This window comes from Hemitrygon akajei, chromosome 4 (genome assembly GCF_048418815.1).
Source record: "Hemitrygon akajei chromosome 4, sHemAka1.3, whole genome shotgun sequence".
NCBI classification, from domain to species: Eukaryota; Metazoa; Chordata; class Chondrichthyes; order Myliobatiformes; family Dasyatidae; genus Hemitrygon; species Hemitrygon akajei.
Genome location: NC_133127.1, coordinates 91,017,514 through 91,089,602, shown reverse-complemented (window position 1 = coordinate 91,089,602; position 72,089 = coordinate 91,017,514).

Here is a 72,089-nt window from a genome sequence, read left to right as displayed (position 1 = left end):
TTAATTTTCTGTGACTTTCTGATATATGTTTGAATAGCTAATAATGTACACCATCTATGAGACTTGATGGTGAGACAGACAGCAATGTTAAGTCTGTAAGGGCACCATAGAGCAGTGAGAATTTGACCCTTGCCTGATCCTTGTGTGACGCATGGAGCAGTCAGTAGGGCAGGTGCTATACATGGTGAGATAATGCCTTTTAAAAAGTATTCACTGATCTTGACCATATGCGAGAGATCAGAGAATGAACTGCAATACTACCTCTAGATGCTGGTATTAACCTCCAGAGTAATAAACAGAAAATGCTGGAAACATCTAGCAGGTCAGGCAGTATCTGTGGAGAGAGAAACAGAATTAGTGTTTCAGGTCCTAGACCATGTGTAAAAGGAACAAATTACTTCTATTGCCCACAGGACCTCTTTTATCCCTCCAGATACAGATATCTATGAATCTTTCTTCTGCTTAAATAGTGTTACAGGCAGATAACTTTGGAGCCAAGTTTTAATACACTCTTCAATGTTTTCCAGATCAGATTAATTTCCTGCAATGCTACTAGCACCTTCCTTCATGCAACATTCATTCCTTTAGAGATGTAAGGGCTGACTCTGTCTACTGCTAACCTGCCATTATACTGGGTTCCTGATGGAGTGATCAAACAATCAACTGCTAAAAATAATTGAACTGTGTAGGTAACATGAATTTTAATGTGCGACCTGCATATTCTATGCAAATTTTCAGTGTTTATGGAAATTAGCTTTCATTGAATGGTATTGTAACATTAATCACTGAATTTAACTTTGTGATGGAATTTCTCTTTACATAATCATATTCTAGTTTAGTGGTCGCCAACCCGTCGATCATGATCGACTGGTCGATCTTTGAGGCTTTCTCAGTAGATCCCGAAAAAAAAAGAAAAATAAATACACAAATACTGTTGAGAGATTGTTTCCGGGTTGCGGGGTTTTAGTTCCGTTCTTTCTGCCCAGTGCGCATGCGTGTGGCTCCCCCGCTCTACACAGTGTAATTCAGTGGTCCCCAACCACTGGGCCACGAGGAAACAATGAGTCAGCTGCACCTTTCCTCATTCCCTGTCACACCAACTGTTGAAATTGAACCCACGCGAGGTCATCAATCGCCTAAATGCTGTGATACCCTCGCGCCAGGGATCGCGCAGCCGGCGGGAAGTGCCGTTGCTACTGGCCTGGAGCACGGACAGATGGGCGCCGCCTCTAAACCTTTTCAGCACACTGAATGTTCATGGGGAAGCTGGTGCTAAAATATTCACAGACGATTTAATTCGAGCTCAGAGTTCCGTAAGTTACAGAGCAGCTACTGCGCTGCGATCTACTGAAACAAACTTTTGTTGGCCGATAGATCCTACAAGGGGGGGGCGGGTGCCCTGTCGTACTTCTCGCTCGGTCGTTCACTCTCTCCAGACTGCGTCCGCCGTGGCCCCGGCACGGGGACCTCCGGCCCTGACCTTGTCCTCTCACCCCACCCACGACCAGCCGCACCTGGCCAAGGCATCGGGCGGCGGGTGGGAGGCTGGAGTTCGGGCCAAGAGGCTGTCTAATGAGGCAATGAAGCCCTCAAAACAGCTTTGGTACCTTGAGCCCAAGCACCCTGCACTGAAAGACAAACGCGTTGAGTTTTTTCAGCAGAAAAATGTGAGCAAGCGGGACAGAAGCTAAGTGCCGAGAGCCGTGAAAACTAAATTGCAGAATAGACTGGACACAAGGAACCTGCTTTGAGTATGGCTGCATTCCGGTCGTGTTTAACACCCTCCCCTCACCCCCCCCCCCCCCCCCATTGGCCAGTCCGCAAGAATACTGTCAATATTAAACCGGTCCGTGGATACCCCTGGTGTTTATACATTATTTCTACTTCCTGGTTGCAGAGTTTTACTTCCGGTCTTTTCTGCCCCGGGGCGCACGCATGTAACTAATCGATCTGGGGTCGATCTCGCCTTTCACTAAGGCCGAGATAGGGAATCTTGGGCTTAAAAAGGTTGGTGACCACTATTCTAGTTTATCATTTCCTCATCATATCATCCTTTGTTAGTTGGCTCAGCTCACTGTGACAGAAGATCATGGGTTTGAATCATCACCAGGAATAACTCAAGGCGAACCAAGTATTGAACCAAGTGAGCAGGGAACAATCTGCAGCATCTTCTTCCACATGAATATCGAAAATCCTGCTGCCTCTCTTGAGTGGATGTGAAACATCTCATGGGAAAAATGAAAATATGAGAACTTCCGCTGGTGTCCTGGCAAATGTTTTTCCTATCTTAAAGCAATCATTATCTTATTTATATCTCAGTGTAAATTGGCTGAAATTTATTCATGACAGCAACGACTGTGCTTCTTAAAATTGCTTCAGTCACGCCGATGCCGTTAAACCTGCTATACAAATGCACATGCTTTTCATTACATTAAACAGGGAGTTTGTCCTTGCATTCATTTGTGGTCTTTGTGTGACTGATTGGAGAACAGAGTTTGTATCTATCAGCTTGCTCTTTGATAGGTTCCAACTGCAGCCAGACCTGGGACTGTTTCAATTGTTTACCAGATAACAATTATGAATAAAAAATTAGACTACATATTTTTTTCCTTTACATCATTGACTAGCAAATTCATCAAACACAAGGGATCAAGTACAGATCCAACAACGTCTTTCTACGAGATAAGTTTAACACCGAATATTTAAGTTCAGAACCATGACATTGAGATAAAATACAACAAAATTCTGAAACTGGATGGTAATTCAGACAACATTTGAGGAGAACAAAAGCATTACTGGGCTTTGGGTTCACGTTGTTCTGATGGAGGATATGCATCATTTTTGTAAAAATTATAAATAATTCATGGTTACGATTTTTCTTGCGAATATTGCTAATTTGATGGCTTTTCATTGCACCTGTGTATACTCATGCATTTGACAATGTACTCTACAGTGACATTGAAATCTATACAGGTGTCTGCTGTGTGCTTCACACATATTCTAGTTGATTCACAATTGCAGTACTTATGTTTTGCTTACCTCTGTAACAACTTGGCCTTAACTCTGAACAGCTAGGAGGTCTTGATTCTGAACAAGTAGGAAACCTTGATTCTGAACAAGTAGGAAACCTTGATTCTGAACAATTAGGAGGCCTTGATTCTGAACAAGTAGGAGGCCTTGATTCTGAACAAGTAGGAGGCCTTGATTCTGAACGAGTAGGAGGCCTTGATTCTGAACAAGTAGGAAGCCTTGTTTCTGAACGAGTAGGAGGCCTTGATTCTGAACAAGTAGGAGGCCTTGATTCTGAACAGCTAGGAGGTCTTGATTCTGAACAAGTAGGAAACCTTGATTCTGAACAAGTAGGAAACCTTGATTCTGAACAATTAGGAGGCCTTGATTCTGAACAAGTAGGAGGCCTTGATTCTGAACAAGTAGGAGGCCTTGATTCTGAACGAGTAGGAGGCCTTGATTCTGAACAAGTAGGAAGCCTTGTTTCTGAACGAGTAGGAGGCCTTGATTCTGAACAAGTAGGAGGCCTTGATTCTGAACAAGTAGGAAGCCTTGATTCTGAACAAGTAGGAGGCCTTGATTCTGAACAAGTAGGAGGCCTTGATTCTGAACAAGTAGGAGGCCTTGATTCTGAACAAGTAGGAAGCCTTGATTCTGAACAAGTAGGAGGCCTTGATTCTGAACGAGTAGGAGGCCTTGATTCTGAACAAGTATGAAGCCTTGTTTCTGAACGAGTAGGAGGCCTTGATTCTGAACATGTAGGAGGCCTTGATTCTGAACATGTAGGAGGCCTTGATTCTGAACGAGTAGGAGGCCTTGATTCTGAACAAGTAGGAGGCCTTGATTCTGAACAAGTAGGAAGCCTTGATTCGGAACAAGTAGGAAGCCTTGATTCTGAATGAGTAGGAGGCCTTGATTCTGAACAAGTAGGAAGCCTTGATTCTGAACGAGTAGGAGGCCTTGATTCTGAACAAGTAGGAGGCTTTGATTCTGAACAAGTAGGAGGCTTTGATTCTGAACAAGTAGGAAGCCTTGATTCGGAACAAGTAGGAAGCCTTGATTCTGAATGAGTAGGAGGCCTTGATTCTGAACAAGTAGGAGGCCTTGATTCTGAACAAGTAGGAGGCTTTGATTCTGAACAAGTAGGAGGTCTTGATTCTGAACAAGTAGGAGGCTTTGATTCTGAACAAGTAGGAGGTCTTGATTCTGAACAAGTAGGAAACCTTGATTCTGAACAAGTAGGAAACCTTGATTCTGAACAAGTAGGAAACCTTGATTCTAAACAAGTAGGAGGTCTTGATTCTGAACAACCAGGAGGCCTTGATTCTGAACAAGTAGGAAACCTTGATTCTGAAAAAGTAGAAGCCTTGATGCTGAGCAATAGGAGGCCTTGATGCTAAACAACAAGAGGCCTTAATACTGGACAATAGGAGGCCTTGATTCTGAACGAGTAGGAGACCTTCATGCTGAACGACTAGGAGGTCTTGATTCTGAACAAGTTGGAGGCCTTCATGCTGAACAATACAGTCATCCCACCTCTCCCGGAAGTTCCAGGAGTCTCCCTGTGGTGAACTAGATATACCTGTCTGACTGCTCCTGTGGCTCCTCCCACAGACCCTGCTGACTGCTCCTGCGGCTCCTCCCACAGACCCTGCTGATTGCTCCTGTGGCTCCTCCCACAGACCCCCGCTGACTGCTCCTGTGGCTCCTCCCACAGACCCTGCTGACTGCTCCTGTGGCTCCTCTCACAGACCCTGCTGACTGCTCCTGTGGCTCCTCCCACAGACCCTGCTGACTGCTCCTGTGGCTCCTCCCACAGACCCCTGTCTGACTGCTCCTGTGGCTCCTCCCACAGACCCCCTGCTGACTGCTCCTGTGGCTCCTCCCACAGACCCCCTGCTGACTGTTCCTGTGGCTCCTCCCACTGACCCCTGCTGACTGCTCCTGTGGCTCCTCCCACAGACCCTGCTGACTGCTCCTGTGGCTCCTCCCACAGACCCTGCTGACTGCTCCTGTGGCTCCTCCCACAGACCCCTGCTGACTGCTCCTGTGGCTCCTCCCACAGACCCTGCTGACTGCTCCTGTGGCTCCTCCCACAGACCCCTGTATAAAGGCGACTGTGGGCTGCTGCTCTCCCTCATTTTCCCCAGGACGTAGTGTTGTTTATTCTTCCAGTCAATAAAGCCGATATCTCGCTTCCTAAGTCTCAGCGTGAGTTATTGATGGTGCATCACTCCCACGTATTGATAGTGGCTGAATGACGTCCGCAAATTATATACAATATCCCAGAAATCGATTTTTTTGAGAGCAAGTGAGCGAGAGGGAGAGAGAGAGAGAAAGAGAGACAGAGAGACCAAGTGACAGATATAGCGAGAGAGTGACAGAGAGAGCATCCTGATTGGTCTCTCTGTGCTAAGTAGACCTATCAGTTTTCTCTGTGGGCGGGCTTTATAGTCGACCTCTCTCTCATTTTCACTGTCCAACAAATCAGTTTAGTGTCCAGCACCGCCATGGCAGAGTGTTCCAAAAAAAGAAAATATAAAACGTATTTCACCCCAGACTACACTAAAGTGTACCCCTGCCTAATAGGGGTCAAAAATAATGACAGTGTTGCTCACTGCACTGTTTGCAACAGTGACTTATGTCTCAACTAAACTTGAAGGACTACAAAAGTTTGCCAGTTCACGAGTACTGGGGGAAGCTGTCCAAAGTAAAATCTGTGAGCACAGGGCAGTTGAGATTCAAAGAGCTCTGCCAGTTGATGAAGCTGCTTTTGGTGCTGCCAAATTCTAATTGTGATGTAGAAAAGGCGTTCAGCATGGTGCGTCACGTTAAGACAGAATTCAGATGTCGGCTGTCTCACAAAACACTTGTGAATCTGATGTCTTGCAAAATTAACAAATTCATTGACACAGACTGCTGAGAGGTTGAGACTTGCAGCAAAATGCTCAAATCTGCCAAGCAAGCCACATCACAATACAAGGAAAGTTTGCAAAAGAAATAGAAAAGCTATTTGCATTAGCATTTACCTATTAGCATTGAGACGGCCAAAAAAATACTCAACAAGGAATATATATATATATATAGAGAGAGAGAGAGAGAGAGAGAGAGAGAGAGAGAGAGAGAGAGAGAGAGAGATATGTGTGTGTGTAAATAGTTTCAATATGTGATCAAATAAATTGTTGTGTTCTTTAATAGTCAAATGTCCTGTATACATACCCCCTTGGAGGTCGACTGGGGTGGGGGGGGAGTTGCGATATGGAGATGCGGGGACGGAGCAGGTTGGGATGTCTGACAATAAGAGGCCTTGATGCAAAACGAGTTGGAGGCCTTGATTCTGAACAAGTAGGAGGCCTTGATTCTGAACAAGTAGGAAGCCTTGATTCTGAACAAGTAGGAGGCCTTGATTCTGAACAAGTAGCAGGCCTTGATTCTGAACAAGTAGGAGCCCTTGATTCTGAACAAGTAGGAAGCCTTGATTCTGAATGAGTAGGAGGCCTTGATTCTGAACAAGTAGGAAGCCTTGATTCTGAACGAGTAGGAGGCCTTGATTCTGAACAAGTAGGAGGCTTTGATTCTGAACAAGTAGGAGGCTTTGATTCTGAACAAGTAGGAAGCCTTGATTCGGAACAAGTAGGAAGCCTTGATTCTGAATGAGTAGGAGGCCTTGATTCTGAACAAGTAGGAGGCCTTGATTCTGAACAAGTAGGAGGCTTTGATTCTGAACAAGTAGGAGGTCTTGATTCTGAACAAGTAGGAGGCTTTGATTCTGAACAAGTAGGAGGTCTTGATTCTGAACAAGTAGGAAACCTTGATTCTGAACAAGTAGGAAACCTTGATTCTGAACAAGTAGGAAACCTTGATTCTGAACAAGTAGGAAACCTTGATTCTAAACAAGTAGGAGGTCTTGATTCTGAACAACCAGGAGGCCTTGATTCTGAACAAGTAGGAAACCTTGATTCTGAAAAAGTAGAAGCCTTGATGCTGAGCAATAGGAGGCCTTGATGCTAAACAACAAGAGGCCTTAATACTGGACAATAGGAGGCCTTGATTCTGAACGAGTAGGAGACCTTCATGCTGAACGACTAGGAGGTCTTGATTCTGAACAAGTTGGAGGCCTTCATGCTGAACAATACAGTCATCCCACCTCTCCCGGAAGTTCCAGGAGTCTCCCTGTGGTGAACTAGATATACCTGTCTGACTGCTCCTGTGGCTCCTCCCACAGACCCTGCTGACTGCTCCTGCGGCTCCTCCCACAGACCCTGCTGATTGCTCCTGTGGCTCCTCCCACAGACCCCCGCTGACTGCTCCTGTGGCTCCTCCCACAGACCCTGCTGACTGCTCCTGTGGCTCCTCTCACAGACCCTGCTGACTGCTCCTGTGGCTCCTCCCACAGACCCTGCTGACTGCTCCTGTGGCTCCTCCCACAGACCCCTGTCTGACTGCTCCTGTGGCTCCTCCCACAGACCCCCTGCTGACTGCTCCTGTGGCTCCTCCCACAGACCCCCTGCTGACTGTTCCTGTGGCTCCTCCCACTGACCCCTGCTGACTGCTCCTGTGGCTCCTCCCACAGACCCTGCTGACTGCTCCTGTGGCTCCTCCCACAGACCCTGCTGACTGCTCCTGTGGCTCCTCCCACAGACCCCTGCTGACTGCTCCTGTGGCTCCTCCCACAGACCCTGCTGACTGCTCCTGTGGCTCCTCCCACAGACCCCTGTATAAAGGCGACTGTGGGCTGCTGCTCTCCCTCATTTTCCCCAGGACGTAGTGTTGTTTATTCTTCCAGTCAATAAAGCCGATATCTCGCTTCCTAAGTCTCAGCGTGAGTTATTGATGGTGCATCACTCCCACGTATTGATAGTGGCTGAATGACGTCCGCAAATTATATACAATATCCCAGAAATCGATTTTTTTGAGAGCAAGTGAGCGAGAGGGAGAGAGAGAGAGAAAGAGAGACAGAGAGACCAAGTGACAGATATAGCGAGAGAGTGACAGAGAGAGCATCCTGATTGGTCTCTCTGTGCTAAGTAGACCTATCAGTTTTCTCTGTGGGCGGGCTTTATAGTCGACCTCTCTCTCATTTTCACTGTCCAACAAATCAGTTTAGTGTCCAGCACCGCCATGGCAGAGTGTTCCAAAAAAAGAAAATATAAAACGTATTTCACCCCAGACTACACTAAAGTGTACCCCTGCCTAATAGGGGTCAAAAATAATGACAGTGTTGCTCACTGCACTGTTTGCAACAGTGACTTATGTCTCAACTAAACTTGAAGGACTACAAAAGTTTGCCAGTTCACGAGTACTGGGGGAAGCTGTCCAAAGTAAAATCTGTGAGCACAGGGCAGTTGAGATTCAAAGAGCTCTGCCAGTTGATGAAGCTGCTTTTGGTGCTGCCAAATTCTAATTGTGATGTAGAAAAGGCGTTCAGCATGGTGCGTCACGTTAAGACAGAATTCAGATGTCGGCTGTCTCACAAAACACTTGTGAATCTGATGTCTTGCAAAATTAACAAATTCATTGACACAGACTGCTGAGAGGTTGAGACTTGCAGCAAAATGCTCAAATCTGCCAAGCAAGCCACATCACAATACAAGGAAAGTTTGCAAAAGAAATAGAAAAGCTATTTGCATTAGCATTTACCTATTAGCATTGAGACGGCCAAAAAAATACTCAACAAGGAATATATATATATATATATAGAGAGAGAGAGAGAGAGAGAGAGAGAGAGAGAGAGAGAGAGAGAGAGAGAGAGAGAGAGATATGTGTGTGTGTAAATAGTTTCAATATGTGATCAAATAAATTGTTGTGTTCTTTAATAGTCAAATGTCCTGTATACATACCCCCTTGGAGGTCGACTGGGGTGGGGGGGGAGTTGCGATATGGAGATGCGGGGACGGAGCAGGTTGGGATGTCTGACAATAAGAGGCCTTGATGCAAAACGAGTTGGAGGCCTTGATTCTGAACAAGTAGGAGGCCTTGATTCTGAACAAGTAGGAAGCCTTGATTCTGAACAAGTAGGAGGCCTTGATTCTGAACAAGTAGCAGGCCTTGATTCTGAACAAGTAGGAGCCCTTGATTCTGAACAAGTAGGAAGCCTTGATTCTGAACAAGTAGGAGGCCTTGATTCTGAACAAGTAGGAAGCCTTGATTCTGAACAAGTAGCAGACCTTGATTCTGAATAAGCAGGAGGCCTTGATTCTGAACAAGTAGGAGGCCTTGATTCTGAAGGAGTAGGAGGCCTTGATTCTGAACAACCAGGAGGCCTTGATTCTGAACAAGTAGGAGGCCTTGATTCTGAACAAGTAGGAAGCCTTGATGCTGAACAAGTAGGAGGCCTTGATTCTGAACAAGTAGGAGGCCTTGATTCTGAACAAGTAGGAAGCCTTGATGCTGAACAAGTAGGAGGCCTTGATTCTGAAAGAGTAGGAGGCCTTGATTCTGAACAAGTAGGAAGCCTTGATTCTGAAGGAGTAGGAGGCCTTGATTCTGAACAAGTAGGAGATCTTGATTCTGAACAAGTAGGAAGCCTTGATTCTGAACAAGTAGGAGGCCTTGATTCTGAACAAGTAGGAAACCTTGATTCTGAACAAGTAGGAGGCCTTGATTCTGAACAAGTAGGAGGCCTTGACTCTGAACGAGTAGGAGGCCTTGATTCTGAACAAGTAGGAGGCCTTGATTCTGAACAAGTAGGAAGCCTTGATTCTGAACAAGTAGGAAGCCTTGATTCTGAACAAATAGCAGGCCTTGATTCTGAACAAGTAGGAGCCCTTGATTCTGAACAAGTAGGAAGCCTTGATTCTGAACAAGTAGGAGGCCTTGATTCTGAACGAGTAGGAAGCCTTGATTCTGAACAAGTAGCAGACCTTGATTCTGAATAAGTAGGAGGCCTTGATTCTGAACAAGTAGGAGGCCTTGATTCTGAAGGAGTAGGAGGCCTTGATTCTGAAGGAGTAGGAGGCCTTGATTCTGAAGGAGTAGGAGGCCTTGATTCTGAACAAGTAGGAAGCCTTGATTCTGAACAAGTAGGAGGCCTTGATTCTGAACAAGTAGGAGGCCTTGATGCTGAACAAGTAGGAAGCCTTGATTCTGAACAAGTAGGAGGCCTTGATTCTGAACAAGTAGGAAGCCTTGATGCTGAACAAGTAGGAGGCCTTGATTCTGAACAAGTAGGAGGCCTTGATTCTGAACAAGTAGGAGGCCTTGATTCTGAACAACCAGGAGGCCTTGATTCTGAACAAGTAGGAGGTCTTGATTCTGAAGGAGTAGGAGGCCTTGATTCTGAACAAGTAGGAAGCCTTGATTCTGAACAAGTAGGAGGCCTTGATTCTGAACAAGTAGGAGGCCTTGATTCTGAACAAGTAGGAAGCCATGATTCTGAAGGAGTAGGAGGCCTTGATTCTGAACAAGTAGGAGATCTTGATTCTGAACAAGTAGGAAGCCTTGATTCTGAACAAGTAGGAGGCCTTGATTCTGAACAAGTAGGAGGCCTTGACCTGAACGAGTAGGAGGCCTTGATTCTGAACAAGTAGGAGGCCTTGATTCTGAACAAGTAGGAAGCCTTGATTCTGAACAAGTAGGAGGCCTTGATTCTGAACGAGTAAGAAGCCTTGATACTGAACAAGTAGCAGACCTTGATTCTGAATAAGTAGGAGGCCTTGATTCTGAACAAGTAGGAGGCCTTGATTCTGAAGGAGTAGGAGGCCTTGATTCCGAACAACCAGGAGGCCTTGATTCTGAACAAGTAGGAGGCCTTGATTCTGAAGGAGTAGGAGGCCTTGATTCTGAACAAGTAGGAGCCCTTGATTCTGAACAAGTAGGAAGCCTTGATTCTGAACAAGTAGGAGGCCTTGATTCTGAACGAGTAGGAAGCCTTGATTCTGAACAAGTAGCAGACCTTGATTCTGAATAAGTAGGAGGCCTTGATTCTGAACAAGTAGGAGGCCTTGATTCTGAAGGAGTAGGAGGCCTTGATTCTGAAGGAGTAGGAGGCCTTGATTCTGAAGGAGTAGGAGGCCTTGATTCTGAACAAGTAGGAAGCCTTGATTCTGAACAAGTAGGAGGCCTTGATTCTGAACAAGTAGGAGGCCTTGATGCTGAACAAGTAGGAAGCCTTGATTCTGAACAAGTAGGAGGCCTTGATTCTGAACAAGTAGGAAGCCTTGATGCTGAACAAGTAGGAGGCCTTGATTCTGAACAAGTAGGAGGCCTTGATTCTGAACAAGTAGGAGGCCTTGATTCTGAACAACCAGGAGGCCTTGATTCTGAACAAGTAGGAGGTCTTGATTCTGAAGGAGTAGGAGGCCTTGATTCTGAACAAGTAGGAAGCCTTGATTCTGAACAAGTAGGAGGCCTTGATTCTGAACAAGTAGGAGGCCTTGATTCTGAACAAGTAGGAAGCCATGATTCTGAAGGAGTAGGAGGCCTTGATTCTGAACAAGTAGGAGATCTTGATTCTGAACAAGTAGGAAGCCTTGATTCTGAACAAGTAGGAGGCCTTGATTCTGAACAAGTAGGAGGCCTTGACCTGAACGAGTAGGAGGCCTTGATTCTGAACAAGTAGGAGGCCTTGATTCTGAACAAGTAGGAAGCCTTGATTCTGAACAAGTAGGAGGCCTTGATTCTGAACGAGTAAGAAGCCTTGATACTGAACAAGTAGCAGAACTTGATTCTGAATAAGTAGGAGGCCTTGATTCTGAACAAGTAGGAGGCCTTGATTCTGAACAAGTAGCAGACCTTGATTCTGAATAAGCAGGAGGCCTTGATTCTGAACAAGTAGGAGGCCTTGATTCTGAAGGAGTAGGAGGCCTTGATTCTGAACAACCAGGAGGCCTTGATTCTGAACAAGTAGGAGGCCTTGATTCTGAACAAGTAGGAAGCCTTGATGCTGAACAAGTAGGAGGCCTTGATTCTGAACAAGTAGGAGGCCTTGATTCTGAACAAGTAGGAAGCCTTGATGCTGAACAAGTAGGAGGCCTTGATTCTGAAAGAGTAGGAGGCCTTGATTCTGAACAAGTAGGAAGCCTTGATTCTGAAGGAGTAGGAGGCCTTGATTCTGAACAAGTAGGAGATCTTGATTCTGAACAAGTAGGAAGCCTTGATTCTGAACAAGTAGGAGGCCTTGATTCTGAACAAGTAGGAAACCTTGATTCTGAACAAGTAGGAGGCCTTGATTCTGAACAAGTAGGAGGCCTTGACTCTGAACGAGTAGGAGGCCTTGATTCTGAACAAGTAGGAGGCCTTGATTCTGAACATGTAGGAAGCCTTGATTCTGAACAAGTAGGAAGCCTTGATTCTGAACAAATAGCAGGCCTTGATTCTGAACAAGTAGGAGCCCTTGATTCTGAACAAGTAGGAAGCCTTGATTCTGAACAAGTAGGAGGCCTTGATTCTGAACGAGTAGGAAGCCTTGATTCTGAACAAGTAGCAGACCTTGATTCTGAATAAGTAGGAGGCCTTGATTCTGAACAAGTAGGAGGCCTTGATTCTGAAGGAGTAGGAGGCCTTGATTCTGAAGGAGTAGGAGGCCTTGATTCTGAAGGAGTAGGAGGCCTTGATTCTGAACAAGTAGGAAGCCTTGATTCTGAACAAGTAGGAGGCCTTGATTCTGAACAAGTAGGAGGCCTTGATGCTGAACAAGTAGGAAGCCTTGATTCTGAACAAGTAGGAGGCCTTGATTCTGAACAAGTAGGAAGCCTTGATGCTGAACAAGTAGGAGGCCTTGATTCTGAACAAGTAGGAGGCCTTGATTCTGAACAAGTAGGAGGCCTTGATTCTGAACAACCAGGAGGCCTTGATTCTGAACAAGTAGGAGGTCTTGATTCTGAAGGAGTAGGAGGCCTTGATTCTGAACAAGTAGGAAGCCTTGATTCTGAACAAGTAGGAGGCCTTGATTCTGAACAAGTAGGAGGCCTTGATTCTGAACAAGTAGGAAGCCATGATTCTGAAGGAGTAGGAGGCCTTGATTCTGAACAAGTAGGAGATCTTGATTCTGAACAAGTAGGAAGCCTTGATTCTGAACAAGTAGGAGGCCTTGATTCTGAACAAGTAGGAGGCCTTGACCTGAACGAGTAGGAGGCCTTGATTCTGAACAAGTAGGAGGCCTTGATTCTGAACAAGTAGGAAGCCTTGATTCTGAACAAGTAGGAGGCCTTGATTCTGAACGAGTAAGAAGCCTTGATACTGAACAAGTAGCAGACCTTGATTCTGAATAAGTAGGAGGCCTTGATTCTGAACAAGTAGGAGGCCTTGATTCTGAAGGAGTAGGAGGCCTTGATTCCGAACAACCAGGAGGCCTTGATTCTGAACAAGTAGGAGGCCTTGATTCTGAAGGAGTAGGAGGCCTTGATTCTGAACAAGTAGGAGCCCTTGATTCTGAACAAGTAGGAAGCCTTGATTCTGAACAAGTAGGAGGCCTTGATTCTGAACGAGTAGGAAGCCTTGATTCTGAACAAGTAGCAGACCTTGATTCTGAATAAGTAGGAGGCCTTGATTCTGAACAAGTAGGAGGCCTTGATTCTGAAGGAGTAGGAGGCCTTGATTCTGAAGGAGTAGGAGGCCTTGATTCTGAAGGAGTAGGAGGCCTTGATTCTGAACAAGTAGGAAGCCTTGATTCTGAACAAGTAGGAGGCCTTGATTCTGAACAAGTAGGAGGCCTTGATGCTGAACAAGTAGGAAGCCTTGATTCTGAACAAGTAGGAGGCCTTGATTCTGAACAAGTAGGAAGCCTTGATGCTGAACAAGTAGGAGGCCTTGATTCTGAACAAGTAGGAGGCCTTGATTCTGAACAAGTAGGAGGCCTTGATTCTGAACAACCAGGAGGCCTTGATTCTGAACAAGTAGGAGGTCTTGATTCTGAAGGAGTAGGAGGCCTTGATTCTGAACAAGTAGGAAGCCTTGATTCTGAACAAGTAGGAGGCCTTGATTCTGAACAAGTAGGAGGCCTTGATTCTGAACAAGTAGGAAGCCATGATTCTGAAGGAGTAGGAGGCCTTGATTCTGAACAAGTAGGAGATCTTGATTCTGAACAAGTAGGAAGCCTTGATTCTGAACAAGTAGGAGGCCTTGATTCTGAACAAGTAGGAGGCCTTGACCTGAACGAGTAGGAGGCCTTGATTCTGAACAAGTAGGAGGCCTTGATTCTGAACAAGTAGGAAGCCTTGATTCTGAACAAGTAGGAGGCCTTGATTCTGAACGAGTAAGAAGCCTTGATACTGAACAAGTAGCAGACCTTGATTCTGAATAAGTAGGAGGCCTTGATTCTGAACAAGTAGGAGGCCTTGATTCTGAAGGAGTAGGAGGCCTTGATTCCGAACAACCAGGAGGCCTTGATTCTGAACAAGTAGGAGGCCTTGATTCTGAAGGAGTAGGAGGCCTTGATTCTGAAGGAGTAGGAGGCCTTGATTCTGAACAAGTAGGAAGCCTTGATTCTGAACAAGTAGGAGGCCTTGATTCTGAACAAGTAGGAGGCCTTGATTCTGAACAAGTAGGAAGCCTTGATTCTGAACAAGTAGGAAGCCTTGATTCTGAAGGAGTAGGAGGCCTTGATTCTGAACAAGTAGGAGATCTTGATTCTGAACAAGTAGGAAGCCTTGATTCTGAACAAGTAGGAGGCCTTGATTCTGAACAAGTAGGAAACCTTGATTCTGAACAAGTAGGAGGCCTTGATTCTGAACAAGTAGGAGGCCTCAATTCTGAACGAGTAGGAGGCCTTGATACTGAACAAGTAGGAAGCCTTGATTCTGAACAAGTAGGAGGCCTTGATTCTGAACAAGTAGGAGGCCTTGATGCTGAACAAGTAGGAAGCCTTGATTCTGAACAAGTAGGAGGCCTTGATTCTGAACAAGTAGGAAGCCTTGATGCTGAACAAGTAGGAGGCCTTGATTCTGAACAAGTAGGAGGCCTTGATTCTGAACAAGTAGGAGGTCTTGATGCTGAACAAGTAGGAGACCTTGATTCTGAACAAGTAGGAGACCTTGATGCTGAACAACAGGAGGATTTGATTCTGAATGAGTAGGAGGTCTTGGTTCTGAACTTTTTAAATTACACAATATACACTCCTCTTACTAAAACCGTCACAAACATAAGCAGGGACGTCTTTAGAAATGATTGTTTATTTCATATGTTAAATAATGATAATCTTGATGATTTAAATCTTTTTATGGTCTTGTACCTTGCAAGACGACAAAGCTAAATGTTGTTCTAATATGTACATCTGGTAATAGTAAAGAACAATGCTATATTTGCAGTCTAGAATTTAAATAAACTGATCAGAATGGTGAGGATGAAAGGGCTTAGAATAGGAGAATGAACATAGATAGGAGACAAATGGCTCTTTAACTTACAGGGATATGGAGGAGATAAACCAAAGGACTGCCACAAAAAGGTGGTAGTGAAATGGAGTGGGAGGGCCTAGCTAATAGGTTATTTGGCAAACAAGCATTGATCCTGAGCAGACCCAATAGCAGGGATAGAATTATTGCTTAAGCTTTGTCGGAAAGTTTATCTTCAATGATTTATAAAAACAGTTACAAGCATATATCTTTGCTTTTTCCATTTTGCTCTTTTTAAAAGCTCTACTTTGTGTGTTATTTTTCCCCTTATTAGGTTTCCCTGTTCCATTCCTCAACCATGAGGCCTGGCAGGAGAGTAGCTTTGAGATTTGCATTAACAGCTCTGAGGAGATGTCTAACAACAACTTGAGATAAATGATCCTCTGATTTTGAAAACCAAAGGTGCTAATTGTTTACATCAATGCAAGAGGGTAGTATAAACTTCTGTTTAAAACAAACATCTCCCATTAAAGGTAACATATATCAACACAGATTGATAGTGTAATCCAACTCCAGAAGATCAAACACTATTTTTCATTACATTATTAATTAAATATAAGGTCAATGTAGAAGTGAAAACATTACCTCTTACTTGAGAAATGCATGCATGCATCAATGGATGAAAGCATAACCCTCGTCATTGATTGGATGGTTCAGTGCTCACGTACAGCATAACGAGCATGTTGCCCAAAAGACACATGTCCTTCAATAAGAAATCTGTGAACGAGTCCATTGAAATTTTTCCTGCAAAGTATTTCTGATGAATATGTTGGGTTTATTTCTGGGGTTGAGAATTTGGCTAGGGCATCAAAAAAATTCCTCCCCCAATTAGGTATTACAGAAGAAGTCAATTTATACTTCAACCCCATTACACATACTTAGCTGCATGCACAAATTAAGTACAATTTAAAACCTGAAGTGAATATTTTGCCGGGAGTGCGGTGCATAAACGCTGTGCATTCCTAAATGAAGAAAAATTTCTGATAGCAAGTGACATGTAACAGGACTGGAGACCTGGAACGTGAAGTGACTGGGATTGTATTTTAAGATAATGTCTTTTAAGGGGAAAATCATTAGATTATGTTTTAATTTAATTTGATTGTATAAAATGTACTTTAGCTACATGGTTACATTGTGATAGAGTGCGCTCTTCATTAATGAATAGAGTATAGTTAGATGTAAGAAAAAATGTCACAATTTATTCTAGAAATAACTCATTGGAGATTATGCATTCTGTGCAGTCTTGTGTTTAACTGCATAATATCTACTGGTATAGCAACACTGTTTTGTCCTCTGAAATAGGACTTGGCTTCGGGTTAAGGTAAGGATCTACTATGAGGAGTTAAAATTCAATTTCTATCACAAAGATGTATAATTATTTAATTATTTATAAGATATTATTTACCATGTTAAACACATTTTTACCTCCTCCCACTCTGCTTTCCACAGGGATCACTCCATCCATGATTCTTTTGTCCATTCGTCACTCCCCACTAATCTCCCTCCTGGCATATACCCCAGCAAGTGACAGAAATGCTACACCTGCCCACTTACCTCCTCCCCTCACATCTATTTCTATTCAGTCCACAAACATTCCTTCTGGGTGAGGCAACACTTATGCTGTGAATCTATCGGGGCCTTCTACGGATTAGGGTTAGGGTTAGAATCCCGATACACCCTACTCCACATTGGTGAGACTCTACATAAGTTGAGGGACCTCCACTCCACCTGTCCCAAGTGGAATTTCTCAGTGGCCAAACATTTTAATTTCTATCCCCATTCCCATTTCCACATGTCTGTTCCTGGACTCCCCTTTTGCAGCTCTCAGGGCGGAGGAGAAAACCTCATATTCTGTCTAGGTAGCCTCCAACCTGATGGCATGAACATCTGTTTCTCCTTCTGGTAATTCTTTCCCCTCCCTGTCCCCTCTTCTATTCCTCACTCTGACCTCTTACCCCTTCTCCTTATCTGCCCGTCATCTCCCCCGGGGCCACTCGTTCTTCCCTTTCTGTCATGATCCACTCTCTTCTCCTATCAGATTCCTTCTTCTCCAACCTTTTACCTTTCCCACCCACCTGTCTTCACCTATCATTTTCTAGCTAGTCCTTGTTGTTGCATGAATGAAATCACTAGAGAAAATTACTGATAGATACAAAGCAGCCTCTTTATTCAACAAAACAAGGTACAGCAGGCATCATGTGATGATACTTTCAGTGGAAAGGTCTGCTGGCCTAACGTGGGATGCGATAGTTTATGTGCCAAACACCAAAGGCCAACTCCATATTTACAATGTATGGACAATGCTTTCCTTGAAACCACATACAACCCTCACACCTCCTGATTTGCCTCCATACCACATAAGCCAGCATCATCTGGACTGGGATTCACAGCTTTTAGGAATCCGTTGTTCCAAATTAAATCCACTATACATATTCAAAGGCAGAAGACTGGTAGCCAAAGCCATTTGCTAAATGTAAATGACCTAAAGCCAAAAATCACTCTAACATTCCTATTTCCCCTCCCCACACTTTTATATTCTGTTGTCTTCTCTCATCCATTCCAGTCCTGAAGAAGGGGCTTGGCCTGAAACTTTGACTGTCTATTCCTTTCCATTGATGCTGCCTAAGCTGCTGAGTTCCTCCAGCATTTTGTGTTTGTGTTACTCCAATTACCATGATACTGCATTAAATATTAAAACAACAGTAACTTCTGTGGAAACCTAGTATTTTCTTGTCAGGTGATGGGCCCATATTTTCAGCTTCCTTCAAATAAAGTTGAACTACTTACAACCCACTGACACACCCGACACAGTAGTGCAGACAAAACTATCAGCAGGAAGTACATTTCAAGTAAAACTGCCCAAATTATGCAAATTATAGTACACATACACTGACAGAAAATATAGTGCACTGCAAGCATGGTGCTACTTTAATGTTCAGAGGCATTTAATGTTGAGAGAATTAGGAATGGAAGTTGATACATTTTCTTTATTTGCGTTCAGTGGGTGTTCATGTCTACAAATGACAGTGGTCAGCTCCTTCCATGTGGTTGGTTGCATGAAGAGGGATCTGCCTAGTAGTCAGCTCCTGAGGGATGAAATTGCAGTGGTGAATGTAAAAACCTGGTGTCCTGAAGAATGGTCTCACCCTGAAATGTCGACTATCCATTCATTTCCAAAGAAGCTGCGTGACCTGCTGAGTTCCTCCAGCTTCTTGTCTGTGTTAACCTGGACTCTATGTGCATCCCTCAACATCTTTGGAGCCCAATATAAAAAAAAAACAGTAGAAACATGAGAAAAACTGCAGATACTTAATTCTGGAGCAACAAGCAAAAAAGTTGAAAAAAGAATTCCAACAGATTAGTCAGGCAAGATTTTCCTTTGAGGAAACCATGTTGACTATGGCCTATTTTATCATGTGCCCCCAAGTACCCTGAGACCTCATCTTTAATAATCGACTCCAACCTCTTCCCAACCACTGAGGTCAGACTAACTGGCCTTTGGTTTCCTTTCTTCTGCCTCTCTCTCTCTCTCCTTGAAGAGTGGAGTGACATTTGCAATTTTCTAGTCTTCCAGAACCATTCCAGGATCTAATGATTCTTGAGATATCATTATTAATACCTCCACAACCCCTTTAGCCACCTCTTTTAGAATTCTGGGGTGTATACTATCCAGTCCAGGTGATTTATTTACCTTCAGACTTTCAGTTTCCAAAGAACCTTCTCTCCAAGTATGGTAACTTCACACACCATGCCACCAACACCTAGAACTTCCAACATTCTGCTAGTGTCTTCCTCAGTGAGGACTGATGCAAAATAATTATTCAGTTCATCCTCCATTTTGTTGACCCCCATTGCTACTTCTCAGGCATCGTCTTCCAGCAGTCTGATAACCATTCTAATTTTTTTTACGCTTTATGTATCTGAAGAAACTGTTGGTAGCCTATGTGATATTATTTGCTAGCCTACTTTCGTATTCCATCTTTAGATTTCAATAGGTACATTTAATATCAGGGAAATGTATACAATATACATCCTGAGATTCTTTTTCTTTGCAAACATCCACAGAACAGAGGAGTGCCACAAAGAATGAATGACAGTTAAATGTTAAAACCCCAAAGCCCCCTCCCATATATAAGCAGCAGCAAAGCAATGACCCCCCCCCACAAGCGAAAAAAGCATTGGCGCCCGCCCCCCCCCCCCCCCACTGAGCACTTGAGCATGCAGCAAAGCATCAATAAAGATACAGACTTGCAGTATCCCAAAGGCTACTTGTTCACCAGGTAATTCGAGATACCACAGGCTCTCTCTGTCCCTAATAATGGAAAAAGAGGTGTCCCCATTTCATAGCGAGAGGGGAGACAAAACAAACAACTTGTTGAAAAGGTCTGTTGCGTTGCTTTTTCTAAACTCTGTGCCCAGAGAGTCGGCCCCGGAGAGGTGCAGCTCACTGAACACACAACCCACAGCAGCTCACCCATTCCCAATGTTCCGTATTCTCCCACAACACACCAGGCCACAGTACCAGCCGAGAATCAGCCCATTCCCAGAGCCACGAAATTCCAGAATTATGATCATTTTCCCCAAGGGGTTCTTTTAACTTTGCTCTCTAATCAAATCCAGTTAATTGTACAACACCCATTTCAGAATAGCTGATCCTCTAGTAGGCTCAACCAGGAGCTGTTCTAAAAAGCCATCTTGAAGGCACTCAAAAGATTACCCCTCCTTTATTCCAGCACAACCTGACTTTCCCAATTTACCTGCATATTGAAATCCCCCATGACTATTGTAATGTTGTCCTTTTGGCATGCATTTTCTATCTCCCATTTGTAAGCCACATGCTTATTACTGTTCGGGGGATCTGTATAGATCTCCCATCAGGGTATTTTCACTCCTGCAGTTTCTTAGCTCTATCCACAATGATCCAACACCTTCCAACCCTATGTCACCTCTTTCCAATGATTTGTTTTCATTTTTTACCAACAGAACAATGCCATCCCCTCTGCCTTCCTGCTTGTCCTTTCGATACAATGTGTATCCTTGGACATTAAGCTCCCAGCTATAAACATTCAGCCATGATTCAGTGATGTCTACATCATACCTGTCAACCTGCAACTGTGCTGAAAAGTCATCTGCTGTATTCCGTATACTGCACGCAATGAAGTACAATACCTTCAGTCCTTATTCACCTTTTCCGATTTTGTTGCACCATGTTGCACCTTTTGATTCCAAACTTTGTCTGAGATCTTTCCAACTTTAGCCTCTTCAACCTCTCCGCTAACTGTTCTGGCACTATGGCTCCCATCCCAATGCAACTCTGGTTTAAACCCCACCGTGAAGCATTAACAAACCCATTATGATATTATACCCCTCCAGCTCAGGTGCAAACTGTCTCTTCTGTACAGGTCCCACCTTCTCTAGAAGAGAGCCCAATGATCCAAAAATCTGAAGCCCTCCCTTCTACACCAACTCCTTAGTCACATATTAAACTGTATAATCTTTCTAGTTCTAGCCTCACTAGCACATGCCATTTGTAGCAATCTTGAGATCACAACCCTGGAGGTCCTGCCCTTTAACTTAGCACCTAACTTCATGAACTCCCTGTGCAGAACCTCATCACTTGTCCTCCCCATGTCATTGGTACCTACATGGACCACGACTTCTGGCTGTTCTCCTCTCACTTAAGGATGCTGAGGACTTGATCCGATATATCTTGGACTTTGGCACCTGGTAGGCAGCATGCCATCTGGGAATTTCATTTTCACCCACAGAACCTCCTGTTCATTCCCCAGTTAACAAATTCCCTATCACCACAGTGTGCCTCTTCTTCCTGCTTCCCTTCTGAGATACACAGGCAGACTCAGTGCCAGAGACCTGTTCACTTGTGACTTTCCTCTGTTAGGTCATTACAGTATTCAAAGTAGTGTACCTGTTGTTGAGGGGGATGGCCACAGGGTTTGCACTGGCCCCTTAACTCCTTTCCCCTTCCTGACTGTCACACAGTTTCCTGTGTTCTGCAACAGCTCTCTAAATGTCCTGTCGATGTCCCCTTCAGCCTCCCGAATGTTCATGCAGTTCCAGTTCATCTGGAGACTTCATCCATGAAACAGTTCTAGCCAACTATGTCTCAATGAAGAAATATTTGAATGAGAAAGGGATTCGCAGTGTTTCCAGGTGACCACTGTGCTATATTAACTAAGGATAAGCTGTCCAACACTGAAAAGCCAGTGTATATCCAGAGGACAAACATTTCTGTGTAGGGACTATTAACAGTCACAGTTACACCACATAGTTCATATTTCCAAGAAATAGAAAAACCACTCTTCTCTTTCAAAGAATTGCAATATATTTGGTAGCACCAAAATCCCAGTCAAAGTTGAGTTCTTTGTCATGTGTACTTGTAGCAGCATCACAGGCGTATAACATCAGATCAATAGCATTCCCAAGGATAAACATCAATTATATACATAAATTTACAAGAATTAACTCAATTAGAACAAAATCACTTTACTGCAAAGTGATCAAAGTGGTCATAGTCTTGCAAATCTCTAGTGATTAGAGGTGGTCTAGTTGATTTAAGAATCGAATAGTTGAAGGGAAGTAGTTGTTCTTGAACCACGGTGTGAGACTTCAGGACTCTCTACCTCCTGCCCGATATTAGTTGCAGGAATATGGCATGGCCTGGATAGTAGGGATTTTTAATGGTAGATGTTGCCTGCATGAGACACTGCATCATAGTCATTGAGACATAGAATACTACAACACAGAAACAGGTCATTTGGCCCATCAAGTCCACACCAAACTATTACGCTGCCTAATCCCATTGACGTGCACCTGGACCATAGCCCTCCATACCTCTTCCATAAAAGTATTTATCCAAATTTCAATTAAATGTTGAAAACGAACCCACATCCACCACTTCATCTAGATGCACTTTCTGTGCTCTCACAACCCTCCAAATGAAGGAGTTCCTCCTCAGGTTCCCCTTAAGTATTTCATTTTTCACCCTTAACTCATTACCTCCAGTACTAGCCTCACCCAAACTCAGTTGAAAAAGCCTGCTTGCATTTACATTATCTATACCCTTCATAGTTTTGAATGTTTTTAACAGATCTCCTCTCATTCTACATTTCAGGTAATGAAGTCTTAATATATTCAACATTGCACCTGCCTCCAAAAGACATGCTGGAAGTTCATTAGCCACTGTAAAGTGTCCCTAGTTTGTAGGAGAGTTGACGAGAAAGCAGGGAAAATAAAAAAAAAGATTGTGGCTACTGAAGGATTAGCGTAAATGGTTAGTTGATAGTTGGCATGGACTCCACAGGCTTGTTTCCATTTTGTATGACATTATGACTCTATTCTATCACACCTCCACCTACTAAGTTCCCAGTTTCTCTGGCTTCTTTGAAGAATTTTGCCCCTTACCAGTGGGGACTCAACTGCGGCTCTTCCACTTTTACTCTCCTGCTCTCCTTCCCTCTCTGCCCACCCAGAACCAGGATAGGATTCCACTTGTCTTCACCTTCCACCACAAGATATTCAATGGATCATTCTTTGTAACTTCCTGCAGATTCAACAAGTTACACCACTAGACTCATCTTCCCCCTTCAAAGTTGCAAAGGGATCATTCCCTCTGCATTTCTGGCTCACTCTTCCATCTCCATTAGCATTCACTTCCTTCTACTAAACTTGTGGAACACTCTCTCCCACTCAAGTTCTGGGGTGAATGATGATCATGGTGTCTCTGAGATGGCTTAACTTCCTCAATGTGGCAGAACATCACAAAAGCCTTTTTATGGTGAGCTATATTCTTGTGATAACAGTGTTGTCATGTAGGTAGCTATGTCCTACCTCTGTTGTTCATTTGTCTGCTCGACAACATGCAATTCCATTAAGTTCCACATTATAAGCACAAGAGATTCTGCAGGTACTGGAAATCTTCTGGAACACACATAAAGTGCTGGAGGAACTCAGCAGGCCAGGCAACATTGGCAGCTGAAACCCTTCATCAGGACCATACTTACTGTTTTTGTTTATAAACTCTAACACATCATACTCTTCCAGTTTTAACAGTCTGCTAAAATCAATTGCCAATAGTCAGTAGCCAGAGGCGTCAATAGACAATTATGTCACCAGGCTATGGTCTGTTTCAATGAGTACTTATGTCAATGGTCTGTGCAAATGCAGCTTTAGTCTAGTAGGTAATGATCTTTGTTGACACAAATGCACCTGGAACATCTATATCAACAAAGCTCTTACTGATAAAATGGCCTTCTCTGCCTCATAGTTTAAGGATTTTTTTGCAATGCAACAAGAAACTTCATAGTTATAATTCACTCTTGAGAGTATATATTCCATTACAGAAAATATTTGTATGTCAAGCATTTTTAAATCTAGGGATAACTATCCCATTGTTTAAAAATGGAAGTAGGGATAAACCAAATAATTACCTCAGTAATAGGGAAATTATTGGAATCAATTTTGATGGGAAGCATCAGACTTCATTTAGGAAGATAATGATTAATTAAAGGCAACCAACATTGATTTGTAAGAGGAAGAAGTTTTTGAGAAAGTAGCAAAGATGATTGATGAGGGCTGGGCATTCAATGTGGTCTATGGAGATTTTAGCAAGGCTCTTGACAAGGTCTTGAATGGCAGGCAAATCAAAAAAATTAAGTGAATTCCAAACTGTGTGCAAAATTGGCTTTATGACAGAGAACAAATGGATACTTCAGGCTGATTTTGTCACTGGAAGACTGATTACAGTGGAATTCCTACCCTTCAGAATTCAGTCACTTGATTTTTATAATACAAGATTAGTGAATTACTCAAATGTCAGGGATTTTATTATGGACAATTAAAATTTAATCCAGGGAGGGTTTTTTTTTGAGGAGATGCAACAAGGTAAGAGTTATAGAGTTTTAACAATGAATGGGAGGACATTGAGCAGATGGATGTTGGCACACAGGATGTATGTTATCCTTTACTAGCGAAGCCATAGACTATAAAAACAAGAAGGCTATGCTAGAAATATTTACAGCTCTAATTAGTTCCCAGTTTGAGGACAACATATAGAGCTGATTACCACACTATCAAAAAGTAGAATTGATGAAGAGGGCATTTACAAGGATGGTTGCAGGGTTGGAAAACTTTAGCAATGAGGAAAAATTGCATAGGCTGGAGTTATTTTCTTTGGAATAGAGGAAGCTGCAGAGAAGCATACTGAGTTGTTCCAAATGATGAGAATAATTGGGAAGAACCCAATTGTCTCAGCAGAAGAAACAAAATTACTGGGTTTAAGATTTAGAAGGCAATAGACAATAGACAATAGACAATAGGTGCAGGAGTAGGCCATTCAGCCCTTTGAGCCAGCACCACCATTCACTGTGATCATGGCTGATCATCCACAATCAGTACCCCATTCCTGCCTTCTCCCCATATCCCTTGACTCCGCTATCTTTAAGAGTACTATCTACCGGTAACTCTTTCTTGAAAGCATCCAGAGAATTGGCCTCCACTGCCTTCCGAGGCAGAGCATTCCACAGATCCACAACTCTCTGGGTGAAAAAGTTTTTCCTTAACTCCATTTTAAATGGCCTACCCCTTATTCTTAAACTGTGGCCTCTGGTTCTGGACTCCCCCAATATCGAGAACATGTTTCCTGCCTCTAGCATGTCCAATTCCTTAATAATCTTATATGCTTCAATCAGATCCCCTCTCATTCTTCTAAATTCCAGTGTATACAAGCCCAGTCGCTCCAATCTTTCAACATATGACAGTCCCGCCATCCCAGGAATTAACCTCGCGAACCTACGCTGCACTCCCTCAGTAACAAGAATGTCCTTCCTCAAATTTGGAGACCAAAACTGCATGAAATACACCAGGTGTGGTCTCACCAGGGCCCTGTACAACTGCAGAAGGACGTCTTTGCTCCTATACTCAACTTCCCTTGTTATGAAGGGGAACATGCCATTAGTTTTCTTCTTGCCTGCTGAATCTGCATACTTACTTTCAGTGACTGATGAACAAGGACACCTAGATCTCGTTGTACTTCCCCTTTTCCTAACTTGACACCATTCAGATAGTAATCTGCCTTCCTGTTCTTGCCACCAAAGTGGATAACCTCACATTTATCCACATTAAACTGCATCTGCTATGCATCTGCCCACTCACCCAACCTGTCCAAGTCACCCTGCATTCTCATAACATCCTCCTCACATTTCACACTGCCACCCAGCTTTGTGTCATCTGCAAATTTGCTAATGTTACTTTTAATCCCTTCATCTGAATCATTAATGTATATTATAAATAGCTGCGGTCCCAGCACCGAGCCTTGCGGTACCCCACTAGTCACTGCCTGCCATTCTGAAAGGGACCTGTTAATCCCTACTCTTTGTTTCCTGTCTGCCAACCAATTTTCTATCTATGTCAGTACCCTGCTCAATGCGTCCACAATTTCTAGAGCCATCTAGAAGTTAAATACCCTGGGATGCAGACCATCAGGCCCTGGGGATTCATCAGTCTTCAGTCCCATCAGTCTACCCAACACCATTTTCTGCCTAATGTGAGTTTCCTTCAGTTACTCCATTACCCTAGATTCTCTGGCCACTATTACATCTGGGAGATTGTTTATGTCTTCCCCAGTGAAGACAGATCCAAAGTACCTGTTTAACTCATCTGCCGTTTCCTTGTTCCGCATAATAAATTCACCCGTTTCGGTCTTCAAGAGCCCAGCTTTGGTCTTAACTAATTTTTTCCTCTTCACATACCTAAAGAAGCTTTTACTACACTCCTTTATATTCTTGGCTAGCTTACCTTCGTACCTTATCTTTTCTCCCCATATTGCCTTTTTAGTTATCTTATGTTGCTCTTTAAAAGTTTCCCAATCCTCTGGCTTCCCGCTCATCTTTGCTATATTATACTTCTTCTCTTTTATTTTCATACTGCCCTTGACTTCCCTTGTCAGCCACGGTTGCCCCTTACTCCCCTTAGAATCTTTCTTCCTCTTTGGAATGAACTGATCCTGCACCTTCTGTATTATTCCCAGAAATACCTGCAATTGTTGTCCCTGAAGGATTAAAGGGAAGTCAAAGAATCTTTTTATTTAACCAAAAGGTACTTAGAACTCTGCCTAGGAATTTGGAAGGACCAAAATTCTCATCACCTTTGAGCAGTTCCAGAAACAGAATTAAAATCAGAATGAGGTTTATTATCACAGGCATGTGTCGTAAAATTTGTTGTTTTGCTGCAGCAATACATTGTAATACAAATAAAACTATAAATTACAATAACAATAGTAATTATTATAATTATTACAATAACTATAATTTACCATTATAAATAAATAAATAAAATGAGTAGTGCAAAAACAGAATTCAAAAAAAGTGAGGTGGTGTTTATGGGTTTATTGTCCATTCACAAATCTGATGGTGGAAGGAAAGAGGGTGTTCTGAAAACACCAAATGTATCTCCAGGCTCATTGACCTCCTCCCTGTTGGTAGAAATGAAAAGAGGGCATGTCCTGGGTGATGGGGGTCCTTAATGATCGATGCCACCTTTTTGATGCATTGCTTTTTGAAGACGTCCTTGATGTTGGGGATGATGGAGTGCCCATGATGGTGCTGGCTAAGTTTGCAACCCCATGAACCTCTGTATCCAACACATTATTCTCCACAACTTCTACATCTTTAATGGGACCCTACTACCAAACATGTCTTTACCTTTTCTCCACTCTCTGCTTTTCACAGGGACCACCTCTTCTGTGATTCACTTGTCCATTTGTCCCATCCAACCAATCTCACCTTAGTTCTTCTGCCTGTAAGTGGAAGAACTGCTACACCTACCCATTCATCTTCTCCCTCATCTCCATTCAGGACCCCAAACAGTCCTTTCAGATGAAGCAATATTTCACCTGCGAATGTGTTTGGGCTGTCTGCTGTATCCAGTGCTCTAATGTGACTTCCTGTAGAGTGGTGAGACCCAATATAGATTGGGGTGTGCTTTGTCAAGCATTTTCACAAAAAATTAGGATTTCCCGGTGGCATCATAATTCCTATCCCCATTCCCATTCTGGCATGTTGGTTCTCCTCTTCTGCCATGACGAGGCCACTCTCTGTTGAGGAGTAACACCTCATATTCAGTCTAGGTAGCCTCCAACCTGATGACATGAGCATCAATTTCTCAAACATTTGATAACATTTTTCCATGCTCCCCCTTCTCTCTTCTTCAATTCCTCACACTGGTCTTTTACCTCTTCTCCTCACCTGTCCATGACATCCCCGGTAGCCCTCCTCTTACCCTTTCTCCCACAGCCCATTGTCCTCTCCTATTAGATTCCTTCTTCTCCAGAAGGAGGATGAATGGGCAACTGCTACCCCTGTCCATTCACCTCCTCCCTCACCTCCAATCAGAGCTCCAAACTGTCCTTTCAGGTGATGCAACACTTCAACTGCGAATCTGTTGGAGTTGTCTAACATATCCAGTGCTCCTAATGCAGCTTCCTCTACACTGGTGAGAGCCAACGTAGATTGGGGGACTGCTTTGTTGAGTACTTCTGCTCCAACTGCAAACTTAGCCAGCACCATCATGGGCACTCCATCATCAAAAGTGATCAGCCATTTTAATTCCCATTCTGACATGTTATTTATGTTTTTCAAATATCACTTCCCATCGTTTTACTTACCTCTACACACCTAGCTTCACCTATCACCTTCTAGCTCGTCCTCCATCCTCTTCCCCCCCCCCCCCCCACCAACCTATTTACTCTGGCATCATCCTGCTTGTTCTGATCCTGTAAGTGTCCCCTCATTACCAAACAGTGATGCAACCGGTTAGAATGTTGTCCATGGTATATCTATAGAAATTTGTTAGAATCTTTGGTTACATACCAAATCTCAAACTCCTAATGAAATATAGCTGCTGTCATGTCTTTGTAAGTACATTAATATGATTGGGGCCTGAAGTCCACAATCAATTCCTTGGTCTTACAATTCTTTCAGATACTCTTGGAGAGTTTTGACCAACAGAATTGCACACCTAGTCTGGGAAAGTGAGATGAGACTAGAAAGCTTTTTACTTGGCTTGAAATGACGCAATGACCCAAATGGAATTGAACGTCTTCTTCTGTTTTAATCCTTTCAATCTATCATTGTGGTCCAGTCTGAACTATTCCAGGCTTGGAAGAAAGTTTTTCTCCATAGGCTGGGTGGAGGTGGGTAAAGATTTGGGCAAATTTACATTCATTAATGACTTCTGTGATTCTGAGGATTCTGAGTTGTAAGTCATCCCACGGTTGGAGGACACGTATAGGTTCTGGTTTTGATGAAGAATAAGGAGCTCAGGAAATATTTCCAAATGCAAAATAAGGCAGCTGTGTTGAATCTGATCTTTTCAGTGAGCGTTTGCAGTTGTAAATTCAGAGAAACACTTGTTAGGGCGTGTAAATGAAATGATATATTTGGATCAGATCACAATGGAGGGGGAGTAACTATTATTTCTGTGCTTGGTTGCACTTATATGGAAATGCAAGAAAGTGTGAGTTAGTTCCCCTAATAATGTTCAATATGCAGTCTTTGCCAGAACTTAAATTTGTATTCCTCAGCTGTTCACTGCTTTTAATCCTCATTTATATTATTACCTTCTAATATTCACAATTGCAGATCAGTTTTGAACAGGTCAATGTTTTCTTCATTCCTTTGCCTCTATGTACATATGGCATCAGTTTTACTTGCAATCGTTCCTTCTGACTGTAAACTATTCCAATTTCTATCACTAATCCCTTCTGCCTCCATTGGGTCTAACTGACTTGTTCAAAAAGACTTGCTGAAATCAGAAAGACACGTTTCCAGTGTAGCCAGCTGATCTAGACTGCAATTCAATGGGAAAGTGATCTTTACCCAAGTGCACGCAAATAGAAACACTCAGCAAAAATTGCACAGTGGCTCCTTTCTGACCAGGATATCCTCTAATAATTCATTTGACTATAATATCAATAAACAAAATTACATTCTTTATTCATCTGCAGACCCAAGCTTTGCCTTCTCCTAATTGCCTTCAGGGCACCCACAATGAAAGAGAACATAAATATGGTGAAGTTAATTTTTGATTTAAATCAAGCAAAATGTCAAAAAATATAGTGGTGTGCAAAAGTCTTAAGCACATATATATAGTTAGGGTGCCTAAGACTTTTGCACAGTGCTGTATTGGTTAATGTGGAGCAGAGAGCGAGTTTGTAAATCTAGCTAGAGCAAAGAACATTGTGAATGATGAGTGGAGCACTGCAGGAGGTGGCAGAGAAGGAGTTCCAGGGGCAGGGTGTGATGCAGGAGCAGACATGCCTAGCCCTAAGACACCAGGCAAGGTTATTTGATTCCAAACAATTGGTTTATTGATAATTACAGAATGTCTCTCAGGTGCTCCCTGCTCGCTCCCCTCTCCCTTTCCCTTTTCCCAACCATGATTCCCCTCTCCCTGCCTCCTTCCTACTCTGAGTTCACAAGGAGACCCATATGACAATCAGGTTGATCATTACTCACATATGTCATTAAATTTGTGTTTTTTTGCAGCAGTACAGTGTTGCAATTCCTACAGTACTGTGCAAAAGTCTTAAGCACCCTACATATATATAAGCCCAAGATTTTTGCATACTACTGTGCAAAAATAATTTTTCATGCATTCCTTTAATGCCTTCCACATGACTGTGTCTACTGTTGCGCTGTGCTCTGTATTACCCAGTATCTGAAACAAGACTGATAGAACGCTGTTAAATTTCAGCAGAAGAGACAATCAAGTCCAAGGAGGATGAGCTGGAGCAGGCTCTGGGCTCAGAAGGGCCAGATTTGCTTGCACCCTCTCACTATAGGTTACAATAATCTGGCCTAGGTTCCAAGCAGTACCAAGGACAGTGATGGAGTGACTAATTAAAGGTTTACCAATGTGTGTGTCATTCTGAGATATCAGTGTCTACACCCATTGGAGGAGAGTTTAATAAGTTGCTGTGAGATACATTTGAATCCATGGACTTGATGACTGAAGTCTGAACTTGTATCGCTGGAAACTCGGTGGAAGAAAGGATAACAGCCATGAAGTATTTCACAGTGGTTATACAGATGAGTGGACATGCAGGCTTCCTGGCTCACCTACCAATGTACTGAACATTTCTTTATTTATACACCTTAGTATACAGCGCTTATAAAAAAATATTCCCCTCCCCCGGAGGTTTTTATGTTTTATTGTTTTACAATATTGAATCTCAGTGGATTTAATTTGACTTTTTTGACACTGATCAACAGAAAAAGACTCTCTCGTGTCAAAGTGAAAACAGATCTCTACAAAATGATCAAAATTAATTCCAAATATAAAACACAAAATAATTGCACAAGTATTCACCCCTTTTAATACGACACACCCAATCATCACTAGAAATTAGTTAAATGGAGATCTGTGTTTGAAGACCTGTGTGCAGTCAAGGTGTTTCAATTGATTGTAGTAAAAATACACCTGTATCTGGAAGGTCCAACTGCTGGTGAGTCTGTCTCCTGGCAAAAACTACACCGTGAAGACAAAAGAACTCTCCAGGCAACTCTGTGAAAAGGTTACTGAAACACACAAATCAGGAGATGGATACAAGAAAATTTCCAAGTCACTGAATATCCCTTGGAGTACAGTTAAGTCAATCATCAAGAAATGGAAAGAATATTGCACAGCTGTAAATCTGCCTAGAACAGGCCATCCTCAAAAACTGAGTGACCGTGCAAGAAGGGGACTAATGAGGGAGGCCACTAAGACACCTATGGAGGAGTTACAAGCTTCAGTGACTGAAATGGGAGAGACTGTGCATACAACAACTGTTGTCCGGGTGCTTCACCAGTCACAGCTCTATGGGAGAGTGGCAAAGAGAAAGCCACTGTTGAATAAAACTCACATGAAATCTCAGCTAGAGTTTGCCAGAATGCACGTGGGAGTCCTATGGTCCAATGAAACTGAATTTGAGCTTTTTGGCCATCAGACTAAATGCTATCTTTGGCATAAGCCTAACACCGCACATCATCAAAAACACACCATCCCTACCGTGAAGCATGGTGGTGTCTGCATCATGCTGTGGGGATGCTTCACTGCAGCAGGCCCTGGAAGACTTGTGAAAGTAGAGGGTAAAATGAATGCAGCAAAATACAGGGAAATCCTGAAGGAAAACCAGATGCAGTCAGCAAGAGAACTGCAACTTGGGAGAAGATTTGTTTTCCAGAAAGGCAATGAACCCAAGCATAGATCCAAAGCTACACAGGAATGGATTAAAAACAGCAAAATTAATGTCTTGGCCAAGTCAGAGTCCAGACCTCAATCCAGTTGAGTACTTGTGACTGAACTTGAAAAGAGCTGTTCACTCAAGATCCCCATGCAATCTGACAGAGCTCCAGCAGGTTTGTAAAGAAGAATGAGGAAAAATTAAAGTGTCCGAATGTGCAAAGCTGATAGAGACCTATCAACAGAGACTCAAGGTTGTAATTGCTGCCAAAGGTGCATTTACTAAAAGGAGGTGAATACTTGTGCAACCAATTATTTTGTGTTTTATATTTGTAATTAATTGAGATCAGTTTGTAGAGATCTGCTTTCACTTTGACATGAGAGAGTCTTTTTCTGTTGATTAGTGTAAAAAAAAGCCAAATTAAATCCACTGTGGTTCATTGTTGCAAACAACAAAACATGAAAACTTCCAAGAGGGTGACTATTTTGATAGGCACTGTACTTTTGAAACCAAGTCTACTGAAACCCCAGTCTGAATCCTCAGAAGTAGAACTTGTATGCAACCAGGGAATAGGTATCTGCATTTCTCAGTCTCCTTCCTTTGAGTACTAGTAGTTTTTGTTTGGTACCTCACTCAGTATGGATCCAGCACCCAGAGCCACTCTCTGACTGTGATCATGCTAAGGTGAGTGAGCTGCATCTCAGCTTTTCTTTCTACCAACACCTGACTAGGTTAGCAAAATGGAGAAAAAAGAGTACAAGGGGAGTGGATGGATCTATCATCAGAAAATCAGCAGCCTTCCAGCCATTAAATCAAGAGAACAGAAGGTGTGACAAGGAGTAGTTCCATATACATACCAATTCTAGACGATTCAAGGGATGTTGAAACATAGAACAGTACAGAAACAGACCCTCTGGCCCAGAATATCAGGTTGACCTAGCTAAATCAAAAAACCCAAAACTAATCCCTCCTACCTACACAATGTCCGTTCAACTAAAAAGCCTCTAGTGTGTTTGCCTCTACCACCACACCAGGCAGTGCATTCCAGGCATCCGCCACTCTCTGAGTAAATAAACATCCCTTCGAACCCAGCCCCACTCCCCTTCAATCCATGCCCTCTGGTATTAGACATTTGGAATCTGGAATTGGACAAGAATTAGCGAAAGCAGGAATTCCGGCAAATGTCCAGAAGCCTATATCTGCTCCTACTCCTTCCGGTGTAGTGGTCAGCACAACGCTTTACAGTACCAGCAATGCCCGTTTAATTTCCATTGTTGCCTGTAAGGAATTCTCCCCGGGACCGCATGGGTTTCTTCCGGGTGCTCCGGCTTTCTCCCACAGTCCCATTCCTCCCGGGGTCTTGATGGAGGTTCTCAGCCTGAAACATTGACTGTTTACTCTTTCGCATAGAAGCTGCCTGGCTGGCTGAGTTCCTCCAGCATTTTGTGTGTGTTGCTCTGTACTAAAGTGTTTGTGAATATACTGAAACTGTCACAGTCATATGGACTCCAGCAACTGTAGTGAGCAGATGGACAGAGATATTGAATAAATGGGCACACATTGCCTGTCAGATTCTGAGTCCTTTGTTATGCAGTACCTAGCTTCTATGGTTTCACAAGGAACCGAACTTAACCCACACAAATCCTGACTAGAAATGAACATAACTGCTCTTTTAAATAGAGGAGAAATCAAATTTTCTTTAAAACTATTCACATAGTAGATGTAGTATCAATGGAGTGACCTCAATGAAACCTATCGAATGTTGAAAGGCCTCGATGAAGTGGATGGGGAGAGGATGTTTCCTATGGTGGGGGAGTCTAAGACCAGAGGACACAGCCTCAAAATAGAGGGATATCCGTTTAGAAGGGAGATGAGGAAGAATTTCTTTAGCCAAAAAATGGTGAATCTGTGGAATTCGATGCCACAGGTGGCTGTGGAAGCTGTCATTGAATTAAATTATTACTTACATCCTTCATATACATGAGGAGTAAAAATCTTTATGCCATGTCTCCGTCTAACGTGCAATGTGCAATTTGTAGTAATTTAGAATAAATAGTATGTAGAAGAGGATAGCCAATAGGACATAGAAGTACAATTGTATCAGCATGAATTAATCAGTCTGATGGCCTGGTGGAAGAAGCTGTCTGGAGCCTGTTGGTCCTGGCTTTTATGCTGTGGTACCGCTTCCCGGATGGTAGCAGCTGGAACGGTCTGTGGAATATTGGGTATATTTAAGGCAGATGCTGATAGATTCTTGATTAGTCGGTTCATGCAGGGACATGGTGAGAAGGCAAGAGATTGGGCTGAAAGGGAAAATGGATCAGTCACGATGAAATGGTGCAGCAGACTCGATGGGCCAAATGGCCTAATTCTGCTCCTATATTTTATGGTCTTATGGTCTAATGTTGTTTCAAGCCTTAGTGTTGTCATAATGATGAATGTTGCAATGAGGCCCAGTGCTAAGTGTACAGGATGTATACAAACAGTAGATTTTTCATAATGAGGTTGCCTAGGGAATCAGCCCATAATATGAAATCACATACCACATAATGGACTGAATGTTGTCGAGTGGGACGTTCACCCTCTGTAAGAATGAGCCTCTGTGCATTTTGGCCCTTTGGGGTTGATTGGCAGTCAATAGCAATTGCCATGTCACTAAAGCTTACCTAGAACTTCACATGCTGTCGTAAGTCCAGAGGCTTATTATTACCAAGCAAGTTCTCAAAAAAAATCTCAGGATGTCCAGGGTTAAGATTGTGTTTGTGTAAAACAACAAAAAAGCAGCAATACTCAAATAGTAAGTTCTGAACTCATGGTCTGTTTCTTGATCCTTTGAATTTTCAGTCCAATATGCACAGTGTTAGAGTTATTGTGCATCATTCACTTCGCCTTCATTTCTTCGGCAACTTTCTGTGTCACATCTGTTAACTTATTAAAAAACTCACATCTGTTCACATTTCCTTTCCTACTTAATCATTATAAATTCCAGCGTCTGCTTTAGTAATACTCACAGCTTCTGTAATTTTGACATGATGTGTTTGCAATTTCAAGCTGGTGAAAATGCAGCAGCGCCACCTCTGGAAGGGGATGATAACTGCAGTGTACCAGGTTTGCCGGGTTTGTTTCCATTATAAATTAAGATACATTGGCTAAGAACATGCAGTCACAAGTTGAGCAGTCTGCACTTGCCTCTCACCACAAAATAAAATTTCAACTCATCTAGAACAAGTATTCAGAACTTTAACTGTAGGGACACAACTTGATTCCCTCCCTGTGAGAACCTGAGTGCCACCCAATGCACCTCACACGGAGAGAGCAGGGTCCAGAGAAACCTCAACATTGCAAGAAAGGCTGCCACCATGCTTCATGGTAGGAGTCGTGTATTTTTGATGATGTGTGTAAAGTCAGCAAAGCTGGGTCATCTGGCTTAATAGCCTATCCAAGCTGTCAGATCTTATGAAGGTTTCTGAGATTCAAGACAATCAAAGCTTATAAATAACTATTAAAATAATTTATAATATGCATTTTGAAAATGAGGGGAAAAATGAAACAATCCAAAAATCACAAAACATTTCAATACAACTGATTTATCAAAATATCTTAATTATCTGCCAGTCTCATTAATTCCTCACATCCATTCATTTCCATTGATATCAAATAATGTCTAAAAACAGGGCAACTGAGAAGAATCTGTGTGCTTTTGTGTACAACACTGCTGATGATTGAGTGGTATGATTCAATGTTATACCTTTCTGGACCTGCTCATGTTGGTCAAATGAAGTGACTAACATGAGTATGTCTCAAAAGGTATATCATTGAATCGTGTTAGTGAAAAATTGGTTTATGATTTTGAAAAATTTATTGCCTACTGTTACTCCCCTTCCTTCCTCTCTCTTGGAGCCACCCACACAGATCTCACCACAGTGGCTGTTATTCATGTGCGGACTTTGACATTAAAGTGACTGTCTTACCTTCAGGAGTTGTACTGATATTTGACCAATGTACGCTAGTAGAACCATGAGCCCTGGTTGAGCTTCCATCCTGTCATTCGGGAGCTCAGAAGCCAATCTTAAAAACCCAGGAGTAAATTCTAGTATCTTTCTACAAACTGAGAGAGGTTATTTACATTGGCACAGACTGACGATAAACCCACCCTGGAACTTTTGACTCAGCTGCAAGCTGGATAATCCTGTTTGGAAATCTTGGGGAGCATAATTTATTTCATTTCCTTTGGGTTTTGCAAGGGAAAGTTTTTATTTTGATATCATTTTGGACAGCAGAATTTTTTTAAATTTCCAATGCATTACCGCAACTGGAGCTAATGATTGATAATAAATGGGTGATATGTCAATAGCTCTCGGGGGAACTTCTGGCAAGATTTTTGAATTGCCAGGAAGACTGTAAAATCCAAAATGTTTTTATTTATCTCTACTAGCAGATTCAAAGACATTCTACCATTGGCAGAACTGTACACCATTAATCTTGTCTTGATGTACTAAGCTGAATGACTAGGTTATAACGTAGATCTGAATAAGCAGATGCAGCAGATAATGGGCTAGTGGCAGATGGAGGGGAGGGTTGAAGTTATTCAACATGCCATGTGCTGTTTTATTCTAGCTGGAATCTCAAGCCAACTGAGTGTCCCAAAGCAGCTCTCATTCACAGGCTACTGAGATCGTGCCTGCTCTCAAAACTGGTCCGGCCATTGGAAAAATTCTGAAAATGTGGTGAGCTCAGATGCAGCATCAGGTGTGCTTTAGATTGCAATAGAAAGATCCAGGTATAGGAAGTCCTTTACCTCACATTTAATTGCTCCTTAAACTTCAGGCTAGTTTTATATCAAAACATAAGTGTCAGTCAGCGTTTGAGGTTTTCACTAGTTTTTAATTTAGTTTGTCACCATTTCTTTCTCAGCCAGGACCAAAGAATGAGCAATTATATTGTTTTTATTCACAGGCCATTCAAAACAAGGCCAGTGTGTGCACCTGTATGTAAATACATGATATCTGACTGACCTGCTATCTTATGTTTTTATATTGAAATCCAATACTGCTGAAAGTACACAGGATACCTGAAATATATAGCCTGCTAAAGAATAATATTACATATATAACACTATTTGTCACACAACTTCACTTAAAAGATGTGCAGTAAATTAACAACTAAATAGTATTTTTACTCATTTGTCAGTGGCATGTTGACTGTTTTCTTTATGGTATCAGTTTTATCTGTGTATTTGTAATTACACTTAAATGGAATTGCAACTCCTAATAGAAAGACAATTATAAAATCATTTTGGCCATATTAATAGAGCAATTAGATGTAGATACATAAGTAAATAAACTGAATGATATGCTATTAAATTACCTGTCCTTTCCTAAATGTTAACTTTAGTTTGGAATAGGTTAATGAATGGCTCTAAGATATGTTCTTCTCTAACTTCTTTAATTCTATTTAAAACATCACAGCAGTATGTGGAAATCATTATGGAGTTCGTGTTGATATCTGATCCTTGATAAATAACTGAAATTCTTGTATGGAGATTATTTACCGTTAACTGCACCATCAGTATCCACTGCATTCTTTGGGGACGGTGTTTCAAATATTAAATCTATATTTTAATGATGAGATGTATCAACAATTATTTTTTGAAATGATTGAGATACTCAAAGTGAACAGTTTTTCATGTACAATGAGATTTCTGGAAGAATATACCAGCAACATTTGTGAATTTCTTTGAATCCAATAATAATGGCAGTGTCTTTTTAAAGCAGTACCCCCTTCGACTCTAACAAGCATTTACCAAGCAGAGGACTGTTCTGTCCCCAGGGTGTAGAATTCCCACTCACAGAGGTCATTCTAAGAGAAGATGGAAAAAAATCCTTAATAAAATGTTGGTAGAAGCTACAGGTGGGAAATAACGAAGATCTTGTGACCTGTAATCTTCTACCACCTTGACTCACTCTGAGAACGCCAGTTGTCAGGGATGAAATTAGACGCCCAGCCATTGGATCTTCTGCCTCGATCATATCCCTTGGAATGCAGTCCTCATTTCAGACTCAATGCGAATGAATGATACAAGCTTGGCTCTGCTTCCCTTTATGCGGTGGGGAATGTCTTTCAAAAATGTCACACATGTCTAGTCACAACTGGAAAATAAAAACGCTTTTAGCATTCCATGGATTGTTCTTTATAGAAACAATATGGCTTTTTTGGCTGGATCTGTTATTTAGCTAACAAAGTTTGGTGGAGAGATTTATGAGTGACAAAGAAAGAATAATTTTGTCAAGAGTTTTGCTTTACTAATGCACTTGTTTGGCTGAAATAAATCTTTGGCATCCTAATGCAGCTATCAGGGTGAGGTATTTGACAGACTTTTATCGTGCAGAGTGAAACAAGTTTGTGAGCTGGAATTCAATTGTGGAGTATTGATTTGCAGCATCAGTCATTATTCCAGTCTGATTGACAGGCGAAAATTGGTTACGTTAAGTATTTCATATGTTATATTGGCTGACATTTGCTTGCCTGCTCCTGTGTCAATATTGTTGTAGAGATCTCGAGCTTTATGAGATAGCAATATACACTGACTGTGGCTTTTGTGTGATGTTCCAGTGTTTTTCTGACATAATTTAAGATATATTAAAAATGAGCAGCATCTTTCCTCTTGAGGAGCTTAATGCCAATATTATTGTCTTCCACAGGAAGATCATGTATGCTCATAATCTGGTGCTAATTTCCACCTGCACGCTCATGTTTAGGCATTAGATGCTCTAACTGTAAAGGTGAGTTTGCTTGATTGATTCATGCCTTGCATCCTCTCTGCTCTTGCAGAGGAAGTAATCTAGATGACCCTTTTAAACTGGGAAATGAGATTTTTTTCCCTTCACCTGGAACCATCAAATTGACTGAATAATCTGTAAAACATTATATTAGCATTTGTTGGGGAAGAATTAAACACAATACCATAATCATCTTTGAATATATTATGTTCCAACTGAAAGAGAGTTATACGGAAGAAACTGTGATTTATTACTTTTAATGTTCCTGATCATCCTTCTTATGTTGTATACTTCTTTCAAAACTTAACCAATTGTCTAAGATGATAAGATCAGTAGTATATTTAATATTTCTGTGGGATGTACTAAATATTAAATTCAAAATCTGTGTGGTTTGTTTAAAAATTCTAGAGTTACAAATGCACATAAGTACCACTCTCTCAGCTTGGGTTTATAGAGTGAGTAGTTTAGCATAATTGCAGAGTAGTATCAAAACAAAAGTTCCATTTCTATACTAAGACTTTGTCAGATTACATAAATAAATATAACTGCCTATAGACACAAATTTCACTCCAGAAAATGAAAGGAGATTAAAAGGAATAAACACAGTACATGTTTGTTTTCAACTGTGCAAATAATTCCATCTATATACCTAGTAGGCAGAAGAACATAAAATGTAAACACTAAGCATTTATCCCCTTATCTGTAGATGCATTGGTTTCTTTGTGAACATTTTTGTGGTCTTCATCCTTTTTTAAATTTTTGAACTCACTTACAGAGTTTTTGTTTGGCTGAAGAAATAGCTAGCAGTTTATTTTAAATTTCAAAACTGTGAGTACTATCAAACAAGCATTTGTTAAGAGATAGTACAGGGTCCAAAAGTTATGCAACTTTATGAAAATATGTGGTGTGTCTTTACCTGTAATTTGTCTTAAATTAGCACTTAAATACAGCAGTTACAAGAACACCGAGTTTCTTCTGAAAGACGATTTGCTTTGTTTTACTTGCTATAATTACCTGAAAGTAAATTTGCCTCCAGCTGTATGTTGACAAAGAGTTGAATTCTCATCTACTTGTTTGCCACCTGCCAGTGCAAGGAGTCTCCCAAAGCCTAGATGCATTATGACTGGGTGGCCTTTTGTTTATGGGAGACAAAGCAAAAATCCTTAGGATTAGTTTAGGATATCATATGTCGCCCAATGCGGAATTTACCACTATTCTTTGATAAGACACACAGCGCTTCCCTTGGGCTGAGAATGAAAGTGCACCTAATTTTGAGTAGGTAGCCTCTATTAAAGATTTATGCAAGCTTGAATTATTTGGCTTTAAACTACACTTTAATGAGAGTGCCTTTTTCTTGCAATGCAGAGCTAAGTGAAGTAGATAGTATCGTTGGTAATCCAGGGCTTAGTTATAGGATTTTAAATGGCTTTGAATGAAGGGGAGTAGGCACATGTTTGATTTTCTTACTTCACCCCTCCTCCCCACAGCACTCTTGCTTCTAAATCTGTGGTAGATAGTTCAGTGCAGACACATGGCTGAATTCTCTTTGATAGAAATGTCCAAAAAATCACTCTGAAGAATTCAAGGGCACAGTTTGCATGTCTGAAAATCTGGCTGGGGATTTTTTTTTTCCTTAGAAGTATTACTTTCATCTGCAGGTAGTCTCTTGCAATACAAGATGGTGGTCATCAAGTTTAGCTCACCTAGGGAGAAGTAGTGATGAGCTGACATTATAAAGACCATGCCACTGTCAGAGATTGAATATTCTCTCATCACTCAAGGTACTTGGCTCTTTGTTGCTTTCTATTAAAGCCAGAAGCTGCCTTGAACTCAACAGTTCCTGATATTTCTTCAATTTGATGTTATTGTGCTTAATTTCAAAATTACTTTGGACAGATTTTGAAATGAGAAAGCGTTTTCCATATTAAGAGAGCTGTGCTTACCTAATACATTTATAATTCTACAAATTCATACGGTTAGCAAATAAGTCAGGCAAATTTATGTAAGTGCTGTTTTATTATTTTTAAGGGGAAAAAAGCTTTGGCTTATTATATGGAACACCATTGTCTGATACAAATGATTTGGATTAGCAATGATGAAACAAAACAATATTATTAGCATATATGTTTGATATTGGAGTAAATTCATCTCTTGTTTGATAAACATTTGTCCCTTTAAATTCCCGATTCTCAAAATGATCAGGCGAATAAAGTTCTATGATCAAACCTTTAATTGTTTTTTTTAGCTGCGTAAGAAAACATTTGCATGACTGCTGTTGCTAAGCAACCATGGTCTCAGTGCTGGGTCCGACAGTTGCTTTCCACTGCACAGATGCAACGAAGGCAGATACACTGATCCCCCAGCATGTTTTCAATTCATCTCACATGTGATGTTGGGAAGAGTCTGTAATTACAATTCTCTGTGCATTTGACTTGTACATATTATTCCAAGTTAACTTATCATGAAATAAAATAGAAAGATGTCAGGTGCCCCTGGTGTGACCCACTGGCACAGTAGTAGAACAGTTAGTTGACATACAACTGATGTTTCCAGAGGCTTGATTCAAATATCAATCTCATCTGTCTGATGAGAAGAAGCCATTTGGGGGTACAAAGTATTACATTAGCTATTCATCACATTGAATTCCACACACTTACAGCATCATCCAGCATCTCAAATGTAGATATACACATCAGGGAAAACATTGGTAAGTGCTGTTAAAGCAAAGTGCATATTGTTGCATTACCTCACTGATACTCATTTCCTAATCCTATCGTTGTCTGCTTATTTCCAAGACTATGGTGTGAACCTAGCGGCTGATGCAGTGTCATATTGCAGCACTTGTCGCATGGCGCTCATGTAAAAGCTGGCATGAAATTTGAACGCTGGTGGCTTTTTGAAGTTGATAAATGAGCATCAAGGGGGAGGTATCTTTTGTACCTGCTGCCTCTGACTTGGGTCAAAGTTATGGGTATCATTCAGCAGGAGAAAACTCTCATTCTCCTCGTGCAAAAAGCTGAACAGAGTTGTTGGGTAAATTTTAAAAAAAATCTGTGGTTGATGATATCAGGATACTACATACATAAGTAAGCAGAAAGTTATTATTTTGCAGTAGGAGGTTGCACAGATTGGTAATTAATTTTCCATTTCAACTAAAAAAAAATGATGGATATGGCGGCACATGCCTGTCCCCTATCAGTAAGGTCTTAAGGCCCTCTGCTTCTTTCTGGAAAAAAGATCTAACTGTTTACCCTCCTTCATCACTCAACCGCACTGGGCAGAATTTGCTCTTACGCTCAGCAACTTCTTTTAATTCCACCAAACATTTTACAAATTAACAGTGTAGCCATTCCTTTTATCTGCTACAGGGAACAGTCCTTATTCCAAATTCTTTCTCTGTCACATCAACAACTGCATTGAAGCTGCTTCAAGACTAAGACTAATAGGCACTGGAGAAGTTTTTTCCCTACTGCGGTCACTTTGCTGAACAGTTAACTGCCGGTTAACTGTCGGCTAGCTATTACTTGGATTGCACTACCTGTATGTATAATCTATATTTTCATTTATATTTATCATTATTATTGTTATGAGCAGAGAGACAACATCTGCCGGAAGTAAATTCCTTGTATGTGCATAGGTACTTGGCGATTAAAGTCTGATTCTGATTCTGATTCCTACGTTCGTGCGGAACTCGTCAATCTTGTCATCTGTGCCATCAACTTCCACACTGCCCTCAAACTCACTGGATTGTTTCCAACAATATTCTTCCTTTCCCAGATTTCTCTGTCTCTGCCTCAGGACTGAAAGTATCCACCAATTTTTAGTATAAATGTACAGACTCCCACAGCTACCTTGATTACACCTCTTTACATCAGTCTCCTTCAAAGATGCCACAAAAACACCTTAAATAACATGCAAACAGCCCATTGGCCCAACTTATCTATGTTAAGCAAGCTACCGACCTAAACTAGTTTATCTGCATTTGGCCCATATCTGTCTAAACCTTTTCAATGTCTAAGTGTATTTTAATCTAATCCTTTTATTTTTTCCACCTCTGCTGCATTTGCTCTCACGATACTTTCCATTCCAGGGCTTCTTAAATGTCTACCTTTTTGAGAAGCCCTTACAGCATTTCCTCTAATAGTGCAACTCTGCTCTCACCCAACACCATTCCCTCTTTCCAGGCAGAACAGTGTGTCCTCTCCCAGAGTCCAGGTTGTTTGTTGTCATCCTTCAGTATGCAAGTGTAAAGAGAGCAAAATGATTGTTACTCTGGATCCAATGAAGTATAAAAAAACACAAAATAAACATAGGTAACAAAATAAAAAAAACAACAAATATAAATTCATAAGATTGGCTTATATACATAGACAGATTGTATGGTCTCCATCTTTCATTGCCTAGCCTCTCCATTCAGTTCACCATCCTTCACCACTTCTACCAGTTCCAGTGGATTCCCAAAACATCTCCCCTCTCCTCCTCCCCCAACCCTGCCTTCCTGCGCTCTATAGGTATCATTCTCGCCACAACTCCCAGGTCTATTCTTCCTTCCATCTTTGGTCTATTCCTCCACTACCATGGCTATACCCACTCATGGGGAAGGCTTCGGGAGTAAACTCTGAGGGAAAAATCCAGAGCTGGAGTCCCTACGTTGAGTTCAAGCAACAAATACAAAATGCTGGAGGAAGTCAACAGGCCAGAAAGCATCTTTAGAAAAGAGTATAGTGAACATTTCAGGTTAAGACTCTTCACACTGAGTTCAATGCTGACTGGCAACTCCTGCGATGTTTCTGGTGCTAAACTGTATCAGACTCTGCCATTTTTCTGGGTTCATCAGATATGTGGAGAGGGGGAGCAAGCTACCTGGGCAACAGCTTGCTCTCCATATTGTACTGCCCAGGCTTGCAAGATGCAACGTCCATGGTCAACCCTGACCAACGGCTGCCCATACCGTATCTTCCATACAAACATTTTGTTTTCTAATAATTGAAATGTAAAAATGCTTGTATTGAAGGTGACAGCATGCACTTCCAAAAGAAAGGCACTTTTGACAAAAACAGTTGAATTATGGAACACTGTCAAGCTTCTTAATCCCATTACTGATGTGTAATAAAATAAAACTTGTAACAAGCAATGAGTCTATGTAATTGCTGCAGATTTTTCAAAAGGGGTTTTAATTTAAAAACGCTGCTCAGCCACACAGATTTATCTAGTTCTATTTCATTCCCAGGATTAAAAGGCTTTTCGGAGTTTTCATGGCTGATTTGCAGTTAGCAAAGCTCTTCCATTGCAAAATCACCAGCAGCTGTGCCAAGACTGTATAATGCACATTTCGGATCTGCAAAGCGGTAAGAGTTCTTTCACCTGAAAGTTAACAGCATGGCCTACGTAGAATGACATTGAAAGCCTATGCTGAGACTATTCATTTGCCTCGTGGTCAATGAGCAGAGCTTGAGTTTCCAGAACAATCTTGTTGCACCCAACTTCATTACTGGCAACATAACCTTCAATTGCTGATGGCCACGGACAACCAGTGATTACTCTTCCTCTGTCCTAATGATCCTTGGTTAAGATGTTCCACAAGTTATAGCTCCGTAACTATGGTACAGCCTGCAGAAGTGAAAGGCAACAGTCCTCCAAAGGAAACTGCTTCTTCTAAAACTCCTCACTTTGCTGTGTTCTGCTTTTCTACAGAATTTGAGAGCTTCATCACTTTTGTTGATAACTGCCTTCCTGCTCTGATACATCATTTCTCTTTTCCTGGCACCTAAAGAGAGTCTTTAGATCAGGAGACAGGGAAGAAGTGAAATATGTGCAAAGGGAGGTAAAAGAGAAGATCAGGGTGGCTGGAGAGGAATACAGGCCAGAGCTGGAGAACAAGCTTGGACAGAGTAGCACACGGGAGGTGTGGAGAGGCATGAAGAACATCGCTGGCTTCAGTCAGCTGAGCTGTGGAGTGTCAGAACGAAGACAAGAATGGGCTAATGAGTTAAATCAATTCTTCAATAGGTTTGAAAATTGCCCTCCTGTTCACACACACCTCAGCACACCAGTCCAGATGCTGAGGCATCCAATGCTCCCTCAGCACCAACACCCCCCTCCTCCCTCCTCCCCCCTCCAGTTCAACACATGGATGAATAACACAGGCTACATCCTGTCCTTACCCTGCATATACCAAACACACCTCCACATACCAACTGCTATTGTCCTGATATTCACCTCCGCCAGCTCCACCTTCCACCAACTCCCCAATCGTCATAGTCTCACTTTCACTACTGAGCAGGTGAGAAGGGCTTTGGGAAACTCAGACACGGCAAAGCATTGGGACCGGATGGTGTGAACCCCGAGGTCCTGAAGGAGAGTGCTGATCAGCTGTATGGAGTTCTCCAGCACATTTCCAATCTGAGTCTCAGCCTGGAAAGGGTCATGAATGTCTGGAAAACATCATGTGTGTTCCCAGTACTCAAGAAGGGCCAACCGAAAGTCTTGTATGACTTCCATTCAGTAGCCCTGGCATCATACATCATGTAGACCCTAGAGAGCTGGTCCTGACTTACCTCTGACCCATGGTCAGGTCAGCCCTCGATTCCTTTCAGTTTGCCTATTAGGAGCAGATTGGAGTCGATGTTGCTGTCGTCCACCTGCTGAACAGAGTCCACTCCCATTTGGATGAGCAGGGCAGCACCGTGAGGATCATGTTTTTTGATTTCTCACATGCCTTCAATACCATACAGCCCTCATGGTTGGGGATAAAGCTCCGTTCAATGCAAGTTGGCACTTCCATTCTTTCCTGGATAATGGACTACCTGACTGGCAGACCACAGTGTGTGAGGCTTCAGAGCTATGTGTCAGACATGGTGATAAGCAACACTGGGGCCCCACAGGGGACTGTATTGGCTCCCTTCTTGTTTACCCTGTATACCTCGGACTTCAGATACAACACTGAGTCATGTCATCTGCAGAATTTATTTGATGACTCAGCAGTATTTGGGTGTATAAAGGGCGAGGAGGAGGATGAATACAGGGTCCTGGTGAAGGACTTTGTCAAATGGTGCAATCTGAATCACCTGCAGCTCAACATCAATAAGACAAAGGAGATAGTGATGGACTTTAGGAAGGCCAAGCCTGCACTGCTCCCTGTTACTATTGATGGTGAGGATGTGGATGTAGTGAGAACCTACAAGTACCTGGGGGTGCACCTAGATGATAGACTTGAGTGAAGCACCAACATGGAGGCTGTGTACAAGAAGTGCTAGATTCACCTCTACTTCCTCAGAAGACTGAGGTCCTTTGGAGTATGCAGGCATCAGCTTCAGATATTCTACCAGTCTGCTGTTGCCTGTACAATCATCTATGTGGTGCTGTGCTGGGGCAATGGCATCAACATGGGTGATGCTAACAGGCTGAATAAGCTGATTAGAAAGGGTAGCTCTGTTATAAGAGTCAAACTGGACATACTGGAGGTTGTGGTAGAAAAATATTGGCAAATCTAGACAATGTAGACAATGTTTCTCACCCTCTGCATGGCACATTGGCTGAACAGAGGAGCACTTTCAGTAATAGACTAAGACAACTGCACTGCTCCAAAGAGCACTATGTGAGGTCATTCTTACCCTTGGCCATTAGGCTCTATAATGAGCCAGGGAAGTCATGACCCCCTCCTGTTAGACTTCTTTTTTATACTTTCTTACTTCTCTTTTAATATTTGTATATCTGCACCACTGTAATTTCCTTTGGGATCAATAAAGTATCTATCTCAGAGGATAGGATGGTGACCAACATCCACAGAAAATCCACATATTTCCATGGTGCCACATGCTCCCATTTTGCTCCCTGTTAAGATGACAGCACAATCTCCCAATTCCACTGGTTCCATCCTATCCACTGCAGTGACTCTTCTGATGTCTCCCCACCTTCTGTCCTACCAACATCCAGATTTATTTGCTATCCATCATAATTTTGTGCATTATCTTACCCCCTATCATTTTAGTATTCTCAATAAACTATGACTTCCATGATAACCTTCCATTGCCACTAACAACCAAAGCCCTTTCCCCATCTCAGGACAGGTAATGCCCACTCTTTCAGTTCTCCCCACTATCCAGGTATTCAAATATTCCAGAGTGAAACTTTCTTATGATATTCTGCCCTCTTGAGTTAATGCTGGTTTTCATAGCATTCCCATCAATCCCTTCACACAATTTCCCCACAGATCAGTTTTCCTGCAAGCCCATCAACTTCCTCCTGTTCTCCCACTGCCTACGTGTACTAGGGACAACTAACACTACCCAATTAACCCACCAGCTTGTCCTTGGGATGTAGAAGGAAAGTGGGGTGTTTAAGTAGTCAGAGGAAATAAGTACAGATTCCATATAGACAGTGGCGGATGTCATTTTCAAATCTGCTGCATGTCTCTGGGAGCTGGATTGAGGCTGCACCAGCGTGACAACTCAGATTGTGTACTCCACTTGGGGTTTTTGATGTGATATACTCTATTTTAGATTGAGTTACCGCTTTTCAGAAAACTTCTGCTCAGTCTGAGCTTCCAGTTGCCTATCTCATTAATTCTCACATTCTGCTTCCCCTCTAGCCTCTCTGTCTTTGGTCTTTAATACTGTATCAACAAGATCCATTGAAGTTTGAAGGAATAGCACCCCCATCTTCTGACAACTCTCAGAGCTCAATAAACATTTTGAAGTCTCAACCCAAAATGTCAATAATACCCTTACCTCCATGGAGTTTCTCTAGCAATTTAATTTTTGTGCTTGTTTCCAGTGTGCACATTCCCATGTATCTTGGATGCTCTCTTTGTTCCCTTTCTCTATGGCATTTAAAACAGATTTGTTTTCTAGCAGCTCCGCTTTCTTGGTCTGAAATGTTAACTCTGCTTTTCACTCTTCAGATGCTGTCTAACCTGCTGACTAGTTTCAGCACTTGCTTTCTCTCTTTCAGATTTTACAGCATCTGTGTATCAATTCACAATGCAGCAGAAGGCTCTTTGGCCTGCTGTGTCAAGACAGGTGTGTACTGTAATAAGAATCCATGTTACCATAACAAGTTGTCCACACCGTATTTCGTGGGATGTAAAAATTACTCCAAGCAACACCTTTTAACTGAAGACAAACCTTTAGCAGAAGGCACTTAGGGGGAATCATCAATGGCTTGAAATGTTATCTCCATTGCTGTTGCCAAATCTGCTAAATGTGGCATTTGACACTATGTTTCATAGTTCCAACAAACACAGCATCTTTCTTCTTTTTGAACAATATTTTGGAGGTTGTATATAATAGAATTTGTTGGAATTTTTATTAGTATGACTATACTGCTCTGAGCTCTTTACTGTTTTATTTATTTACTAGTTCCTGCTGTACTTGGCATTTTGTTTAATTAAAACACTAAGTTGAATCCAGCTAGAATATAGAACATTTAGATTAAAATCACTTTTACACACTTTAATTAAACATTTGAATCTCATTCTAAATATGATTAAATATCACGGTAAGAGAAGTCAGTGCATAGAAGTAATGTTGCCTTATTCAAAATAATGAAGAAATATGTAAACAACAGGCTCAAGGCATGTAAAGGAGAGAGATTCTTTGATGGGTTTAATAAAAATGATAAATAAATATGAAATGGGTACATGAACAGGCAGGTAGGTCTGTAGATAACTTGGTGTTATGGTCTGACAATGAGCCTGTGCCAGTGCTGTACTCTTAGAGTCACAGAGTTCTGCCCAGCTGAAGCAGATCCTTCAGCCCATCTAGTCCATGCCAAACTGCAAATCTGCTGAGACCCATCGATCTGCACCAGGAACATAACCCTCTATGGTCCTCTCGTCCATGTACTGATCCAAATCTCTCTCAAATATTGAAATTGAAACTGTATCCACCGCTGCTGCTGGCTGCTCATTCCACACTCTCACCAGCCTCTGAGTAAAGTTCGCCCACATGTTCCCCTTGAACATTTCACCTTTCACCCCGAACCCATGACTTCTGGTTCTAGTCTCACCCAACCTCAGTGGAAAAAGCCTGCCTGCATTTACCCTGTCAATACCACTCATAATTTTGTATATCTCTATCAAATATCCCCTCATTCAGCTACACTTGAGGGAATAAAGTTGTAACCTTTTCAACCTTTCGTTATAACTCAGCTCCTCAAGTTCTGGCAAAATCCTTGTAAATTTTCTTTGCACTCCTTCAATCTTATTGATAACCTTCCTGTAGGTAGAAGAACAGAACTGTAGACAATTCTCCATATTAGGCCTCGACAACATTTATACAACTTCAACATAGCATCCCAGCTCCTGTACTGAGTACTTTGATTTATGAGACTTACTCACCAAAAGCTCTCTTTATGACCCTATCAGCCTGTGACACCACTTTCAAGGAATGATGGATTTGTATTTCTATGGCACTCCTCAGAGTCCAACTGCACTGTATCAGTCCTATCCTGGTTTGTCCTCCTGAAGTGAAACACCTTGCACTTCTCTGCGTAAATTACATCTGCCATTTTCAGCCCATTTTTCCAGCAAGTGATACCCTTCCTTGCTAACCACTACACCTCCAGTCTGGCTGTCATATGCAAATTTGCTAATCCAGTTTACTACATTATCATCCAGAGCATTGATAGAGATGACAAACAACAATGGACCAGCACCGATCCCCGTGACAAACAGGCCTCCAGTCAGAGAGGCAACTATTTACTATCACTCTCTGACTTCTACTGCAAAGCCAATGCCTAATCCAATTTACTACCTCTTCCTACCAAGCGAGCAAAATTCTTAACTAATTTCACATGTGGGAGCTTGTCAGATGTCTTGCTGAAGTCCATGTTGACAACATCTACTGCCTGGCTGATGCAACATCGATAACTCTAGGAGACTGGAAGTGAACGATAAGCTTTTATTAACAGCGAAAAGGTCGAGCTGTGCGCTGGCACATGTTCCCTGGGATAGGGCATCAGGGGGCTCATTGAGCCTTCCAGGCCGGTATAGGATGTCATAGTTGTAGGTGGAGAGTTTGATTCTCCACCTCAAAATTTTATCATTTTTGATTTTGCCCCACTGTTGGTTTTTAAACGTGAACGCAACTGAGTGCTGGTCGGTCAGCAAGGTGAACCTTTTGCTGGTGAGATAGTGCCTCCAGTGCCTAATAGCTTCCACTATGGCCTGGGCTTCTTTCTCCACCACGGAGTGCCAAATTTCAGGGCCTTGAAGGGTACGAGAGAAGTATGCTACCGGCCTTCCTGCCTGATTGAAGGTAGCAGCCAGCGCAAAGTTGGAGGCGTCACTCTCTACTTGGAGGGGAATGGTCTCATCTACCACATCCATCGCTGCTTTGGCAATGTCCCCTTTAATGCGGCTGAAGGCCGCGTGGGCCTCGGCTGAGAGGGGAAATGTGGTGGACTTGACCAGGGGTGTGCCTTGTCTGCGTAGTGAGGGACCCATTGGGCGTAATAGGAAAAGAAGCCCAGGCACCGTTTGAGGGCTCTGAGGGTGTTGGGAAGAGGGAGTTCCAACAGGGGGCGCATACAGTCGGGGTCAGGGCCAATGACTCCGTTCTCCACAACATACCCAAGGATAGCAAGTCGGGTGGTTCCAAACACACACTTGTCCCTGTTATAGGTAAGGTTAAAAACTTTGGCAGCTTGGAAAAATTGTTGGAGGTTGGTGTCGTGATCCTGCCAGTCGTGACCACAGATGGTGATGTTATCCAGATATAGGAATGTGGCCTTCAGTTGGCACTGGTCCACCATCCAGTCCATTTCCCTCTGGAAGACAGAGACACCATTCGTGACACTGAAGGGGACACGCAGGAAGAATAAAGCCTGCCGCCCGCCTCAAAGGCAGTGTAGGGGCAGTCCTCTGGGTGGATGGGGAGCTGATGGTAAGCGGATTTTAGGTCGAGTACACCTTGTACTGAGCTATCTGATTGACCATATCCGCTATGCGGGGTAGGGGGTACACGTCAAGCTGCGTGAACCTATTGATGGTCTGGCTATAGTCCACGACCATCCTATTTTTCTGCCTGTACCGAACAATGACCTCCTGGGCCCTCCAAGGACTTGTGCTTGGCTCAATGATCCCCTCCCTGAGCAGCTGCTGCACCTCCAACTTAACAAAGGCCCTATCCCCCGCGCTGTACCTCCTGCTTTTAGTTGCCATAGGTTTACAGTCGGGGGTCAGGTTGGCGAACAGCGGTGGGGGAGGGATCTTGAGGGTGGAGAGGCTGCAAGTGGTGTCAGTAGCGCAGCTGTCGGCATGGTGCTGGGTGGGATGTGCGGGTCGGAGTGTGTGTGTGGTCAGTAGCGGGACATGTGATGAATTCCTACAGAACTGAGGATTTCTGACAGTGAGTGGTGGGAGGGGCCCGTCATACTCCATTGTCACACTTTTCAGGTGGCTCTGGAAGTCGAACCCCAAAAGCACAGGGGCACACAGTTGAGGCATGACCAGTAAGACAAAGTCCCGATATTCTGTGCCCTGCACCACTAGTGTCACTACACAACCCCCCCCCCCCCCGGATATCTGTGGAATCTTCCCAGAAGCCATGGCGACCCTCTGGCTTACCGGCCGTGTCATGAGTCCGCAGCGTTGCACCATGTCCGGGTGAATAAAACTCTCAGTGCTGCCCATGTCAAACAGGCAGCTAGTCCTGTGCCCCTCCACCAGGATGTCCATCATTGACCTTTGGAGCTGGTGTGGAGCGCTTTGGTCGAGGGTCACGGAGGCCAGAGTTGAATCGCCGTCTTGGTCCGGCACGGTGGGGTGCCCAGTAAGTACCCGTGGATTGTAGGTGGTGCGAGGTGGCGCCGACCAAGATGGCTGCCCCCATGCCGCGCACGCGGCAGGCAGGCAAATGGTGACCCCCATGTCTTGCACGCGGCGCTGCTCGACCCCGCTCACGGTTTGGACTTACAGGCCTTGGCAAAGTGGCCCTTCTTTCTGCAGCTGGAACAGGTAGCTTCTCAGGCCGGGCAGCATTTTCGTGGGTGCTTCTCGAGTCCGCAGAAGTAACACTTCACAGACTTGTGACTGGCAGCAGCCGTGGTCGATTCACAAGCGGGTTGCGGGGACTTCACAGACTTGTGACTGGCAGCAGCCATGGTTGACTCGCTGGCGGGTTGCGGGGTCTGCTGCGTCCATGAGGCCGGCGGGAGATCGCGCGCCTGGAGAGCGTCAGCGTTGTGCAGAGCGGCCTCCAATGTGTTGGCCAGCTCAATCGCCGAGCGTAAGGTAAGATCGGTGTGTTCCAGCAGCCGCTGGTGCACGTACACTGACCTGATCCCCGTGACGAAGGCGTCTCTTACTAGGAGCTCCGCATGTTGTTCCGCCGTCAGCCCACCGCAATCGCAGGCCCGCACCAGTGTCTGTAGGGCCCGGACAAACTCAGCGCTCGACTCTCCTGCCCACTGCTGCCGTGTCGCTAAGTGATGTCTTGCATAGACGGTGTTCACCAGCCGCAGGTACTGTCTTTTGAGGGCGTCCATCACACCCTGGTAGCTCGGTTGGTCCCTGATCGTGGAGTAGACCCATGGACTGACCCTGGAGAGGAGAACTCTGCACATCGTGGCAGGCTCGGTCACATGAATCTCCTCCAGGTACGATTTAAAGCATGCTAGCCACAGTTCAAAAGCATTGCCGGCTTCCTGGGATTGAGGGTCGAGATCCAATCTGTCGGGTCGTAAAATGCTCTCCATGTTTTAAAATCACTGTTAATAAAATTGATGCACCATCAATAACTCTAGGAGACTGGAAGTGAACGATAGGCTTTTATTAGCAGCAAAAAGGGAGCACGACGTATCGAAGACTGAGGGAGGAGCAGTGCCCCAATCGCCTTTATACAGGGGTCTGTGGGAGGAGCCACAGGAGCAGGCAGCAGAGGGGCGTATCCAGACAGGTATACATAGTTTACCACACTAGCCTTCATCAACTTTCCTGGTAACTTACTTGAAAAATTCTGTAAGATTGATTAGATACAATCTGCCGTACACAAAGTCATGTTGACTACTAATCAGTTCCTGTCTAACCAAGTACTTATATATATAGAAGTTAAGTTATACCTTCCAATAACTTACGCTACTGGTATCAGGCTAGCTGGCTTTTAAATTCATAGCTTATGCTACACCTGCCCCACACCTCCCCCCTTACCACCATTCCGGGCCCCAGACAGTCCTTCCAGGTGAGGCAACACTTCGTCTATTGCATCCGGTGCTCCCGGTGCGGCCTCCTCTACATTGGCAAGACCCGACGCAGATTGGGGGACCGCTTCGTCGAGCACCTACAATAGATGTCACAATAGACAGGACCTCCCGGTTGCCACCCACTTCAACTCTGCCTCTCATTCCCATCTAGATATGTCCATACATGGCCTCCTTTACTACCATGATGAGGCCAAACTCAGGTTGGCGGAGCAACACCTCATCTACCGTCTGGGTAGCCTCCAGCCTGGTGGTATGAACATTGAATTCTCCAATTTCCGCTAATTCCCTCCCCCTCCCACTTCCCCTATCCCAGGTCCTTCTCTGCATCTCTCCCCTTTCAACTTTCGGCTTCTTTATCTCTACAGTTCTTTCATGCTTATCTCCTCCTCCTCCTCCCCCCTTTATCTTTCCTCTGCTTGGTTTTCCACCTGGCGCCTCTAGGCCCTACCCCTTCCCCTATCTCTATTACTGGGCTTCAGTCCTCTCTTCCCCCCCATTCCTGATGAAGGGTCTCGGCCCAAAGCGTTGGCTACTCTTTTCTCACGGATGCTGCCTGACCTGCTGAGTTCTTCCAGCGTTGTGTTTGTATTCTTATTCTTAGAGCCTTTCTTAAACAATTGAACAGTTTTAAATAGTTGCTAAGGATGTTTTAAGTATTTCCGCTAGGGCCCCTGCGATTTCTGCATTAGCCTCCCACAAGGTTTGAGGGAACACCTTGTCAGGCCCTGGGGTTTACCCACCCTGATTTGCCTCAAGGCAGCAAACACCTCCTCCTCTGTAATCTGTATATGGTCCATAACCTCACTACTGTTTTGCCTCACTTCTATAACCTCTGTGTCTGTCTCCCGAGTGAATACAGATGCAAAAAATCAATTTAAGATTTCCCTCATCTCTTTTGGTTCCATGCATAGATGATCTCTGATCTTCTAGAGGAACAATTTTGTTCCTTGCTATCCTTTTGCTCTTAATGTATCTGCAGAAGCCCTTGGGATTCTCCTTCACCTGCTCTGCCGCAGCAACCTCATGTCTCTTTTAGCCCTCCTGATTTCCTGCTTCAGTGTTCTCTTGTATTTCTTGTACTCCTCAAGCACCTCATTTCTTCCGTCCTGCCTATACTTGCTATAAACTTAATTTTTCTTCTTAACCAGGGCCTCAATATCTTTTGAAAAGCAAGGTAACCTAAACTGTTATCCTTGCCTTTTCCTCTGACAGGAACATACGAACTCTGTACTCTCATAATTTCATTTTTGAAGGCCTCCTATTTACCAAGTGCACATTTGCCAGAAAACTATCTTAATATTCACATGCCAGATTCTTTCTGTTACCATCAAACACGTCCTTTCACCAGTTTAGAATCTCAAACCAAGAACCAGACCTATCCTCCTCAATAATTACCTTGAAATTAATGGCATTATGATCACTAGATGCAAAGAGTTCCCCTAAACACACTTCTGTCACCTGCCCTGTCTCATTCCCTATTAGACATCTATTATCACACTCTCTCTAGTTGGGACCTCTATATATTGATTAAGGAAACTTTCCTGAACCTATATAAAAACTCTATCCTGTCCACCTCTTCTACAGTATGGGAATCCCAGTCAATATCTGGAAAGTTAAAATCACTACTAACATAACCTTATTATTTTTGTAACAGTCTGAGATCTCTTCTCAAATTTGCTCCTCTAAGTCCTTCTGACTATTGGGTGGTCTATAATATAATCCCTTTAACATGGTCATCACCTCCTTATTCCTCACTTCCACCCATTTAGCCTCAGTACATGAGCTCTCTAATCTGTCCTGTCTGAACACAGTCATAATTTTCTGACTGTTAATACCATCTTTTCTCCCTTAATTCCTCCCACTTTATCACATCTAAAACAGAAGAATCCTGGAACATTGAACTATCAGTCCTGCCCTTCCTGCAAACAAATCTTACTAACGGATATAATATCAAAATTCCACATACTGATCCATACCTTCAACTCTTTTGCCTTTTCTACATTACCCCTTGCATTGACATATACACAGTTGAAAAATCAAAAAAAACACCTGTCTTTTAATGAAACCCAGTGTATAGACACAGAACAGTACAGCACAGGAACAGGCCATTCAGCCCACAATGTTGTGCTGAACCAGTTAAAAAGCAAATCAAAAACACCCAAACACTAACCCCTCCTACCCACACAATGTCCATATCTCTCCATCTTCCTTATATCCATGGTCCTATCTAAATGTCTGAATACAGTTTCTGGATTCACTGGACAACAAAGATTTTCCTTCCTGAATACTTTTGGGTGTATCTTACAGATTTTGTGCTGCTATTCATGAAAATCATCATGAAATTTCCCTATCATACACCAATTTTTTTGCAATTGTCTATATTTATTATTTGAATTCATAATTCAGCTCAATTAAAATGTTGCCCACAGGTAAACAGAAATGTTTTAAATCTTGTTCAGACATGTCTGGGCTTAGGTAGGGCAGATGTTGCATGGCAGGACAGGATTTTTAAAAACATGACGGAGTCTATAGGAGACAGATGAAGATGCCCTGATGTATGAGCCACGAATGGAAGCCGACACTGATACTGATACAGATCTTAAAAACTTTATCTTGAGTGAGCCTCATCTGATAACTCACTCTGAGTTAAATATCCTGGCCAAAGATTGTCAATGGCCAAAGCAGAATTACTGGGTTCAAGACTGCAAAGTTGGAACCTGCTGTTACCAGGCACAAATATTTCTGTAAAGGATTTCAATATTTGAGATAGATGTTTCCCAGAATAACTGATGCCAAGATTAAGGAAGGTATTTTTGTTTATCGTCAATGACAAACAATTTGAAGAACTTCTAGTGCAACTGGAGAAAATTGCATTGGACCATTCAAGGATGTTGTTGAATGTTTTCCTGGCAACTACTGAGCTCTAAACTACGTGCAGATGGTTGACAACATGCTTCAAGCATACAAAAACACAAATTGCAACATGTCACTAAAGATTCATTTTCCGCATTCCGACTTAAACTTCTTCCTGCTAACCTTGGCACTGTCAGTGACGAGCATGGTGAAAGGTTACACCAGGACATTGTGGTCATGGAGAAACAATCTTAGGGTAACTGGAATCCATCAGTGCTGGCTGATTATTGTTGGACACTTAAGCAAGAAGCCTCAGACATTGAGTACAAATGAAAATCATCATTTTTAGCTTAGTTGAACTATTGCAAAGCATCAGCACAGTTGTGCAGTTAAACACGTTATATTCAGTAAAAGTTAATTTCTTGTTTCTCCAAATTCCTACTTGATACAGGTAGTCTACTATTACATTTGCATTCAGCTTCAAGCAGCCTATCACAACTACAAAACATTTCTGAGGAAGCCACAGGTTCAAAAAAAATTGCTGTCTAGTGATTTCAGTTCAACACTATTGCCCTTCAGATCTTGGTGAACAAACTCCTACTCCTTAGTCTAAGTACACCACTGTGTTGGGCTTCCTAACCAATAGACTTCAGATATTCAGGATGCACAACCTCCTCCTCCCTCTCGAACACCATCAACATGGGTGCCCTCCAGGGCTGTGTGCTGAGCCCACTGCTAAACACTCTGCTCACTCATGACTACACAGATAAACACCCAATTAATCACATTGTCAAGATCTCACCTTCCATGGAAGAGAGCCCAATGATCCAAAAATCTGAAGCCCTCCCTCCTGCATCATTTCCTTACCTACATGTTAAACTATATTATCTTTCTATTTCTGCCCTCACTAGCAGATGATGCCACCTGAGATCGCAACCCTGGAAGTCCTGTCCATTAACTTAGCACCTAACTCCCTGAACTCACTATGTAGGACCTCATCACTCTTCCTGCCCATGTCATTGGTACCAAGTTGGACCATGAAGTCTGGATGTCTACCCTCCCACTTAAGACTGATGTGGACTTGATCTGAGATGTCCCTGACACTGACATCTGGGAATCTCATTCTTGTCTTCTATATTCTATTTGAAAAAAATATAAAAGAATGGGGAAAGAAATTTGGAAGCATAACCTCAGTAGTGGGAGAGCTATTCAATCACTGTTCAGATGATCTGTGAAACAAAGGTTGAGATCTGCCCTCTCTGGTAAGATTAAAAGAGACTGTCAAGGGATTGGACAATAAGTATCTAACAATCAACATTATCAATGCACACTCAGTGTTTCAGAACAGCTTCTTTCCCTCTGTCATCAGATAACGTAGTGGGTGGCAATGTAGCCTAGTACAGCACTTTACAGTACTAATGACCCAGGTTCAATTCCTGCCGCTGCCTGTAAGGAGTTTGGACATTCTCCCCAGGACCATGTGGATTTCCTCCGGGTGCTCCGGTTTCCTCCCACAGTCCAAAGACATACAGGTTAGTAGGTTAATTGGTCACTGGCCATGATGAGGTTCGGGTTAAATCAGGGGTCGTTGGGTGGCGCGGCTTGAAGGGCCAGAATATTCTGAGCCGTATTTCATTAAACAAAAATTAAATTTTCTGAATGGATAATGAACCCACGTACACTAACTTGTCTTTTTTTCCCTCTCTTTTTGCTCTACTCATTTAATTTAATTTATTTGTAGGTATATTTCTTATATTTTATAGTGTTTTTATTATTATGTATTACAATGTAATGCTGCCACAAAACAACAAATTTCATGACAAATGCTAATGATAGTAAACCTGATCTGATCTGATTCATTACAAAAGCGACTGCAGAAAAAGAAATACTTCATTATCTATAAAGCACTTTGCAAATTCCTGAGCTCATTAATCATGTTGACTGAATGTATCTTTTTCTTTCATTAAGTGGACCTTCAGAGAGTCAATGCAGATACAGAAGTTTAGTCGGCTTTTTAAACTGCAGCATTATTTTCGTTTATTCATGAACAGCAAGTGTTGCAGGCAAAGCCAGCATGTCTTTTTCTTTCCTGATTGTCCTTGAGGATGTGCAAGTGTGCTATTATTCTGAATCCTTATTTTCCATCTACTAAAATGCAGGATGTTAAGCCAGTTTGATTGAGTAATTGCAAAGGAATTGTAATATGTTTTCAAGTCAGGATGGATTTTGTCTTTGACCAGACCTTGAATGTGTTGATGTTCCAATGCACCTGCTGCCTTTATCCTTCTTAGGTGGAAGCAGTGATAGATTTGGGAAGTTTTCAAAGAAGATCTGGCAAATAACTGCAGTGCATCTTGCATAAGATACACCATGCATCCTTATTGCACTCATTATAGAGGGAATCGAAGTTTAAGGGAGAGGAAAGATTGTCATAATCAGTCCCAAGTGATGGTTAGATTCTCAGTGCTAGTTGTAGCAGTGTAGGTGATTGGAACCAGGAAAGGTTTTGGTCATGGTACCAGACTCATTGCAAGCTGCTCGCTACAGATTCACTCATAACTTCTACTTTAGATCCAAATTCTCTGTCTCAGAGTTGCAAATAATGATCCTTTAAATCTTCTTATCTGCCTGATGATCTTCCAACCTCCAGGAGGTCATCTACCGACACAAGTCGTGGACTCAGATGGAACTGACCAGTGATGCCTAGGATGTCCACCTGGAAACTAGCACAGGGCAAAGAACTAAAGCAACAGATCTGGACCTCGCCCTCAAATGGATGGACTCTATACTTCTGTACAAGTAAACAGTCAGCATAATCAAAAACCCCATCCACCCCGGGTCATTCTCTCTTCTCCCATCTTCAGTCGGGTAAAAGATACAAAAGCCTGATACAACCAGGCTCAAGGACAGCTTCTGTCTTACTGTTATAAGACTATTGAATAGCTCCCGAGTACAATAAGATGAACTCTTGACTTCACAATCTACCGTGCTATGATCTTGTCTACCTGCACTGCACTTTCTGTTGCTTTTACACGTTATTCTGGGTTGTTATTGTTTTACCTTGTTCTCCCTCAATGCACTGAATAATGATCCGATCTGTATGAACCGCGTGCACGACAAGATTTTCAGTGCATCTTGCACATGCGGCAATATTAAACTAAAGAACCAATGTAGGAGGGTTGGTGATCAGTACTGGGAAGGGTTGGGTAATTAGAGCTGGTAATAGTGGTGTTGGAGGTTGGGCTGGGGAAGTTAGCTGATTGGTGCTGGGGGAATTGACCAATTTTACTGTAGGAGCAAGATAGATGGCGATCAGTGATAGAATAGGACAAAATGACTGGTGCTTGTGGAAGATGTCACTGATTCATGCAAAGTCTAGGTTAGGTAATTTGTTCTATTAGAGTTGGGATAGCTCATTTGGGTTGGGTGTTATTGATTGGAGCAAATTTCAGAGTAATTTTTTTAATCAAAGTACAAATATGTCACCATTAACAACTCTGAGATACCTCTTCATGTGGGCAATCACAGTAAATACAATAAAAGACCATACCCAATAGGGCACACAACAAACAATGTGCAAACTATAAACAGAAACTGAAAAAAATATATATCCCTATACCTATATTAAAGCATTCTTTTAGTATAATTTCTTGGTCTGAAACCTTTCTGGAAAATTTACAAAGAAAATTAAGAACTAAAATGACAAATATCAGAAAATATTATGTACACTCGAATGCACAGATTAACACCACAGAAAGAGGAAGAAAAATAACAGACATTAAAAATCTACACAACAGTGAGATAAAACTTCTAAGAATACATTTCCATCAACAAAAACAGGATTCAACACTCCATGTGAGAGCATATGCAATTCTGATAAGAAATATGCACCACTAAACTGAAATGAAACCACAACCCAGAAAAAGGATGACATTATCATTACTTGAAGAAAAAGTTAACCAATAGAAGAGCATGACCCACTGTGGAAGGCATCTGCACGATCTGAATAGATTAGATGTCAACAAGGAAGTGTGGAACACCTGGCTTAGAGGAGGAGACCTCTTCCCAGAAACAGAAAGGTTCCTTGGGGCAATACAGGGCCAGGTGGTTAACACAGAAATTTTTCAAAAATACATAATAATAAAAGACCAACAAATTCAAGATGATAAATGTAGAAAATGCCAAGGAAAACCAGAAACAATCCAACATATTACAGGATCCCGCAGCAGTTTAACACAATATGATTACTTCCACAGGCAAGATCAAGTGGCCAACATCATTCATCAAAATCTTGCTTTAAGATACAACCCCATAAAAGAAATCAAACCTTACTGTAAAATACAAGCCTGATCCAGTTTTAGAGTCTGAGTGTCACAAGTTATATTATGACTGATCCATTATTAAAGATAGGACAATCCTAAATAACTGTCTGGATATAATAATAAGAATAAACACACAAGAACAACTTATTTAATAGATATAGCCATTCCAAACACATAACTTACAGAAATCAGGAAATTAAAAACACCAGAAATATGCATAATTAAAAAAGGAAATTGAAAGATTATGGAATATGAATAGGATATACATTGTTCCAATAGTAATATTTACAACTAGTGTCGTTCCAAAGGCACTGCACAATAGCATTGAACAATTAGGACTACACAGTAATATCTATGTAAATCTTCAGAAAGCCACAATACTGAACACCACTGGAATAGTCCGTAGTTCCTAGCAATTGAGAACTGAGGATGCTTGGCTATGCCCGCACCTCAAGTTTTACCAGCCTGAGCTGAGAAAAAGTAATAAATAATAATAGCCTGCAGCAGTTTAACTCAATCTGATTACTTACAGGCGCAATCAAGTGGCAAACACCTTTCATCAAAATCTTGCTTTAAAATACAAACTCATAAAAGAAATCAAACCTCACTGTAAATACAAACCTGATCTAGTTTTATAGTCAGAGTCCTACAAATTATGTTATGACCAAATCATTATTACAGATAGGACAATTCATAATTCATAGAACTCTTAAGGATAGCAGAGTCAATGAGTATGGGGAGAAGGAGGAATGGGGTACTGATTGTGGATGATCACATTGAATGGCGGTGCTGGCTCGAAGGGCCATATGGCCTACTCCTGCACCTATTGTCTATTGTCTATAATAGCTGTCTGGATATAATATTACAGAATAAACATGCAAAAATAACTTATTTAATAGATATAGGCCATTCCAAACACATATAACGTACAGAAATCAATAATTGAAGAACACCAGAAATGTGCTGAATTAAAAGAGGAAATTGAAAGACCGTGGAACATGAACAGGACAGACACTGTCCCAATAGTAATATCTACAATTTGTATCATCCCAAAGTTACTACATAATAGCATTAAACAATTAGGCTTACACAGTAATATTTATGTAAATCTCTGGAAAGCCACAATAATAAACACCACTAGAATAGTCTGAAAGTTCCTAGCAATTGAGAAATGAGTGCACTTGGCTATGCCTATACCTCAGGTTTTACCAAACTGAGCTGAGAAAATAAAAATATAAAACTAAATAGATAAGCTATAAATATCAAGAGCATGAGATAAAGAGTTCTTGAATGTGAGTCCAATTCAGAGGGATCAGTTCAGTAATGGGGTAAGTGAACTTGAGTGAAGTTTCCCTCTCTGGTTCAGGAGCCTGATGGCTGAGAGGTGATAACTGTTCCTGAACCAAGTGGTGTGGGTTCAGAGGCTCCTGTACCTTCTTCTTGATGGCAGCAGTAAAAGATGGTGGAGGGTTCCTTGATAATGAATGCTGCTTTCCTATGACAGTGCTCCATGTAGTTGTGCTCAATGGTTGGGAGGGATTTACCCGTGATGGACTGGGCCATATCCACACATTTTAGTAGGCTTTTCCATACAAGAGTATTGGTGTTTCCATAGTGGGCCATGATGCAACCAGTCAGTATTCTGTCCAGCATACATCTATAGATGTTTGTCAAAGTTTTAGATGACGTGCCAATTCTTAGCAAACTTCGAAGAAAGTAAGGGCAGTCATGCTTTCCTCAATGGCACTTATATACATGCTAGACCCAGGGCAGATCCTCTGAAATTATAACACCAAAGAATTGAAAGTTACTGAACCTCTCCACCACTGATCCATTGATAAGGACTGGCTCATGGACCTCTGGCTTCCTTCTACTGAAGTTAATTATCATCACCTTGGTCTTGCTGACATTGAGTGAAAGGTTGTTGTTGTGACACTACTCAGCCAGATTTTCAATCTCCCTCCTATGTGCTGATTCGTCACCACCCTTGATTTGGCCAATGTCAGTGGCGTCTTCAGCAAACTTAAATATGGAACTGGAGCTAAAAACACAGCCTTGTTGTGCACCAGTGCTGAGGGAGAGTGTGGAGGAGGTGCTCTTGCCAATCTGAACTGACTAGGGTCTGCAGGTGAGGAATTCAAGGATCCATTTGTACAAGGAGGTGTTGAGGTGTAGGACTTGAAGAACTGCATGAAACAATCTTGAATCTTGAATCTTCTGAAACCACTGCCCCACCCGGTTTCTTACTCCATGCTGTTTCAAGGCTTTTCTGTTTCTTATTATGTTAACTTCTGTTCTTTTTATATTTTCATTCTTGACCACTTAATTTCCTTTTCACTTATATATCATTCTCCACAACTTCCACTACCTCCATAGGAATACCAATACCAGGTACATCATCCCCTCTCCTTTCCTGACCTTTTTCCACAAGGATTCTGCTCCCTATGCCTGCTCACCTCTCCACTGCCTGGCACCTTTTCCTGAAACTGTATTAATTGTTACACTTGTCCTCACTTCTTCTTTGCCACAATTCAGGCTATAAACATCTTTCCAGGTGAGGCAGTCCTTCCCTTGTGAATTCAGAAATGTCATTCATTACATCCATTGTAGCCTTCTCTGCGTTGGTGAGACCCATTGCAGGTTAGAGGATCACATCATCGAGTACCTTCACTCTATCCGTAGTATCAACCAAGATGCCCCAGTAGCCACGGATTTTAATTACCCCTCCACCCCCACGTTGACATATCTGTCCATGGTCTCCTCTACTGCCAAGTTGAAAATGGATGCAGAGTAGAGGAAAAGTTTGGTTGTGGCCAACCTGATGGCATGAGCCTCGATTTGTTCAACATCTGGTAACCCCATCCTCCTGCACAGAGGCCCTTCCCCCATTTGTCTTCCCTCATCCAGTTGCCCCATACCACATCTCTATTCCCTCCCCTAGCCTCTTGAACTACCCACACATTTGTCCCTCTAGTTTCCCTAATTACTGTCTTTCCTCCATTCCTTGGATGACTATCCTCTCCCCATCTTCTTCATCCCTATCACCTCTCGGTTTCTTACATCATTCCTACTACCCTTACCTCACCTGCCTATCTTTTCCCTCAAACCTTGATTCACCAATCACCTACCAGCTCTTGCTCCACCTCCACCTCCCACTCTTGGTTATCTTGCCCCAATTTAGTCATGAAGAAGAGTCTCAACTCATGACATTGACCATCCATGTCTATGCCACCTGACCTGCTGATTTTGTGTGTGGTTTCCAGAAATTCAGTACCTGCAACCTCTCTTGTGTCTTGGCATTCACTTAACTGTGATTCTAGAGAGTTGTTAAGTGCGACTTGCAGTTGCTTGTCCCATACTCTTGCCTGGGTTAGATTGTCTTTTATTGTTGGCTGAGAATTTATTTTTATATCAAAGCTCTACAACATGTTTGCAGAATCTCATATCTTTTGGAAAATTTTGGAAAACAATGATAAAAGGAGGCTTCAGGTGAAAAATCCTTCTATTGTTGTTGGGATTCAGAAACACTGTTAGCAGCATAAAATAGGTATTCCTAAACATTTAGACCACTTAACCTTGATTTCTTCAATGCTACCAGCACACACTTGATGTAACCCAGAGGAAGTCATGTTTCTGATTATTTCCAGATGAAGTTGTGCCAATTGCAAAATTCAACTGGTTTGGACCATACTTCCATGCTCAAACATTTTCCCAGAGTCAGATGCTTGTCAAATAATGTTAAATTTCCTGCCTGTTTGAAAACTTCCTGACATAAATTGGATCTGCCAAGTCCAAAATCCAGCTTGTCAGGCCTGCACAGGCAGGCACTTCCCCGTCTCCACCCGGCTAACAGGAGTCACCTGCCAATCATTTCCAACTCATCACCTGCAGCCTATTTAAGCCCGGCTTCTACCCAGAGTCCTTGTTCACCCAGTCAACCAGTTCCTCCTAGCTTCCAGTTGACTTGCGCTAAGTGTCTGTTCTGTCTTCTTTTGTGGCCCCTTGCACCATGTTAGTTTACTGTTTATTATTAAAGTTATCACTCATTGCTTAATTGTCTCTGCGGCTCTCTATTTGGGTCAAGCCTCCTCTACACTTCCTGATACAACTGTGGCTTGGCAGTTGTAGAAAAGCAATCTATTGGTTTCTATGCTTGGCCACAACTTAAAGGGCCACTCTGATAACTCTGATACCTTACAAAGCAATTCCAAAGCTTGCTGGAAACTGCCAATGGATCTCACACACTATTTGGATGCTAAACAAACTATCAAAGAGTATTTTTTTGGAGAATGTAGCTATAAAGAACTAAATACAATAAAATTCCTATAACCTGGCACGATTAGATCTTTAGTGATGTAGTATTCGTAGCTCTTCCAAACTATTAAATGCTATTCCTGTTAATATCTCAACCCACTTTTAAATTATCTTTTACTTCACTTGGTTTTACCATGATGTAAAAAGTAGCTCTGAGAACCACATGAGTGAGTACAAGAGAAAAAAGCCCTGATGAGTTTAAACAGAGTGTGGAAGGATGCCTTGGTGAATTTATAAAGGGTGCATACAACAGATCGACAGTGGGTTTATGTGGGACTAGGGCTTCACTGAATTTGAAGGGAGCACAGAAAATCTCATCTCACCAGGTGCTAAACTGTCAGGGTTTTCAAAAATTCAGTGCTTTACTATAAATAGCTGTCTCTCTGTCTGTGGGTAAGTGGAATCTCCACTCCACTCTCCCAGCAGTCACTATGGCAGAGCCTTCACAGTGGTGTGGCCTTATTCACACACCGCCTCTTGGTCTCTCTCCCTTTCTCCCTCTCCCAGTAAAGTACATATATCATTCCTAACGTACAGTATGTGCAAGTGTGTTGCAATACAGCAGTAGTTTTTTGGCCATAGATATCACTTTGACAAATCTGTTAATCAATTATTAATCTTTTCAACATTGCACATGTCTGTTATTCATCAGTACTTCTCTGTCTCTCTTAAGGAATTTAGGCACTCTCGTCCTGTCCCTTGCAACCTCTCTCTTCTCTTTGAATATTGTGTGTTGCCACTTGTTGGCTGCCAGCGAAATGTGCCTTTGAAGACCAACGGGCTTCTCTGATTTCTATGCGGCAAAGTGGTGACAGCTCTGATAAATCGAGAGTGCTCCCATTGGGACCCGTGCAATCCGCCATTTAACCCATCTGTTTGGATGGGCTCTGTGCTAATGTTCTTTACAGTCAATTTTGCATTCCTTTGGGGGGGGGGGGGATTTAATTTGGCATTGGTGAAAAATGCAGCAGTATTTCAGCACCAAAAAAAGGTGAAATATAATTTCCAGGTACATGTGTCAGATTAGTAATTTTGTGAGCAATTTGAATTTGGGCATTCCAATGAAAGATTGATTACTAATAATTCTATAATATATGGACTCATCTATCAATGCCCGTCCCAAAATCAAGGCTACTTTCAGAAAACAGATGAAAAAGCAAATGTGAATTTGCATTGAAACTTAATTCTTACTAAGCATTTTTAAACCGGTGCATTTTATTTGTTTTAGGAATAAACCTAATGCCTCTTTTACTGTTTTTTCCAAGATTGTGTCAAAAGTATTGCACTGCCCACAATGAGTTGCAGATGTGCATGGAATCACGTCTGCCCTCAACAGGCTTATGCAGTTAACGTGAGCATGAAAAATCGGATAAGGCATCTGATGATTACATGAAACTTCATGAAATACATTTTTATGGCATCATTCCCCTCAGTAGCCCTTTGAGATTCTCCAGTGACTTATTAAATTTATTTGAATGCTCTGTAGATACATCACTTGGTCCTTTGAAAGGGTACCTGTTCATTTTCCAGATTGAATTAAAAGTTTTCCACTTCTTCTCACTTACCAAGACTTGGAACTACCAATTAAACATAGTGAGTTAACTGCACTATTCCCACATTTCCTCCTCTTCCATCTTAGCCCAAGTCTGTGGCATTGTCTAGCCTAAATGGATGAAATCATATTTTTCATTCCACACTATTAATAAAGAATCTAAATGTTATTAAAACTACCCAAATCCGCACCTATCAATCATAAAAGAAAAAGCCTTTAACCATAACAACCATCTTTTGATAAATATGCGCTCACAGGATTGTGAATAGGCCTAATCTATTACTGCAGTTTACAGTAAAAATCCCACCACTATCTTTGTCACCTCTGGAGGAGAAAGTTAAATGAAGAAGAATGAATGGTTCAAACAAAGAATTTTGGGAAACCAGATTTTCAAGTTATTTTTAGCTTCAGAGAGCAAAGAGAAAATAAGACAGTTAATTAATTAAGCAGTCAGTCTTTGATTCCTAAGTCCTAATTAAATTTACCCTTGTGCTCTGAACTTTAGACATTTTTTCCCAAATATGGCAAATGAATAATTTTCTGCCGACATATAATAAAATTTGCTTCATGCGACTGAATCAATTAATCTAGACCTTTGATATTACTCCATGAATCAGAAGCATAGGCAAGATTTAAGAAAATGCGAACCCTTCACATGAGACTAAGAAACCATTATTACATATTTTCTCAGTGTAAAATGGGAACATTGCAAGGCTATGGTGAATTAATTCCTCCTTATTCCCATTGTCTCTTGCACAATAATATTGAACATGAAGTTAATAATAATTCCAAAACTCTTAAGCGTAACTTCTCATTTTTAATGCAGTAGTGACCTGCTGGGCTTCTAGAAGTGGCTCGGAGATGAAAGGAAGGGTGGCTTGCAAGTGGTGATAAAGAGAGGGGAGAAGTGTTCTGGTCAGCAAACCTCTGGGCTGGAGAAGTACACTCCAAACTCCAACAGGTTATAGACAATGCATCTAGTCAGGGTTTGCTAAGCCTCTATCTGCCACCTTAGGTAGGCTCTCCAGTTATGTATCCATGACAAAACTGTGGGCAGCACGGTAGCACAGTGGTGAGCAGAACACTTTACAGTATGGGTGTCCCAGGTTCAATTCCCGCTGCTGCCTGTGAGGAGATTGTACATTCTCCCTGTGACCACGTGGGTTTCCTCCGGGTGCTTCAATTTTCCTCCCACCGTCTAAAGACATAGCTATTGGTAAGTTAATTGGTGATTGTAAATTGTTCTGTGATTAGGCTAGGGTTAAATAGGTGGCTTCGCTTGAAGGGCTGCAGAGCCTATTCCATGCTACATCACAATCAATCAATCAATCTATCAATCAATAAATAAATAGTTTTCCAGATAACGAAAAGGTCACCTCCACCCTGTATTTCTTGACATACACTTTATTCCAGGCAATGGTGTCTTATAAATGCCACGTATTGTCTTAGTGTAGCTTGAGACTGGCATAAGTGTTCTCCACTCAAAGACAAGGAAATCTGTCTCCTTGAGTAGCAGGCATCACAGGCTTGCTTCCCCAAGCAATGCCATTTTCACCCATTTTTATTGAATTTCTAGTCACAAGCTTTTTGTGATACTCTGCAATGGTTCGAAATAATTAATTGGCTGATGGATTTTCTGAGAATGTGAAAGATCCCATATTAATGCAATTTGGTTTCTTTTATCATTTTAGGAGGTTAATATAAAAAGTCTGTTGCATAATGTATGTATTTTTAAAGGAGAACATGATCAAAGTTGAAAGAAGATAAGGTCATGATAATAAATTGTTTGCATTAGCTTTTACAGCAGTGGTGAACTTGGAGTGCTGGGGGAGAACACAATGTAATGGTTATCGATAATAAAATGAGCAGGCTGCTGAAAACATGAGCAAATTCAAGACGCCATTCCAGACTCTGCCAACCAGCCAGAAGGCATATTCTCCTTCTGGGTGGACAGAAATGCTGTGGCAAGACCCAGGGAGGAGGTCAATAAGCAATGGAGTTTGAACGCCTCAGTAGTAATGGCAGTTAGAGTTTTTAATGCTGAAGTGCAGGCCCTTCTACTTATCAAGGGAGTTTACTACCGTTATAAATATTGCTGACTTCATCCTGTGCTAGTGCTGGGAAGATCTACGGCACCATCTGCAACCTCGAAGTCACTCACCCTAATGGAGTCTTCATTGTTGCTGCTGACTTCAATCATGACAACTTAAGAGCAGTCCTGCCAAAGTTCTACCAGCCTGACAACTTCACAACCAGAGCAGAGAACAGTTTGGACCTGGTTTATACCAATGTTCATGGAGCCTACAAGACTATTCCCCCACCCTCACCTCGAACCACATGTCCATTTTGCTGATCCCTGCATACAGACCACTTGTTAAATGAGCCAAACCAGTCCACAGGGAGATCAGGACCTGCCCAGAAGACACCACCCCAGTACTGCAGGACTGTTTTGAAAGCATGGACTGCAGCATATTCAAGGAGGTGGCTACTTATGATAATCTTGTCAACATTGATGAATATGCAGGATCGGTAATGGGCTACATAGCAAGCTGCATTGAGGATATTACTGTGATTAAACACTACACCGACAGGGCAAACCAGAAACCATGGCTGACTGCAGAGGCTCGTGAATTACTCTGGTATGGGGATGCTGCCTTCAGATCCGGACAAGATGACTCTAAGGTCTGCAAGAGCCATACCATCAGGAAGGCAAAGTGTGAGTATGTATAGAGAATCCACAAACAGCTTTATGTCACCAGGTAAACATGGTGCAGGTGCCAAGGTATACAAACTATAACCGATCACAAGTCTACTCTGCGAGTCAACAACAGCAGTGCCTCCCTTCCTGAGTGCTTTCTATGCACAATTTGACCAATCGAATGCTGTGACATCAAGGAAATCCCCCTCTTTTCATGAGGAACAGGCACCCTTTTTGTCCACAGACAAGATAAAGAGGATTGTAGTCAGGGTAAACCCACACAAAGCTGCAAGGCCAGACAGCATACCAGGTCAGATGCTGAGATACTATGCGGACCAACTAACAGAGGTCTTGATGGACATATTTAACATCTCTCTGAAACAGGCTTCAAGGTAGCCATCACCATTCCAGTTGCCAAGACAGTGACAGTAATGGGCCTAAATGATTACTGTCCTGTGGTACTAACTTCAACAATCATGAAGTGCTTCCAGAGGCTGGTAATGGATTATATAAAATCTGACCTTCCAGCTACATTGGACCCATTCCAGTTCGCCTAACACTCAAACCAGTCCACTGATGATGTCACATCTCGGCCCTCCACTCCATCCTGCCAGGATGTTGTTTATCGACTTCAGCTCAGCACTTAACATGATCATTCTTCAGAGGCTGGTGGGTAAACTGTCCTTGTTGAGGCTCAACACCCCTCTCTGTAGCTGGATCTTAGACTTCTTGACAGAATGGCAATATCTCAAGCTCCGTCCTGCTGGGCACTGGTGCCCCCCAGGACTGAGAGCTCAGTTCACTGCTGACTCACGACTGCACTGCCAGATTCAGGTCAATCTGCCTCATCAAGTTCACTGACAGTGGACGGCCTCATTGGCAGCAATGCTGAGTCAGGGTACAGAAAGGAGGTAGAGGAACGTGTCAAATGGTGCAAGGACAACAACCCAAGTCCCAACATGGACAAGACAAAAGAGATAATTGTGGACTTCAGGAAGGCACAGGTTGCCCATTCTCCATTGTACATCAATAACTGTGCTGTGGAGAGAGTGAAGAGCAGAGTGTTCCTCGGTGTGAACATAATGGACAGCCTAAACGAGACTCTCAACACCTCCTCACTAGGCAAGAAGGCACAGCAGCACTTTCTATGGAGATTAGGGTGTGCAAGGCTCCCCACAACCATTCTAACAACTTCCTACAGGACACCATCGAGGGCGTCCTGTCTGGCTGCATCATTGTGTGTATGGAAACTGCAAGGCATCAGATGGCTAGACTCTACAGAGGACAGTAAAAACCACCAAGGAGATCATCTGGTTCTTCCTCCGCCCTATCTAAGACATTTACAGGAACATTATAGACAAAGAACTCAAAGCATTGTTAAGGATCCCTACCACCCATCCCACAATCTCTTTGACCCTCTGCCATTAGCAAGGAGGTACAGAAGCATCAGGACTATGACTGCCAGACTGGGAAACAGCTTCTTTCCTCAGGCTGTGAGACTAATGAATACCCTGCCAGCACCAAGGTCTCATCACTAGGACAGCAAGCTCTTTACTGTTTAACTGTGCTGCACTTTACTACATGCATTTTGAATAAAATGTTATTCTTACCTATAGTATAAGCTTTTGCTTTATGTGCTGTGTGTGATATGTGTTGTGTGGGTGCACCATGGCCCAGAGGAATGTTGTTTCATTTGGTTGTATATATGTGCAGACAGATGAAATGAGTTCAACTTGCACTTGAACTTGAGAATTTAAAGAAGTTATGTCAGAAAATCCTAATGGAATGCAACATGATGAAAGTCAGATGAAAAAATAGCAGACACTCTGACCATTTTTTGAACCTCCTGTAATTGCAAAAGTTATGCTTCCGAAGACTGGAATGTTGTCTATGTAAGACCTTGTTCAAGGGAAGGACATAAAGACACACCGATTTCCTCAAAGAGAGCTAGTACCTTTGTTGAAGAGGAAGTTCAGAGCACACTTTATTATCAAAGTATGTATACTTTATATAATTGTGAGATTCGTCTCCTTACAGGCAGTCGTGAAGCAAAGAATCCCAATAGAATCCATGACTACAAACGAAGAACGTCAAACACCCAGTGTGCAGAGGGAGAGATAGAAAAACACAAATCATGCAAACAATAAAGCAAGCGTTCAGAACTGAAGTTCACACCAGGCATCACTGCAGCTGATCAAGAAGACTACTAGTTGCAGGCCACAGGCTCAGTCCAGCACAGAGATGAGCAAGTCCTGTGCAGCAGCGAGCCGAACTGGCCCACCGCTCACCACTGACCCTAACATCCCGGCCACTTCAACCTGACCTGGCGCTTGAATCGTCCAAATCTCATGATAAAAAATGATAGAAAGTTTTTGACAAGAACAGGCCATTTGGATATCTAAATCATCCAAATGGTGTGGCTTTGAATAAAATCAGAAGTAAATATAACTTCCAAGTTGAAACTCTCTCTTTGTCATCAACAGAAAACAATCACTTCCATCATTTCTGGTCAAGGCAAGGTTTGGAAATCATTTGGGTGTTTCAGCACTCTACAGTCTCCAAAAGGATTCCAGGAGGCAGAAGAATTGTGCGCAAACCTCCTGGGTAGAAGGCTGCAGGACGTGTACGAGCCAATGTTCGACTCCATTTCAACAAATGAAGCTTCCAAAGTTTGCTGAATAAAGCGACAAGAGAGTCTGAAACATTGAGTTGAATGTGTAAGATGAGCCGCTGGCGGACTGCTTTTTGATCGCTGGTGGGATCGTTCTGCTGCCAGAGAAGGAAGACTGTCTTTTGATCGCCGGTGGGATCGTTCTGCTGCCAGAGAAGGGAGACTATCTTTTGATCGCCGGTGGGATTGCTCTGTTGTTGGAGATGGAGAGGCTGCTGCTGTGTTCGGAGAATGTTACCCTGGTTTTTCTGCATTTTGGATATGGACTTCGACCATAGTCTTATAGCTTTTACATTCTGTGTTTTTCACCCGACTTTTCATGCTTTTTTGTATGCAGGAGAGGGAGATTTGGGGGTCGATGTGTCAGTTCTGTTTCTGTTTGTTTCTTCGTGCAGGGAGGGAAGAATCTTTGAATTAAACAGCAGCCACATTAATATTTTAATTGTGGTAGTAGCTACCTATATGATGCAGGATACCCTACTAAAAGAAAACAACATATGTCGTAAAACTTTTCTCAGGAGTTCATCATTCATAAAATCCAGTGCACCAAAATTCATCAAACCTTGGCAATTGTTGAAGGTGTTGCAGAGATCAATGATTCTGATTATCCTGAGCATGCTTTGTTATTCTGCCTACTCATCAAAGCACTCGGAACGGGCAGAAGTAAACACTTGCAGCTCACGAATCAATGTATTTTGTTGCAGTTGCATCTTTCATTGTGTCAAGTGAACAAACCTGCTGTCTTGCTTTAAGTCAGAGCTGAATGCAAATACTATTTTCATTACAAATATATTAAATCTTTGACATTTATTTAACTACTTTTATCATAAATAACAGTCAAATCCAAGTGTCAATATAAGAAACTATGTAATCTCAAGTCTCTGCAATACTCTTCTGTGTTTTGATGAAGTAATAGTTGTTCATGTTGCAAAGGTCTCTCATTTAGTGGCCACACTGTAAAACAGACTTGCAGGTCATTTCATTAGCATCTAGTGGTGGAAGGTACTGAGTGCTTGTTGCATTTTTATCCCATTATCTCACAGCCTCATTGCATGAGTCCATTAAATCTTTGTTAGTATAGGGAAACCACTTAAATGCCTGCTCAGTTTGGCCATCATTG